Below are 72,089 nucleotides of genomic sequence, written 5' to 3' on the forward strand. Positions count from 1 at the left end.
GATATCCTGATCTTAAATCGATTTTAGAGAAAATCGAGCTCCTTGGAGTTGATCGAACAGATCATCGATTCTTGGTAATGGGTACCGATTCTTAATCGTGACCTTGTTCAATTCACGGTAGTCAATGCACATACGCATTGATCCATCCTTCTTTTTGACAAACAGTATTGGTGCTCCCCATGGCGATGAGCTTAGCTGTATGAATCCTTTCTCCATCAAGTCTTCTAACTGTTTCTTCAGCTCCTGCATTTCGGCGGGTGCCAAACGGTAAGGTGCTTTGGCAATCGGTGCTGTCCTTGGTAGCAGCTGGATTCTGAATTCAACTTCCCTGTCTGGCGGTAGTCCTGGCAATTCTTCTGGAAATACGTCTGAAAACTGGGACACTACTGGAATGTCTTTTAGTTCTTTTCCGTTAGTGTTAGTGATTATAGAAATCAAATATACTATAGATCCTTTTCTTATATAATTTGCAGTTTTCATCACAGAGATGATTTTTGTGGATTTAGATGGCTTATCTCCTTTAATTGTGATCTTTTCACCCCTTGGTGATTTTACTTGAATTGACTTTTGATCACATAAAATATTAGCTTTATTGGTTGTTAACCAATCCATTCCTAACACGACATCAAATCCTGCCAGATTCATTGGGTAAAGGTTTGCAATAAATTTTTGATTAAAAATTTCTATTCTTGCTCCTTGCAAGATTTCAAAAATCCTAATGGTTTCTCCATTGCTGTCTCTACTAGACATTCTTGTGGTAGTTTAGTTAATGATTGATTTAGAAGTTTTCAAAACGAAGTATTAATAAAACTTTGGTTTGCACCAGAGTCAAATAATACTTTAGCAAAAGTATCATTAACTAAAAACGTACCAGCTATGACGTCTGGAATCATCTTGGCTTCATCTGCAGTTAGAACAAATGCTCTAGCATTTTTAGTGTTCTTGTTGTTTGCAGCTGGAGCCAATTTCGGACAATTTGGCTTGATATGGCCTTTTTCTCCACAATTGAAGCACAATCCATTAGTAAGTTTCCTCTTACAGTTCTCTTCTTTGTGTCCTGGTACTTTGCAGAAATTGCAATGAGTGGAGCATCTTCCTGAATGCTTCTTTCTGCAGGTTTTACAGTATGGTGCAGAGGTAGAACCTACATTCCTATGGTTTGAATTCCCAGAACGGAATTCTTGGGTAAGCCTTTGGGTTAGGTTTCTCCTCTGGTCTTCTTCTCTAGTACGCACCAGTTCATCAGTCAAGGTATTGGCTAGTTCTACAGCTTCTTCTATGGTTTGAGGTCTAGCAGCTTTGACTACATGTCTAATTTCTCCAATTAATCCCCAAATATAACGGGAGATTGTTGGACCCAGTACGACTTAACAACTTCTTTTTACGTAATATGGTAAGTGATTTCAGTATATGTGAAAAAGATGTGCGGAAATGGAAATCAGACTTTCAAGAAACAAGACCTACAGAATTATCAAGTTTATATCACTTTGAAACAAATTAGTTTAACAAGGTGATTGTAAGATTATTATCTAATACAAATGAATCTCGATTTCTGTGGGTGGGAAGAGCAGTTGGAGTTTGAGTGTTTGTATGTGAATGCTAAGCTTCAAACTCAAGTATCTTCTGCCTCTCGAGCCTTCTATTTATAGACGGCTGTGGACATGAATAAACAATTGTTTATTCATGTAATAAGACCTGCATAAAGTAGCAATTTGACATATTCATCGAATCCATCGTTCAAGTTGCATTTGTAATCATGAAAACCAATAATGTCATGCTTTGGTCATGGGTGGCAGGATAGAGTTGTGATTTTAGACAAGTGGGTCTGTCATCAGAATTTGTCAGAAACTGATGATATTTCATCAGAAATATCATCAGATCCATCAGAAACGACCTTCTCTGATAATCCAAATCAACTCTTTATCAACTTGAGATTCTTTGTAGTAGATATTTTGCTTTTCAGTTGTCCCAACTATTTTCTTCATCTTGCTGTGTTCTTCAGGACTGTTATCTTTTTAGAGATCCAGTTGATTGAGATTTTCTTCAATACTTACAAATAAAGTTTCCTAACAGTTTCCCCCTAAGTATTGTAAGAAAATGAACTATCTCATGAATATAAAATTTCCAAACAGTGGAAACTTAATACTTGCAAAATTTTAAACTAGTTAATAAAGTTTTTGAAAAACAAATTACATAAAAGATAAAAATAAACAATTTTTAATTCAGCTTCACTCTCTTATGCATATCTCCTTTCTTTATCTTCTTTTTGTATGAGATGTATTTGTTGCAGCTGTCATACATGTCTTTGTACCATTCCCTTGCTTGAATCCATTCTTCAATTATTTGCTCAATTTCTTTCCTGCTTCCTTCCAAGTTCTTTTCTATCTTCTGAAGATGTTCTTGTCTTCTGTTCATGGTTCTTAAGATATACCTCAGGGTTTGATTTGAGTACTTACAGATGTCAACACTTCTGAACAGAGCTTTGTTATTGTCTTGATCTCTGAAAATGCACCATATTCTTGTTCTCCATCTTTGTTTGTCTGCATAATGATGTCTCCAGATCTTGCATCATCCAGTATTTCTGAGGGAACTTTTGTCTTAGGTGATTTGAAGTACACCTTTTTGTTGTGCACATGGTCATAATTGATGCATAGATCAAAGTCTGAAAAAGCCATTCTTTCAAACAACAACATTCCAGCCTTTGATATGCCTTTTAACGCCCTTCTGATCTCTTGGTTATTTTTCTTTTCCTTTTCATAGTTATCCTTCATGAACAAAATGTCCAAAGGATGCAACTGTTCAGCTAGTTCTTCATCAGTCACCTTCTGTTCATCCCCCTTTTCTCTTTGAAGCGTGTATCTGTTTTGTACGTAAGTTCCTCCTATATCATCAGTTGCAACTTTCACTTCATCCACCTTTAAAATTCTCCTTACTGGATTCTCATTGTGTTTGTGAATGCTGTATGGCCCTCTTTTCATTCTTTCTTCTCTTAACCCCAGTCTGGTAGGAGATAGTGATCTTGGTATTTCATCTTCTTTTGTCAAGTAGTAGCTTACCAGATTGTATTCGGGAAACACCATTACATCTCTGGCAATTTCTTTGACCATGATAGACTTGGATTCTGAGATTTTTCTCTTAACAATCTTTGATTTTGCTTCTGACTCACCTTCTTGTTCCCATTCCTTCATAGTTTGTATATTCATATATTTGCTTATTGCTGAGTTATCAGATATTGTTGGATTTGGAACAGCAGCCAGCATCTTTAAATTTGTAATGACATGAGGTTCTGCAGCTGCTAATCTTTCCAGCATTTCTTCTTTTGGAATATTTAGAGGTGGTCCCATCACTGTGGTATCAGCTTTGGTGATTGGTGTGGTTGTTGATTGTTGAGGAGTTGACTTTGGAGCCTTCTGATGTGAGCTTGAATCAGGAATTTGCTTCATGAGTTTTTGAGGATCCACTTTGGCTAAACTTGCAATATTGAATTGCATTCTCTCCACTAGTTGTTGTGTTTCTCTCACCAGTTCTGAGTTGTTGGCCATGTTCTTCTGAGCTTGGTTGAATTCAGCTTGAGCTTTCTTCTGATTTTCAGCCCATTCTTTTGACAGCTTCTCAAGGGCATCTGTGATACTGTTATTACTTGCCCTTAGAATGGCAATTTCTTCTTCCAAAACTTTATTTCTGCTGCTTGACTGTCTTGATTCCATCACATTCTCAACTTGTGTTTTGATCTTTTCTATTTCTGTGAGAATCGTTTGAATTTCTGATGCAGAAATGTTAAGTTCTGGTGCCTTTTCTTTCATCTTCTGAAGGGACTTTAGTGCTTCAGTGTTATCATCAGTCTTTTTCTTTATTGCTTCCACTGATTTTGATAATATCTTCATTTCAGCCCTTTGATCTTGTATTTCTGACAGCAAAATATCAAGTTTTTCTTCCACTGGATTTCTTTTGCAAATTTTGTAACCTTTTTCCAACATTGTTTCCGGATTTTCTTGATTCATGGGTTTTTCAGGGACATTTGGAACAACAGATGTTCCTGCTAACATACCAGCTGCAAACACATTTGCTGCTGTTTTGGAAATGATAGGATCACTTTTTGCTTTACCAGAATTTGGTGCAGCTTTAAGTTTACCAGTACCATCTCCACCAGTGGTGAGTGACATACTCTCATCCTGGATTTCCTTATGTCCTTGAATAACATGAAGATGTGATTCTCCATAAGTTTTTAAGGTAAACATATTACCTTTTTCCAGATTTCCTTGATCAGTTTCCTGATCTCTATCTGTTGAGACCTCATACTCCTCCTCATTTTCTGATTCAGAGTTGAGATTAAAAGCACTAGTAACCTCTTTATCAAATTCAGTTTCTTTATGTTCTAAGTTGTAAGAAACATTTACTGAACTTTCTGAATTAGTTTGTTTTGAGTAAGTATCAACTAAAACAGTTCTTGAGAAAGATGTACCCGCGATATGAGATTCCTCATGATGTATTACTTCCGTTGTTTCAATTTCAGCGCCACCAAATTGAACTTCTTCATGAATTCTTCCAGCAATTGTGATTCTGCATGATGTTCTTGTGCTGTCTCTTGTAGTATATCAAAATCTGGATGAATTCTTCCTTCATGAATTTGATCATTTTCAGCATCATTTGATGTGTTGGTAATCATCAGAATTCTCTCTCCTTCTGCTTCTTTTGATGATTTTGACTTTTGTTCTTCATCTCCTTCCAGTGATGAAGAGCATTTGAAAACTTCTCTGCTGGCCCTTTCTGTTGTGGAGTCTGATTTATTTAGAAGAGTCTCATGCTGTATTCTGAACTGCAAATCTTGTGAAATGAAACATAGCATGCTTTCTGGTAATATAGGAATATCTTTGTCAGATTCCCATCCATGATTAGAACTCCAGGCCTTCATTGTGTTTGATCTCCACGGATTTTCAAGAATTGGAATTTCCATTTCTCTTGCAGCAAATGTTTCAGAAATAAAAATAGAAATTAATCTTGGATATGACAAATGAGAGATTATTTTTCCATTTTTGGTGATGATTGACCGTTTGATCAGGTTAAAAATTTCTAATCCATAATCAATGTTGAACCCAGTTATGAGTCCATACATGATTGTTAGAATAGCTTGATTAATCTGATCAGTTCCTCCAATTTTTGAAGTAAGACATTTTTTAATACTTCCATCATCACTTGCCATATTGCTGGTAGTTCATTTCTTCTGATTGAACCAATTTTGTTGATCTTCTTGTTCTTGTAACCAAGCTCCACAATAAAGCTTAATAGTTCTTTCCTGCTTGGTGCTTCAACAAGTTATCAAGAATGGGTAGTTCAAGCCATTCTCTTACCCTTGCAGGAGTTAATGTTACGGAAACATTTTCCCATACATGAGCAGAGAGTTGGTTTTCTTCGACTTCATCAAAGGTGTGAACAAATTGTTGCAGCAGTTTTTCTGGTACTTCTTTCTCTTTTGTTAGAGCTCCTGTAATTGGACAGTTCATGAGATATTCTATCAGAAGTTGACATCTCACATCATATTCTGAGTGCTCTGTATTCATCAGCAAATTGTTTTCCTTCATTGGCAGAAATTCATCGTCGTCAATGAAAGGTACATCATGTTGAACAATTGGGATGTTGAGGTTTACTTCGGCCATTTTGAATTAGGGTTTGAAATTTAGGGATTTTTGAGTGAGGTAGAAAGTTTTGCTTTGGTTTGAAACTTGTGAGGTAGGTATGATCCTTTTGAATTTTCTGCTAAGGACTATATATAGTGAAGATTTTTTTAGCAAAGTGTTGTGGGTTTATGGAGTTGAGAGTACATAGATCGTGTCATGTAGTGGCGGTTAAAGGATCATTAATTGTCTTTTATACCGTTTGATCATGGGATGTCGGTTTTTTGATTCATGATATAACCGTTAGATCGTGGGTATCAAGACTTTAATGATGATTAATCGTGTAATCGTGGTTGTGCCCTTTCAACTTGTTCTTTTGTAGTTTCACTGAAGTGCTTCATCTGAATTTAGATTTGAAAAACATTATCGGTTGTATGACACCTTTCCTTCTTTGTGGACCCTACTCTTTTGAGGAGGTCCAATTACCTTTCTTCAACTTCATTTTCTTTTTAAGCCAAAATTCCATTTCTTTGATCGTCTTCCTCCCTTTTAATCAAATATTGTCAACAGAAGTCAACAGAATTTGATGTGTTTTTCCCCCTCAATTTGTCACCCTTTTTTTAACAAATTTCTGAAAAAAGTTTTAGTTTTATCTGGTGAATTTGAATCAAATTCTAATGATTTGATGAAGTTTCTGATAAATTTTATCAGATTCTGATGATTTATCATATCCTATCAGATTTCATTTGATTCTTACCAGATTTTTCTTGTTATCATTAGACAAGATTTAAAGCAAAACATGTAGCATTTTTGATGCGATATAAACATATCTACTACATACCGTCTACACATATAAGACCTACTTATGAAGGGTTTTAATCAATATCTATTCCATCTCCATATTCAATCTCAAATAGTACCCATTGTTCGGTTACTAAACCAAAATTTTTATTTGTTGGTCTAAGTAAAACTATGCTTGTATTTTGCTGAAGAATCAGCTCTGCTCTTTGATAACCAGCAGGAATTCCACCAAAGTCCAGCTGACTTGTGATTATCTTCATTAGAAAGCGTGGATACATCAAAAATGGCCTGCTTGACCACATGTTGCTTGCAAAGTCTCTCATTAGATAATAAGAGAAGTTGTAAGGAACTTTCAATGTGACAGCTCGTCAAATTTCTAACAACTTGTTAGATGCTTCATGATGATTTATGGTTTTCCTCGAGAAGCATGCACCCAGTTGAGTGATTAGAAACTGCCATGGTTTGATGAAGCCATTTTTGTTGATTGCTCTGGGATCATTTTCAGGATTATACCCCATGTGCTCCAAAGTTTCTTCAATCTCATCTTCTGAGAACATCAGAACATTGTTGTCATCATTGAGTTGAAGAGCTGTTCTGATGGTATTTTCAGTTATTCTGATCGTTTGATTGAGAACTTTACTTTCAACATATATCCACCCTCTATCTTGACTTTCTGACAATTTTGCATTTTGCCAGAATGTTTGAAGGATTTCAGGGAATATTGTTATGTTGGCAGTTATAGCATTTCCTAAGTTACTTGCCATAAGCATGTTTACCACAGCTTGGCATCCATCCCAGAGAGGACCCTCAAAACTGGTTCTGAGTCTGAGGTTGTGGTATGGATGTAAAAGAAGTGGGAAACGATCAGCTTGTATGGTAAGCATTTTTTTTAAGTGAAGATCTTTATCTGTGAAGAAGGAAATGAAGAGATTTTCTGAATTTCTAGATGAAGGTGATTGTCTTTGCTTAACGGGGTAGACATATATAGTAAATTTTAAGAACTGCCATAAATGTTATCTACCCACTGAATCTTGTCTACCACAATCTTGGTTATTTTATTGTTTTATCAGGTGATCTTAAAAATAACCCGGATTGAACCCTTCTTCATTAAATGATTTAGGCGGCTTTTTTTCAGTTTTCTATCATGATTGCCTACTGTTGTCATTTCAGCGTATTTAATGAAGAAAGAAAAGAAAAAAATCTCTACACCTATTGATAATTTTCAGAAAATCTTATGTCATGTGATGTTTGCCAAAGAGAACAAAATAAAAAAAAAACAACAACAAAAAAAAATTATGAATTTGTCAATTTTGAGTTATGAATAAAGGTGATGAAATGTATCAACTTGTTCAAATAATCATTTGACAGTTTTGGTTTAAGAAGCTTTCTGATTTGTTACCAGAGATTCTGATAATTTGTTAGATTTTTCTGATGATGTATCAGATTCTCTTAAATTTTATCAGATCTTCTGGTGTTTTATCAGAAATTTTTTTTTATTCAAACAAGTTACAAATCACAGAGAACTTTATCACAATTTTGACCATGATTTAGCAGAATGTACCTTAAGCCTCTATAGGCAACTTTCTTCAATGGTCAAATGTTCCTTTTGTTCATTTCATTTTTTTTTAAATTCACCATTTTACCCAGCTTTGAGAAAAAGTTGCTGAGTAAGCTCCTATCTCCAGTCATGTGCTTGGAGCTTCCTGAGTCGCAGTACCAGATCTGCTGCACATGATGGTCCTGAAATGAAATGATTAGAGGGTTTTAAGTACCCAGGCATGCTTGGGTACACTTTCTAATGATATTCTGGTTCTATTAATTCTTCTAGATGACCTTTCATCAGAATTTCTGTTGGATGCTGAGCCATTAACAGAATTTTTGTTTTTCTTTTGGAGATGGTGTTGAACAAGCTTCAGTATTTCAACACACATACAGGAATCATCAGAAATTTCTGATTTTCCTTCTTGTGATGGAATGTAGGGATAGTTTTGAAAAGATGAGTGACCTGCTTCTGGAGTTTTTACAAACTCTTGACTGCATTCACTTCTTTTTGGTTCAAAATTTGGCTTGTCAAAGGAGTATCCAGAACATGTTGATTTGCAAGTTTCAGAATCAGATTCTGATAAGTTTTTATCAGAATTCTGTTGAGTAGCTTTTACAAAGACAGTAGGTTTGTTATTGTTTGTTCTTACATAACCCAATCCTTCTCCTTTGTTCTTTGGAGTGGACTCTATGAAATTTATGAATTCTTTTGCTTCTTGAAAACCTCTTACATTAATTTCTTTGTCATTGATTTTCTTGTAAATATCTCTTCTTTCATTTTCATAGAACTCAATTTTAGCTCTTTGATCTAAACTTTGTTCTATCAGTAATTGGTTTTCAAGAAATGATTTTATTCAAGGTCCTCTGCAACTTATCAGATTTTTTACCATCTGATTGATGTTTAACTTGCAGGTTTAAAAAATCTGACATGAGCTCATTTAGCTTGTGTTCAAGATCAAGATTGTCTAAAGTTACATGTTGTCCTGAAGTCTCTTGTATGTCATCAGAAAGTGCCATGAGACAGAAGTTGGCCATTTCTTCTTCTTCTTCATCAGAAGAGTCATCAGATAACCATGTATCTGTTCCAGCAATTAAGCTGACTTGCTGTTGTTGCTTCTTAGCTTCCTCAAGCTTCTTTTCATAGTAAGCAACATCTTTCAGCTTCTTGGTCTTACACTCAGATGCATAATGACCTCTTTGCTTGCACTTGTAACACACCACCTCAGCCTTTCCTTTATCCTTAGATCTAACATCTTCTTTAGATCTATCATCCATCCTCCTTCTATCACTCCTCTGGTACCTCTGGCCTCCTCCCCTCCACCTTTGCTCAAATGTTTTGGTGAGCAGTGCTATTGCATCAGCAAAGGCTGAAAAATCTGATGATGAATCAGAAGTTTCAAAGGCCTGGCTGCTTGATGGTTGTGGATCATTGGAAGTTGTTTGTCTTTGTGAGTTAGAGATAAGAGCTAAAGATCCCCCTCTTTGAATGGTTTCTTCAAATATTTCTTCCTCTCTGGGGATCAAGATGCTATATAAGTCGTGAAAACTCATGTTTCCTAGTTCTAAGGTTGAGGACAAAGTCATTGTGAGACTTCTCCATTCTCTAGGCAAAGCATCAAGAAATTTAATGTTTCTTTCATCATTTGATTTAGTTATTCCAAATTTCTTTAGCTCGTTTAAAAGTTTTGTGAACCTTTGATATGTGTCATTTAACTTTTCATTAGGTAAACTTTTAAACCTTTCATAGGATGAGACGTTGTTTGTTCTCTTGTTTCTTTTCATCCTTTCTCCTCCTTCACAAAGATTTTCCAACTGATCCCATATTTCCTTGGCTGATGCACAAGCATCAACTTGTGAAAAGATGTTATTAGGGATGACCATTATTAAGAGTGATTTTGCTCTTTCATCCTTAACCGCCAGATCCTTGTCCTCCGGGCTCCAGTTTATTTCACTTTTGGGAGCACGAGAGGCAGGGATTCCTGATGTTTGGTTAGTTGCTGGAATTGCTGGTATTTCAGTCATTGGTATATGTGGACCCCATTCAATGGATTGAAACAGAGCTCGGTCATGACCATTAAGGAAATTGACCATCCTGATTTTCCATTGGGGGTATTCCTCTCTGACCAGAGCCGGAGGTTTGGACATAGAACCAATGCTAAAAGCATTATTCCAGGTTTGAAAGCTGGCCATATTTAGAAAAAAGAAGAAGAGCGATTGATCGTTTGAAAATAATTTATTCAATCTGCTCTGATACCAATTGTTGGACCCAGTACGGCCTTAACAACTTCTTTTTACGTAATATGGCAAGTGATTTCAGTATATGTGAAAAAGATGTGCGGAAATGGAAATCAGACTTTCAAGAAACAAGACCTACAGAATTATCAAGTTTATATCACTTTGAAACAAATTAGTTTAACAAGGTGATTGTAAGATTATTATCTAATACAAATGAATCTTGATTTCTGTGGGTGAGAAGAGCAGTTGGAGTTTGAGTGTTTGTATGTGAATGCTAAGCTTCAAACTCAAGTATCTTCTGCCTCTCGAGCCTTCTATTTATAGACGGCTATGGACATGAATAAACAATTGTTTATTCATGCAATAAGTCCTGCATAAAGTAGCAATTTGACATATTCATTGAATCCATCGTTCAAGTTGCATTTGTAATCATGAAAACCAATAATGTCATGCTTCGGTCATGGGTGGCAGGATAGAGTTGTGATTTTAGACAAGTGGGTCTGTCATCAGAATTTCTGATAAGCCACTTCATCAGAAATTCTGGTGAACAAATCATCAGAAAGTTTGATGATCAGAATTTGTCAGAAACTGATGATATTTCATCAGAAATATCATCAGATCCATCAGAAATGACCTTCTCTGATAATCCAAATCAACTATTTATCAACTTGAGATTCTTTGTAGTAGATATTTTGCTTTTCAGTTGTCCCAACTATTTTTCTTCATCTTGATGTGTTCTTCAGGACTGTTATCTTCTTCAGAGATCCAGTTGATTGAGATTTTCTTCAATACTTACAAATAAAGTTTCCTAACAGAGATTAATACTGCCTCAGGTGATGCAAGGGTTGGTACTATTCTAGCATATTCAAAGAATGTAATAGTGTACCCCTTACTATCTATCCCGGTTATCCTAAGGTTCAGAAACTTGTTTGCTATCTGTTCCTTTTCATTGGGGGGGGGGGGGGGGGCAGAATTTCCTTTCTACCATATTTTTAAATTCTTCCCATTCCATGTTGTACACCCTATCACTTCCTCTTGACTGGAGGATAGTGTTCCACCATTCTAGGGCTGAATTCTTAAACAGATTAGAAGCAAACATTATCTTATCTTCTTCAGCACATTTGCTTATTTTCAGAACAGCCTCAATCTTCTCTATCCAGCGTAGAGCTGCAATGGGTCCTTCATTGCCCGAGAAATCTATTGGTTTGCAGGACCAGAATTCTTTGTAAGAACAACCATATGGCACGGTTATTCTTCTTTTGGGAATGGCACGGTTATTCTTCTTTTGGGAATGGACACCGAGAAATCTATTAGTTTTACAAATCAAATTAATCAAACCAACTCTTGAAATTTACTTTTATTGCATTTAGTTTAATTTAAGTTAACTTAGATAAATCTTCAAATAACACATATTCCACAAACTCCCTGTGTTCGATACCCACTTGCCACTATCTATTTAGTAGTAATTGGATTAAATTTGATTGTGACCACAACATCACGTCAATAGTTCTTCACCTTCAATGTAACAGACAACACTTATAGCCTAAAGGCATAAGAACTAAGTGAGAGAGAGATCATCTGGTGAGGGGGGGTTACATTATGTACTATTTCATTGTATTGTAAGCATTTGAATTAAATTTAATCATTATGCAATCATTCCCAAATCCAATTTTGTTGATGATGATGTGTTTGTATTAACTCTTTAGATTGAATTTCCTTGTTCTACTGTTTAATAAAAATACACACACTTCACACTCTTAGATCCAACAATTGGTATTACAGCAAAGTTTCATTGAATTGACTTCACCGTTGATTCAGATGATAAACTAGCTCAAATTGATAACTGGTTGAGTGATCAAAGCACATTGAGAAGAATTAGACCAATCGGATCATTAATTTGTTTCCGATACTCTGTTTTTTGAGTAAAACTCAATATAATTCAGAGAGATGTCAATCACTCATGATCCCCACAAAATCGGACCGGGAAACAAGCATCTGATGCTCGTTCGTCATGGATTCAAGATATGGCAACAAAGGATGGGACATCTCTTATCCTAGCAGAACACAGGTTGCTAGAGATCTGTGGATTATAGCCCTCATGTTGCGAGTACCGAAAGACCAGATGTTAATATTCCTAAGAAACCTACTGATTACTCCGAGTAGGATTTCTAAAAGTTGGAGCTTGATGCTAAGGCATTCGAGATACTAGCCATGGCCTTACCCAATGAAATATATTCTAGATTTCTCCATTGTGACAATGCCAAGGAGTTGTGGGATGCTTTGGATGAACAATTCGGTTGTAAAGATTAGGTACAAGAGAACAACAGAGAAATTTTGAATCAGCAGTATGAAATATTTACTCATATCAAGTGAGAGTCTCTGACTCAACAGTTCGAGCGGTTTAACTGCCTGATCAATGAGCTAAGGCTTACTGAATCAAACTTATTCAAATCCTGCTCTGAGTCACAGATTTATAAGATCTCTTCCTGACAAATGGGATACAACTGGTTATGTGTTAAGAAACTCTGTGGATCTTAAAGTGATGACCCTGACACAACTTCATGGCAAACTCCTCACTTATGAGAGAGAGCTTGACCAAAAACAAAAGCTGATGTCATCAGGAAAAATTTCTAATGATTACACATGTGGTAACACAACCCTGATGAGTTAAGATGCGTCATCATAATCCAACAGTGCAAATGAACATAGTTATGATCACTTTATTGACATAACTACCAATTTCAATTCTCAATATAACACATCACCTGTTGGTAACCAGAATTTTGCTTTAATGATGTACGATCAGAAACCTATGGACCTAATTGACTAGGAAGAATTTGACCTTCTTGACCAACTTGCACTCTTGAGTGTCAGGTCAAACAAGTTTTACAATAGAATTGGAAGGAGATTTCCTAGATTGGATGGTAGGGTAAATTTGAAAAAGATAAATCTAGGGTTGAATGTTATAAGTGCCACAGGTTGGTCACTTTGCTAAGGAGTGCAGAAATCTTGCATAGACCACATCACCCGATATAACCTATCCAAATCAAATGAATCAGTTAACTACTAATCAGTATTCAAGTTTTCAAAATACACACCAGAACTTTTCACAAAATATGCATGGTCCTAATACACATTCTACATCTCATTTTGCAAATGGACCTATTCAAAAATGAGATTATCATAAATGGATTTGCTCATTTTGATAGCCTACGGTATGTTGATAGTGGGGGATCTAGACATGTGACATGCTATAAGAATCTTCTTTCCCACTTTAGAGCCCATGGTGGATTAGATCTGTCCTTTGGAAATGATTTAAAGGAAAAATCATAGGGTCTTGTGAGGTAAATGCTAGAAAACTGAAATTTGAGAATGTCAACCTTGTTGATAATTTGAAATTTAACCTCCTGGGTGTGTCACAGATGTGTGATAAAGGATATGGCACATTCTTCACTAAAAACTCTTATAAAATTGTTAGCCCTAAACTTGGGAAGAAAATTGAATGTCAAATTGCCCATGACACTCAACTTGTAGCCAAAACAAGTGGATATGTGTATGTAGTTGATATGCTTAAAAACAATCCCATGCCACAAAGTGTATGTCTATTCTCTCATGCATCTTCAAAAGAAACTAAATTGTGGCGTAGGAGGTTAGGTCATATCAACTTACAAACAATCAATGATGTTTCCGAGCAAGGTCTTGTAATGGGACTTCCTGAAAAGAGTTTAAATGTGATTAACATTGTATCTCATGCCTTAAAGGAAAGCAACACAAAATTTCCTACCAGTTCAATGACAAATCCAAAACCATCGGATGCCTTTTGATGCTTCATCTTGATCTATTTGGCATGTTAAGATAACGAGTCTAGCCAAGAAACGATATTGTTTAGTCATTGTTGATGACTATTCAAGATTCACCTGGACTTATTTTTTACATTCCAAAGATGAAATTGCGGAGATCAGTAAAAACTTCATTGTTATGGTTGAAAAGAAGTATGATATTCCTGTCAAGATGCTTAGAAGTGATAATGGAACTGAATTCAGAAACCACACCCTTGACTCATTCTGTGAAATCAAAGGAATTGTAAGGTAGTATAGTGTGCCCAGGCCATCTCAGCAAAATGGGGTGGTTGAAAAAGAACAAGACTCTAATTGAAGCTGCGAGATCTATGCTAGCTTATTCTAGTCTACCACTTTCCTTCTGGGTAGAAGCAGTAAATATTGTTAGTTATGTGCAAAACAGGGTTCTACATAATTAGAGACATCAAAAAACTACTTATGAAGTGCTGATGAAGATCAAACCACTAATTTCTTTCTTCAAAGTATTTAGGTGCCCTTGTTTCATCTTAAACCTAAAAGACTACATATCAAAGTTTGCAGCCAAGGTAGATTGTGGGTATTTTATTGGGAACTCCTAAACTGCAAAAGCCTACAGAGTATTCAAGTCTTGAACACAAGTAATATAAGAAACATCTAAAATGACGTTCAATGAAATGTTCATTCTCAAGATACCTGCCGATCCAGCTGAATTATTTGATCTGGATATCCTGAAGTTTAAACCAAGAAGTGATCCAACAGTTCCCAGTGACAATCAAAATACTGGAAATGCAACAGTTGATTACAGAACTGATGTCTTCATACAACCCTTATCATCCACAAAGAACAAGGACCAAACTATTGAATTCAGTTTTGACTTTGGCAAAGTAGTTCCTGCACTTACTAATGAGTCATATGAGTATTCACCTACCTGTAGTTCTGAGACTCAAACAACTCATGTCTCTAAAACTATTGATAACTCATTTACTGAATTTCTTTACCCAATGCCACCACCACCACAATTCCCTGAGACACCCAATAACTACTCAAATGATCAATCTGGACCCATCTCCTCAAACACCATCACATGTGTTGTACCTTATGTAGGAGGACATTCTTTCTTTAAGTTTCATCCTACAGAACAAATCATAGGAGATATGAGCAAAGGTGTCCTCACAAGGAGCCAAATAACAAACATTTGCTTTTTGTTGGTTTTCTGTCCATGAATGAACCTCTAAAATAACAAGATGCCCTAATAGATAACAGCTGGGTAGAGGCTATGCAATAAGAGTTGCTTTAATTCAAAAGACAAGAAGTCTAGGAGCTTGTACCATTACCCAAGGGAAAGTGTCTATTGGAACTAAGTGGATATTCAAGAACAAAACAGTTGAAGGGGTATTGTGGAAAAGAACAAGGCAAGGCTAGTGGTTTAGGGGTACATACAAGAATAAGGGATTGACTATGACGAAACTTTTGCTCTTGTAGCCAGATTAGAGGTTATCAAGCTATTCCATGCATTTACTGTAACTCAAAAGATGAAAGTGTATCAAATGTGCATTTCTCTACGGGAAGATCAATGAAGATGTCACACCCCAACCGATGGCGGAAACATCGCGGCGCGGCACTAAGCGAACCAGATTGCTCAAGAGAATCCACAACACTAATTGTTTCGATATAGATTAATCAAAATTTCATAAATAAGTCTAAAAGTCAGCATGTTCCACAACCACATAAAGCACCAAAATACATCAGGATTCAAATATTGTTCGAAATTGTCTAATTAACTATGATGAGTTTCTAAGCATCATCCTAGCGTGTTTTCTTAAATCCCAGCTACTATCAACCGACAACATGTATTAAAATACTATCAACAAAAATGTTGGTGAGCATACAAGTTTGAATACATAGCATAATAGTTTAAAACTCATATCCAATATGAACAAATATCACAAGTTCAACATGCTAGTTTACGTGGTTCAAATGGTAACCCAAGTTTCCAATGCGTTAACGTGCCTTTCCTACTTCGACGCATCGAAGATGAGGTAAAAGAATCAAAACTTAACAAAACTCCCAAGACTCAAGAAGAGGTGCATTACCCCTATAGCGCTACAATTGTTAAGGCGAGCTACACATAAGAATCAAACGTTCACATAGCATAAAAGTCTCAAGTATCACAAGTATCATGTTTTCATGTTTAACACGGATCGAGTATGTTTCAAATAAGTTTCAAGTGTCAAATGTTTTGATATAGAATACATTTGCGTCCCAAAAGTGTTTAAAACAAAACGGGGTCGAGTATACTCACAGTGGGTGCTTAAAACCAAACACTGCTAAATTGGATCGAACGGAGCGCTGCGTGCGGGGAATAGAGCATAAGTCCTCTAAGAGCTGACCAAGTCGGGAACAGAGTGTCGAATAGTTTAAAAATCGAGTAAAACTATCAGATGGACTACTTGAGCGGATGGTCATCCGGACGGATGGTCATCCGGACGGATGACCATTCGAACGGATGGCCATTCGAACAGTGGGTGTTTGTGAACTGTTAAAGTTTTCAATGTTTTGATCACAGTGTCCTGTAAAAGAAACAAGTGTCATCATAATCAGATTATCTGGATGAATGGTCATCCGATCGGATGGCCATTCGGACAAATAGTTAGTGAGTGAAGTTTTGTGAAATTTCCAAATTTTGAGTTAATGGTGACGGTGCGATGACGTGTCAAACAACGGAAATATACCAATCCCAGCTCATTCAATTGGATGGGTATCACCCCCTTTTCAAATCGATGAGCTGTTTCTGATGAAGTTTCATGTTTGGACCGTCAATCGGCCCGTTTTCCAGTGGAATTCAGTTTTAAAGCCGCTTTCGACTAAGGAACGAGTCGAAAGTCTGTTTGAGTCTGATTTCACCCATGTTTTGTATAAAAATTGAAGAAAACTTCAAAGATCAGTTGTAGAACATGTTGTTTATCAGATCTGAGTCGGAAACATGTGAAATTCCATCAGATCTGGTGTAAAAAGTGTGAGATTCCTTTAGGTTTTGTATAAAAGTTGTGAAAATCCTTTAGATCTGGGGCCGATCTTGATTAAATGATGTTCCACCACAGTTTGTACAAATAACTGAGTGGAAACCACCTTCAAGAGGCCCAAACCAGTTGATTTTCGAGAAAATGTTGAAGTGTTCGTGTGATTTTGATGAAGAATGTGGTGTAGAAGTGATAAATGATGAAAGTTGTAAAAGATTTGAGGAGAAATACTTACGGAATGGCCTTGAATCTTGATTAGAGTGACTGAGAGTGTGTGTGGTCGAATGGCAGGGCCAAAGGTGAGAATGAAATGTCAAGGTTTCTATTTATAGGTGATAGTGACAGCTAAGTCGGTGTAAGCGTGCAAGGGGTCGGATGGATTTCCGGTTGAATGGCCATCCGATCGGATGGTCATCCGATCGGATGTCCATTCGAACAGCCGAGACCCGGTTGCTAGTTTTCCGACTTTGGTTCGTTCTGCGAGCTAGGTTAAGTGTTGCGTTGCGTATTATTGTGTCTAGTCATTACATGGTATTATTATATAATTAAAACAAAAGTTTATGTGTTTCAAGTCTGCGTTTAAGCTAGTTTCCCGTTCAATAAGTATCAAGTTTCTCGTTCAACAAAGTATCAAAGTTTCTCGTTCAATAAGTATCAAGTGTCAAGTTTCTAGCATCACAAGAGTCAAGATCCATGTCGTTCATGTATAAAGCATCACAAAGACATCACATAGAGTAAAAGTTTCACATAGCTTCACACATAATTAAGATTCAAATAATTTCATTAGGCATCACAAGATAGGAAGTATGACGAGACTTGCCAAAAGTAAAAGTTTCAAAACGTAGGGCGTTACAGAAGAGGTCTATGTGTGTTAACCCTCTAGTTTTGAAGATTCTCATTACCCTAATCATGTCTACAAACTTGATAAAGCTTTGTATGGACTCAAGCAAGCTCCAAGAGCATGGTATGAAACTCTTTCATCCTTTTTACTCATAACAACTTTAAAAGGGGGGCAATTGATAAAACACTATTATTAAAATGGGAACGAAAAGATTTGACAGTTGCTCAAATCTATGTTGATGACATCATATATGCATCAATAAAATCACAACTGTTTGAAGCTTTTCAAAATCTAATGACATCGAAATTTAAAATGAGTGCCATAGGTGAGTTACAATGTTTTATAGGCTTGCAAGTTAAGAAACTTGAGAGAGGAACCTTTATACATCAAACTAAATATGTAAAAACTCTCTTAAAGAAATTTGATTTACGAAACTACAAAACTGCTGCGTTTCTTAAGCCGAAAGGCATCTCAGTGTAACAGTAAACTTTTGTATTAGTTCTGAAAGTCGTTTTATCTTCATCTTCAACTGCCATCTACACTTGGTGGTATCCCTTGTAAGCATCCAGAAAGCATTTGAACTTGAATGGTGCTAATGAATCAACTTTGAAATTTATTTCAGGAAGTGTATATGCATCCTTAGGATATGCGCGATTGAGGTCCTTAAAATCCAAACGCGTATGAAATGATCTGTTTTTCTTCCTATCCATTACTGGATTAGAGACCCACGTTTGGTATCTTACTTCTCTAATTATGTTGGCCTCTAACAGTTCCTCAACTTGCTCACACGTTGCCCTTTTTCGTTTCGGGCACATGCTTAGCCTTTTATGCGCACAAGCAATGCTGATTTTGACACATTCAACCGATGCTCTACCGGCTAAAGCACGTGGGACTCCTTGTATATCCGAGGATTTCCAGGTAAAGACACCCATATTAGTGCGCAACAACTACTTTAGGTGATCACGCACATTTTCAGACAGAGAGATACCAAGAGTGATTATTTTTCTGGAAAACGAGGGTTGAGTACCCGCTATTCTTCTTTAGCATCAGAGGGTTTGGGTTGTTTCATTGGGTGGAAGTCCTTAACTATCGCGCGTTGTTTGTTGGACCATATGACTGTTGGGCATTGTTCGAAAACCAATGGAACCATGAATGGTTGATGCAACAACGTTAAACAGGGCCAGGGATTCTTGTCCTAATATGATGTTATAATGACCACTTCAGTGCGTGAACATTTTCCATCGTTAGGAGTGACTGGAAAAGTGATTTGACCCAACGGTTGCATGATCTCAATCGAGAATCCCGCTATAGGTGTATCGTAATACTCTAGCCTCTATGGTCTTCCTAGTCCAATTGTCGGAAATGCTCATACATGACATCCAAATTATTTCCTCCTTCTAGGAAAACACATTTCGAATGTAGTGTCCTAGGAAAAACAACCTGACATGTGATGGCCCTCCTCGTACTACAGGAAAAACAACCTGTTGTTCACACCATGCCTCATTGTTTTTTCTCATAGTGTTTTCTATTACCGTGCGATCTTCAATGTATATGTGTAACATTTTTGTTTTCTCTGCAGGTTGACTTGTTGTTTCGGTATCCATTGGTTGCGGACCGTCAGTGATGTCTTTTACCAAATGAGCGAACTTTTCGGATTTTACTGCGCGCTTAAGCTACTTCTTTAACTGAAAACAATCAATAGTTTCATGACCATGTAAATGGTTTTCGAATAACAGATTAAACATGATTAATTGATAGGTATCGATGATCTAACCTTGATTTGAAGATTAATTTGAATATTTTCACCGTCGGCGTAGAAGAAATCGAGTGACGGAAACCCTAAAGAACCCTACATACTAACAAAATCAAATAAAAAAAATCAAAATCAAACATAAATGGTTTTCGAATAACAGATTAAACATGATTAATTGATAGTATCGATGATCTAACCTTGAATTGAAGATTATTTTGAAGATCTTCACCATCGGCGGAGAAGAAAGCGAGAGCTAGAAACCCTAATTCGATGTTCAAATGAAGAATTCGGGTTATAACGTGCCTTTTATATTACCGGGCATTTGACCCAATTAATAATAAAACGGGTCGTGTGTTATAGATTGTTTGATCAATTGTCTATGTGAAAAAATGTCATGTGGCATGTGTATATTTTAAAAAATGCCATGTATGAATTGGACCCTAGATAAATACCATGTGGCACCCTAGGTAAGTCCTTTATTAGGATGGATAGATAGATTATAGTAGTTTATAACCCTTAATCATCACGATTTACATCATTTACATTAGTGTAAACAAGTAAAAGTTTCTTTAATGACTTAATCAACAAAATATATTCTTTAAAGGCCATTTCAACAATCATTATAAACCACAATGGACTTTTGTGCCATTTGCCCATATTCAAAAAACGTTAACCATCTTAAGACTTTGGTAGCATTATTCTAATGTATGAAATTAGCAATCTAATCCATGCGGTTCTTTCTGCCAACATATAATTATTGTTGTCTATTAAAGAAAATGAACTATATTATACAAATGATTTCAAAGACTTCCCAAACTAAGAAATAATCAAAGGAGGCCATAAATCATATGAAAACGCCAGCATGTGTATATTCGTAAGTTGTAAGCGCAACAGTATGTGTCCATTTATATACTCAAATCAGGAACATATGTAGGTTGAACATTTTATTATAATATGTTAGATGCACAACTGTAACAAGTTTGAACGAAATCATTATAATTAACAGGGCAACAAAATTTTAAAAAGAACGTAATTCTTTTAAAACATAAAAATGTAGCAATACTATACTATGCTAAAACTAAACTAAAGTAATAAATTTCTAAATTTTATGGTGTGTTTTAAGAAATATAACTATATATATATATATATATATATATATATATATATATATATATATATATATATATATATAGGGTAAGGTTAATTTGAGAACCACCCTTATTGCGAGAACCGCGAGAAACAATATGAACACAAAATAAAATCTAAAAAAAATCAAAAAAGCACTCAAAATTTTATTTTTTAATATTTAAAAAAAAATCGCTATATTTCGTTACGAAAAAAAAAACCTTTTTTTTCGAGTAGCAGTTATCCATGCACATGTGCATATGTATCATTACTTCGACAAATTCCGTAATACGTTATCAGTAATAGACAATTGCACTTTAATTTACAATACCATCCATAATACACTACTTTTTACATTACCAATATTCAAAATGCACATGTGCATCATTAGGTATAACCATGAGATAACGTGTTTTGGTACAAAAAGTTTGTGATTTTGAATGGAGAAGTAGGCCCATATCATATTTTTTGGTTAGTTATATCTAGTGGTTGATGGTTTGGTTATAGTTGTCAATTTATGATGTAATATGTTGATTGGATGGTATAAATGGTGTTTATATACATGTAATAAAGTGAAAATATTGGTAATAGTATTGTATTATGGATGGTAGGAGGTAATGGTATTGTATTATGGATGGTAGGAGGTAACGGAATTTGTCAAAGAAATGATACATATGCACATGTGCATGGATAACTGTTACTTGAATTTTTTTTTTTTTTTTTGTTATCAACGAAATATAGCGATTTTTCCAAAAAAAAAAATAGTAAAAAAAAATTGGGTGTTTTTTAGATTTTTTTTTAGGTATTACCGTTTGTGTTCACACTGGTTCTCGCGGTTCTCGCAATAAAGGATGGTTCCTAACGGATCCTTCTCCTATATATATAGGGTAGGGTCCTAAGAGAAGAACATCCTATTTGAAAAACTTAAAAAACATTTTGGACCAAAAATTTCTTCAAGCAAAAAAATTACTTCTAATCGTACGTTTTTAATAGTTTTTTTGCGTATATACATATATGTATATTATCAATTTTGAATTCTGAACATATGTGTATATTATGAAAAGTATATATACTTAACCTAAGAAATGTAGAAAACTGGGTCAAACAAATGCTGATTTAGCTCATTTCAACGGCATTGGGACCGACTCGTTGAACAATAACCAAAATCTCTAAGCCCTATGCTAAAACCTAAAAACTAAACCCTAAAGCTAAACCTTAATCCTAAACCCTAAAGCTAAACTATAAAGTTAAACCCTAAATATTAATGCTAAACACTAAAACCCTAAAGTTAAACCCTAAATACTAATGTTAAACACTAAAACTAACCCCTAATGCTAAACCCTAAATACTAATGCTAAATTAAGCTAAAACTAAATCATTCACCTCAATCATAGATGTACAATACTTATTTTTCAATTTTGAACACGTATATACATATGCGTATAGTTAAAATATTAACAATATAAACATATGTATAGTTAAAAGATTGACAATTTACACAAGGATATAAATCCCTAAAAAACTAATAGAAAAATCTCCGATTTCTTCAAAAAAAATTGCATTTTTTTTTTTTTTGCATTTTTCCTTGAAAAAATGTGTGATCCAGAATACTTCTTAAGTTTTTTAATTAGCCTATTACTTCTCACACATCCAAACCCCCTATATATATATATATATATATATATATATAGAGAGAGAGAGAGAGAGAGGAAGTGTAGAATACAATTCCTCTTATCCTACATTACGTACGCGACTACATGATCAAAACACGTGTCCCCGATTTAGTTTTCATAGCTAAGGGCAAAACAGACAATTCATTCAATCGTAACTCTCTCCTCACCAGTGAACTCGCCATGATCACTGGCGAATTCAACATATTCAAAATCAACATCTGGGTTTCGTCTGGTGCTGCTCTGTGGATCCATAGAAAACAACAATCGATTAAAACTCTAATCGCACAAAAATGACAACCGCAAATGTATAATTTTAAAATTTATGCATATTTTGAAAGTGATACTATTTGATTGTAATGGTTGTGATGGTTTTTAATTATATGTGAGGCCAATTGTTATGGAATCACATGGTATTAATTTCTCATGTTTTGAGACAGACAAATCACATGTATTGATAATGCATTAGATGTGAATTTCGCATGATTTGAGTGATAAAACCTCATGTTATTCTCATTTTTTATTGAATATCTCATGAGAAATCGCATATTATAAGAACCCGAACATTACTTTCACATTAATTTCGCATGTTTTTGAGACACACAAATCACATGTAATGATGATGCATTAGATGTGAATTTTGCATCAGTTGAATGATAAAATCGCATGTTCTCATTTTTTTTATTGAATATCTCATGAGAAATCGCATATTATAAGAACCCAAACATTACTTCACATGTATTCGCAAACGATAAAACCCCAAAATCGCATGGGGGATGAAATCGCATGTTGTGTTTTATAGGGTGAAATCACATGGGGTATGAAATTGCATGGGGGATGAAATCGCATGAGGTATGAAGATCTACCGGTTGGGGTTATCGCATACGCAATGTACGATAAGCCATTTTGTACGTTAACTGGCCCATATATATATATATATATATACATAGGGGAAAGATAAATCGAAAACCCATATGAGTTGAGAAAACCCAAATAAACCCTATGTAACATTTTTATTTGTTTCTAAAAAAAATAGGGAACGTAATATAAATGTACGCGGACCTATTTATGAAAAAAATGAAAAAACGCTTAGTTTTTTTTTAAAAAAAAAATGTTGAAAATTTGTACGTTACATTTTTTTGGACATATATATTATGTAACCTGAAATTGTAACATTTTTACAAAAAACTACTTGGTGTTTTTTTGTGTTTCTTTTTTAAAAATGTTCAAATATATGTATATTACATTTCCTATTTTTTTAGAAAGGTTTCTTCAGTTTACATGGGTTTTTTACAAAGGTTTCTTGAGTTTACATAACACAAGTGGGTTTTCTCTATAGCCTTCCCCTATATATATATATATATATATATATATAATTTATTTGTGAATAAAAGATTAATGGAATAAATTTTTTAACTTCAACTTCTAATTATGTTAGTGTCGCGACGTCAATACTATGTGTAAAGCTAGACTAAAATATAACTAAAAAATGAGTTTGCATATATATAGAGAGAGGGGGGATCATGAGAAAACTAAAAAAATCCTATAAAACATGCCATTTTTTTACAATTTTTTAACAATTTTTCGCTACTTTTTAATTATAAAAAACCTAAAAAAAATTGTATTGCACATGTGCATTATATGTGTACTGCACATATGCATTATATGCTTAAAGTTAGCTTTTGAGTTTAGTTTAGCTTTTAGGGTTAGATTTTTTGGAGCTTTAGGATTAGGATTAGGTTTTTGGTGTGGGGGGAGGGGGTTTAGGTTTTGGGGGGGGGGGGGTGAAGGGGATTTAGGTTTTTTTCGGGTTTATGTTTAGGTTTAATTTTAGGTTTTTTTCGGGTTTATGTTTAGGTTTAATTTTAGGTTTTTTTTATGGGAGAGGGTTGGGGGGGGGGGGAGTAAGCTTTTGGGGGTGGGGGTGGGGTTTAGGTTTTTGGGGTTTCGGTGGGAGGTGGGTTAGGTGGTTTAGGCTTTTCCATATTATTGCACATGTGTAGTACAATTTTTTTTAAATTTATTTTTGTATATAAAAAGTAGCGAAAATTTATAAAAAAAATGGTATGTTTTTTCAGCGTTTTTAGTTAGTTTTTTTTGGTTTTATCAAAATTAGTTTTTTCATGATCCATCCCATATATATATATATATATATATAGGGGAAGGTTCAAATGAAAACCACTAGTTATCGCGAAAACTCAAAAACTAACTAAAAAAAGCCAAAAATAACATACCAATTTTTTTTTTTTTTTTTGCATACCAATTTTCGCTATTTGAATTATATAAAAAAAACTTTTTTTTTCAAAAAAAAAAAATTGTAGTGCACATATGTAATATGACACATGTGTATGTGTACTACACATGTAATTATTACACATGTGCACTACAAATTTTTTTTTTTTGAAAAAAAGTTTTTTTTATATCTAAAATAACTAGCGATTTTTATAAAAAAATTGAAAAAAAAAATTGTGTGTTCTTTAGGCTTTTTAAGTTAGTTTTCGAGTTTTCGTAATAAAAGTGGTTTTCATTTGAACCATCTCCTATATATATATATATATATAGAGGCTAATTATAATGAAGAAACCCACCCCAGTTGAAGAAACCTAGGAAACTCACTTGTGTGGATAGGAGAACGCCACATCAATTCAATGATCAGTTAAAAAAGGTGTGAAGTAAGGGTAGTATTGGAAATTCACAGTGGACAATTTAAGAGTGATAAGGTGGTTACTGCAAAAGTCTCTTTTGCATCTATCCATATCCATTTAATGTATTTTGTCCTTATTTCTTTAAACATATGATCCAAGCTTTTATTTGAATATCTTTCTTCTTCAATACACCATTCTTTCTTTCTCTATTAACCAGATCTCTCTTCTTCAACACACCTTCCACATTTTTTTGAAAAACAATTTCTACAACAAAGAATCAGAGTTGAAGATCCAGTTCCACGATGTCTTTCTCTCTCTCTCTCTCTTCACAAGATCCAGATTCAGCATCTTGAAGAAAAACGCACATGAATATGAATATGAATCTGAAGATGATGATGATGATGATGATGATGATGAATAAGATACGAAGATGACGATGAATCAGATATGGATCTTGTTACTTTTTTTAAATTCTCTTTATGTTTTTTTTTATCTAAAATTACATATTTTTTGTAAGTGTCTTTAGTTGAATCAGACATTTAAGGTATGAAATGTGTAAAAATGTGTTATTTATGACTTTTCCCTCTCTTTCTCTCTCTCTCTCTCTCTCTCTCTCTCTCTCTCTCTCTCTCTCTCTTTATATCTTTATCTTCTAATTCATTTCCAGTTCTTAAAGATCTTCATCCAGATCTAAAAGTGATCTGAATCCAAAAGATGATCCAGTTCAAAAGATCATCATCCAGATGCTCCAGGTCTAGAAGATCATCATCCAGATGTTCGATGTTTGAACATGATATTCCAAATCTAGAAGATCCTCCTCCAGATCCGGTTGGAGATGATCGATGTTGAAGATGATGTGATGGCGGTTCGATGTTGAAGATGACCCAAAAGATGTTCGATGTTTAAAGATGATGTTCCAGATCTAGAAGATCCTCCAGGTCCATAAGTATGTTTGTTTTTCGGTTTTTTTTTTTCAGATTTGCAATTTTTTTGCGTTTTGTAGTTCTTCATTTTTTTTTGTATTTTGTAGATCTGCAACTTTTTTCTGGATATGTTGTTGTTTTTTTTTGTTTTCTGTTCAAGAAGATGAATGTTTTTAATTTCTTGATTTATCAATTTTTTGTGTAAAAATTGTTCAAGAAAAAATGCATGTAACATTTTTTCTGTGTCACATAAATAATGTACGTTTACATAAAATAAAGTGCATTGTTACACTTTTTTAGATTATTGTAAAAATAAAGTGTGTTGTTACATGCAACTTTTTCTAGATATGTTGTTTTTTTTTTTTTTGTTTTTTGTTCAAGAAAATGAATGTTTTTAATTTCTTGATTTATCAATTTTTTGTGTAAAATTTGTTAAAGAAAAAATGCATGTTACATTTTTCCGTGTCACAAAAATAATATACGTTTACATAAAATAAAGTGCATTGTTACACTTTTTTAGATTATTGTAAAAATAAAGTGTGTTGTTACATGCAACTTTTTTCTGGATATGTTGTTTTTCTTTTTTTTTTCTAGAAGATGAATGTTTTTAATTTCTTGATTTATCAATTTTTTGTGTAAAATTTGTTCAAGAAAAAATGCATGATACATTTTTCCATGTCACATAAATAATATACGTTTACATAAAATAATGTGAATTGTTACACTTTTTTTTATTATTGTAAAAATAAAGTGTGTTGTTACATGCAACTTTTTTCAGGATATTTTGTTTGTTTGTTTTTTTTTTGTTCAAGAAGATGAATGTTTTTAATTTCTTGATTTATCAATTTTTTGTGTAAAATTTGTTCAAAAAAAATGCATGTTACTTTTTTCCGTGTCACATAAATAATGTACGTTTACATTTTTTTATTTAACAAAATGATAATCAGTTTCAGAGTTAAAAAGTCATACATGTGTAACATGTATTAATGTTTTGATTAATCTTCCATTTTTGTCTTTTTTTTACAGTTCAGTGGATGTCCGTTTATAAGGTGGTCGACCAACCCATGTGCCCCCGATTTGCTATGATTATTCCGGGACTATTGAGAACTATTAACAGGCTACAAGTTAAGGTTATAGCTCGTGAAGATGAAATTAGAAAGAAGAAAACCATTACTTGATTTATCATTTTCGTTGTTGTAACTTCCACAATGTTTGTTTGTACTCCTGGATTGATTTCAAAGTTTTTATATTTAATGTGTAACTTTCCTTTGGCTCATTTTCCTTCATGTTTTACAAAGTACATTGGACCTGCAAATTATGTAACACAATGCAACATCATTCGTAGCATTTAATTCAAAAATATAAGACAGAAACATAAAAAATGAAATAAAAACAATCTAAAAATCATCAGAGAGAGGGAGAGAAAACATAAAATAATGAAAGAAAAGTACATTGAGTTTCTAGAAAATTAATGGGTGACATAACTTTACTGCACTTTCTTTGTTCCAATATTACCCTTCATTAAATGAAATACATTAAAAATTGAGACTAAGTACACAAAAGCAATTGATGGGGCAAAAGTGAATCCTAGCCATCCATCAAGTATGATCAATGGTGATTATTGGGTTTCTAGGGTTTATTCAACTCAAGTGTTTTTTCAATTTATCTTGCCCTATATATATATATATATATATAGGGAGAAGATCATGCGAGAACCACCTCTTATTGCGAGAACCACGAGAACCAATGTGAACACAACCAAAAATGCCTAAAAATAGCTAAAAATCACACAAATTTTTTTTTTAATATTTTTTATATAAAAATCGCTACTTTTCGAAGCCAAAAGAAAAATAAAAAAAAATTTGAAAAAAAATTTTTTTTTTAAAAAAAAAAAAATTTTGACCACTAAAAGTATCGATTTGAGCATAAAAAATATTAAAAAAAAAATTTAGATTTTTTTTTTTAGTTTTTTTAGGTTTTTTGGGGGTTTAGTTTTTAGCATTTTAGCTTTGGGGGGGGGGTTTAGGTTTTTGGGGGTGGGGGAGGGGGGTTTAGGTTTTTTTTTTTTTTTTTTTTTTTTGGGGGGGGGGGCGGGTTAGGGTTTTTTTTAGGTTTTTTGAGGGTTTTAGTTTTTAGCATTTAGCTTGGGGGGGGGGGGGGTTAGGTTTTTTTTGGGGGGGGAGGGGGGTTTAGGTTTTTTTTGGGGGGGGGGGGATTAGGTTTTTTTAGCTATTTTTGGTTGTGTTCACATTGGTTCTCGCGGTTCTCACAATAAAGGTGGTTCTCGCATGAGCCCCTCCCTATATATATATAGGGGGCCGCTAGAATGAGAACCACCTCGAGTTGTAAGAACCGCGAGAACTACTTGATCCGGGGCGAGGCATGCATGTATTATAAACACATTCGTAAAAAAAAAAAAATTTTTAAAGAAAATGTCGTGCGTGTAGTTTTTTACACCACAAGTTTGTGGTTTACGAGTTCCGTAAAAAGTTTTACGTAAAACGTAAAAAGTTTTACGTAAAACGTAAAAAGTTTTAGGTAAAACGTAAAACGTAAAATTTTTTAAGTAACCGGCGCGTAAAACGTAAAAAACGTTAACGTAAAAATGTTAAACTTAATATGTAAACTTTTTAATGTAAAAACGTAAAAACGTTAGACGTAAAATGTAAAAAGTTTTACGTAAAACGTTAAAAGGTTTACGCAACACGTAAAAAGTTTTTTGGCGGTCGTAAAACGTAAAAAAGTTTTACGTAAAACGTAAAAACGCAAAAAGTTTACATAAAACGTAAAAACTGTTACGTAAAAAACGTGTAAAAACGGCGTTAAAAACGTAAATTACGTTAACGTAAAAACGGCGCGTTGAAAAAACGGCGCTAATAAACGGCGCGTAAAAAACGGCGTTAAAAAATTGGCGCGTAAAAATCGGCGTTAAAAAACGGCGCGTAAAAAACGGCGTTAAAAAATTGGCGCGTAAAAAACGGCGTTAAAAAGTTGGCGCATAAAAACGGGGCGTTGAAAAAACGGCGTTAAAAAACGGCGCGTAAACAACGGCGTTAAAAAATTGGCGCGTAAAAAATAACGACGCTTGAAAAAACCCGGCGTAAAAACGGCGCGTCAAAAAAACGTAAAACTTAAAAAGTTTAACGTAAAACTTGAATTGTAAAAAGTATAAAAAAACTTTTAAAAAAAATCTGAATTTTAAAATGTTTTTAATAAAAAAGTTATGTTTAAAAAATAAAAAGTAATATAATAATACAAAAAAACTAATAAAAAACAATAAAGACAAAAAGACAAAAAGACAAAATAGAGTTATTTTACCAAATTACCCTTTTGAATTATAATATTAAAGACATAATAAGACAAAAACCATTTAATATTATTTTTTGTTACTTTTAATCTCATCTATCTTGTTGATCTAAAGGCTAGAAAGGGTTCTCATGGTTCTTACAACTAGAGGTGATTTTCATTTTAGCGATCCCCTATATATATATATATATATATATATATATATATATATATATATATATATATATATATATATATATATAGGGTAATGCTAGACAAAAAACCCTAAAATTCTTAGAAAACTCTGGAAACCCAAATGGGAACCCATTTTTACCCAACCTCCCGACATTTTTTTTTTGAAAAAAATTACACATGTAATATACATGTTTTAGAGTGTTTTGGGCCAAAAAAACAAAAAAGCGCCGAAGGGATTTTTTTTTTAAAAAATAAACAAATTTCAGTGCCTAACATGTGTTAGGCAAAAAAGACATAAATTTGCCGAAATTTGCTGAAACTTTTTTTTTTAAATTATCCCTTCGGCGCTTTTTTGATTTTTTTGGCCCAAAAGTCTTAAAAACATGTATATTACATGTGTTATTTTTTTCAAAAAAAAAAATGTCGGGAGCTTGGGTTTTCAAGGGTTTTTTATATATATAGGGTTTTCTATATAGCCCAACCCTATATATATATATATATATATATATATATATATATATATATATATATATATATATATAGGGAGGAGCTCATGCGAGAACTCCATCTATTGCGAGAACCGCGAGAACCAATGTGAACACAACCTAAAATAGCTAAAAAAACCTAACCCCCCCCCCCCAAAAAAAAAAAAAATCTAAACCCCCCCCCCCCCCCCGCCCCCCTCAAGCTAAAATGCTAAAAACTAAACCCCAAAAAAACCTAAAAAATCTAAAAAAAATCTAAAAAAATCAAAAAAAAAAATCTAAATTTTTTTTTTAATATTTTTTATGCTCAAATCGCTACTTTAGTGGCCAAAAAAAAAAATTTAAAAAAAAAAATTTTTTTTAATTTTTTTTTTCTTCGAAAAGTAGCGATTTTTATATAAAAAATATTAAAAAAAATTTGTGTGATTTTTAGCTATTTTTAGGCATATTTGGTTGTGTTCACATTGATTCTCGCGGTTCTCGCAATAAGAGGTGGTTCTCGCATGATCTTCTCCCTATATATATATATATGTGTGTGTGTGTGTGTGTATGTGTGTGTGTGTGTGAGGGTTCATTGGGGAACATTAAAAAGTGGGGAACCGCGAAACACTCTTAAAAATTCAACTTAACATGTTAAAATTTAATTTTTTCTAAAAAAATTTCGACGCTTTTAGTTATAAATTCATGTAGAAACATTTTTAATAAAAAGATCAAAAACTAAAAAATATAAAAAAAAGTTTAAAAATTAGTTAAAAAATATATCTTATAAAATTAACTTAACATGTTAAAAATCAATTTTTAAAATTTTTTTCAGCGTTTTTCCTTATAAAAGTGGGTAAAAACTATTCCAATAAAAAAATCATTTTTGTAAAAGAAAAAGTTAATACTTTTTTAATTGTTTTTTATATTTTTAGTTTTTAATTTCTTTTTAGTAAAAATGCTTCTACAAGTATTTATATGGAAAAGCGTCAAAAAAATTTTTAAAAAATTGATTTTTAACATATTAAGATAAATTTTTATGAGTGTTTCCTGATTCCCCACTTTTTTAGTGTTCCCATTGAATCTCACACTGTGTGTGTATATATATATATATATATATATATATATATATATATATATATATATAAATATATAGGGAGCCGCTAAAATAAGAACCACTCCTAGTTGTAAGAACCGTGAGAACCACTTTCAACCAATCAGAATGTGCCAACAGAAAGGTTATATTAGTCATTTAGCCAAAACATCAAATCCCCCTCTCTCTCTTCCATTAATGATACCAGATATTTATAATCTCTCCATATTCTCTCTCTTCAACATTATTATCTCTCCTTTCCATCTGTGTAAAACTCCATCCCTTCCATCTGTGTAAAAGAAGCTTCACCACCATCTCTCTCTCATAATTTGATCTCACCGGCGACCGGAGCCGGATGTTAGCCGGTACACCGGCGACCAGAACCTCCAACAAACCCACCAAAAACCCACCGAGCTCCCTCCTTTCCGTTCACCGGCGACTTCTCCGTCACACACCACCACCCTCCTTCTCCTCGTTTACCGACAACCTCACCCTACAACCACCTCCTCCCTCTTTTCCGGTAACTGATTATTCTGGGATGATGTTATCTGTGTTTCCGGTAACTTATTTTCCAGAGACGAGCTCCGGAGGTACGGCTCCGGTGGTTTCAGCAGCATCCAACTCGGGTGAGTCCATTTTATTTTGTTTCTTTTCTTCACCTTCTTCTTTTTCAGATCTGTTTGAATGATTATCCGATTAGACTTGTGGTTGCAGGAGGTGGTGGTTGACAGTTGGGGGGAGGGGTGTTGATGGTGACGGTGGTGTTTTTGATGGCCGACGGCGGTGTTGATGGGGGGGGGGGGGTTGGATATGTTCTGGGTTTGAATATGTTCTGGGTTTGAATATGTTCCGAGTTTGAATATGTTTGAATATGTTCTGGTTCCTTTTGAATATGTTCTGGGTTTGACTGATGTTCTGGGTTTGAATATGTTTCAATTTGGGTTTGAATGATGTTCTGGTCCCTTTTGAATATGTTTGAATCTGGGTTTGAATATGTTTTAAATCTGGGTTTGAATATGTTTGAATGATGTTCTGGTTCGTTTTGAATGTTTTAAATCGGTTGAATAATGGTGCCTTATTGAATCGGCTGTGATGATGCAAAAAAAAAACTGACGATGGCGCGGCAAGGATGGCGGAGGGTAGGGTTTTGAACCTGCAACCCCACTTGCAGCCTCTGATTATCGGAAAATCTGAGCCAAAACTTCGTTTTTTTTTTCAAGAATCCTCTCGTTCTTTTGATTTTTGTTTGTTGGGTTTTTTTTAATTTTTATTTTAGGCGTCGATGATGATAACAATATATCTGAGACGCTTCACCGAGTGTGCGATTTCCTGGGTGCGTTCGGTTTTGCGTAAAAACAGTTTTGTAAAAAAAAAGTTAAACCGTAAACTTGTTAACGTAAACCGTAAACTTTTTATCGTAAAACGTAAAAACGTGAAGCGTAAAAAGTGTTACGTAAATTTTTTCGTAAGTTTTACGTAAAACGTAAAACTTAAAAAGTTTTACGTAAAATGTAAATTTTTTTTTCGTAAGACGTAAAAAGTTTTACGTAAACCGTAAACCGTAAAAAGTTTTACGTAAAACGTAAAACGTAAAAAGTTTTTCGTAAAACGTAATTTTTTTCGTAAAACGTAAAACATAAAGTTTTTTTAGTAAAACGTAAAAAGTTTTACGTAAAACGTAAAAAAGTTTTACGTAAACGTAAAACGTAAAAAGTTTTACGTAAAACGTAAAACGTAAAAAGTTTTACGTAAAACGTAATTTTTTTTTCGTAAAACGTAAAAAGATTTTCGTAAGACGTAAAAAGTTTTAGGTAAAACGTAAAACATAAAGTTTTTTTAGTAAAACGTAAAAAGTTTTACGTAAATGTCATTTAAAACCCAGCGCGTAAAACGTAAAAACGTAAAAAACGTTAACGTAGAAAACCGGCGTGTAAAACGTAAAAAAACGTTAACGTAAAAAACCGGCGCGTAAAACGTAAAAAAACGTTAACGTAAAAAGCCGGCACGTAAAACGTAAATAACGTTAACGTAAAAAAACGGCGCGTTGAAAAAACGACGCGTTGAAAAAACGACGCGTGAAAAAGCCGAGCGTAAAAACGGTGCGTCAAAAAACGAGGCGTGAAAAAAGCCGGGTGTAAAAACGACGCTTTGAAAAAAACGTCGCGTTAAAAAACGTTGAAAAAAACGGCGCGTTAAAAAAAACGCCGATTGAGAAAAACGGCGCCTTTAAAAAAACGGCGCGTTAAAAAACGGCGCGTAAAAACGGCGCGCAAAAAAACGGGGCTAAATGGGGCGTAAAAAAAATTGGGGCGAAACGGGGTGAAAAAAATTTGGGCGGAGACGGAGCATAAAAAACGGCGCGCAAAAAAACGGCGCACAAATAAAATTCGCGTAAAAAACGGGACGTAAAAAACGTCACGGTAAAACGGGACGCCAAAAACCGGCGCGCAAAAAAAATCGGTTTGTTAAAAAAATGTTAATTTAAAAAGAGATTTTAATAAAAATATTCTTTTAATAAAAAATTATCACAAAATCTGAATTAAAAAAATGATTTTAATAAAAAATTGTTATACAAATCTGAATTTTGAAATATTGTTTAACATAAAATTCTGTTTTTTTAATATAAAATAATTAATGAATAAGACAAAAAGACAATTAAATATAATATATATATAAAGACAAAATAGTGTAATTTTACTATACTACCCTTTTGGATTAAAATATTAAAGACATAATAAGACAAAATCTATTTAATATTAATTTTAGTTACTTTAAATCTCATCCATCCATCTCCTTGATCTAAAGGCTAGAAAGTGGTTCTCTCAGTTCTTACAACTGGAGGTGGTTCTCATTTTAGCGGTCCCCTAAATATATATATATATATATATATATATATATATATATATATATATATATATATATATATAGAGAGAGAGAGAGAGAGAGAGAGAGAGAGATATAGGGTTAGGTTCCTGTAAAAAGGACCTTTTTCGTGAAAAGTGTGACAAGGCCTAGAAATTGACATGTAGGCATCATGCTTTGGACTTAGGCATGATATTTTGGGTTGTTTTGGCAAGAAAATACTAAACATAACAATTTAAAACACAATACAATATATTATGGGCGTGAAATTTAAAACATATTGCTTAACACTTAACACACACTACGTAACGTTCTTGGCATAGTGTTTTATATTTTAAGCCTAGAATTCATTACATTGTGTCTTAAATTGTTATGTTTGGTGTTTTTCTTGCCAAAACAACCCAAAACATTATATACACGAGTTGGGCCAAAATTTGTTTGCACAAACGTAGATGCAAATATTATATACACGTTTGTAAAAAAAGTAAAAAATAATTGTCGAGTCGGTAGTTTTAACTAATGCACGTTTTTTTTACGCGCAAGTGTAAATTCTGTATGAATATAAATATTTTTTTACGCCTCATGTAAATGTGGGTGTGCAACATTTTTTTTTAATTTTTTTCTGAAACAAGTGATTTTTTTACGACTTTTGAGAAAAAAATTCGGAAAAACCTTTTGGATGGCTTAGTTCTCACGATTCTCACAACTTAAGATGGTTCTCATTTTAACCCATCTCTCTCTCTCTCTCTCTCTCTCTCTCTCTATATATATATATATATATATATATATATATATATATATATATACATATAGGACGGTTTTTGTACAATACCACTTATCCTACAAGTTGTACGCGGTGGCCCCATCGGTTACATCTTTTGTCTATCAAACCCGGACTTCACAAACTCAAACATATTCATAAAGTCGCATGGGACTCACAAACTCGGACTCACAAAAATGGTTGTTCGCATGTTATATCCAAAATCGCATATTGGACATTAATCACGTGTTAAGGGACTCTCAAAATGGTTGTTCGCATGTTATACAATCAAAATGGAAATAAACTCGGACATTTTCATAAATCGCATGGGACAGTTTTCATAAAATCGCATGCGAAATTGGTTTATAAACTCAGACATTTTCATAAATCGCATGGGACTCACAAACTTGGACTCTCAAAATGGCTGTTCGCATGTTATATCTCCAAATCGCATGGTGATAAACTCGGACTTACAAAGTCGGACACTAATCACGTACGCATCGTACGTTAAGGGATATTATACAATACACTTTCTCTCTCTATATAAGTTATTTGTGAGTAAAAAATTAATGAAATAAATTTTTAACCTTCAACTTCTAATTATGTTAGTGTTGCCACGTCAATATTATGTGTAAAGCTACATTAAAACATAAATAAAAACGAGTCTGCCATCTCTCACCATTTACGACGAAAACTCATCAATCTACACCGAATTTCATTTAACAATTAGTTTAGTGTTTGAAATCCAAATATGAAATGTGTCATGTTGACATTAGAAGTTTTGGGGTTTAGTCAAATGAAATTGTCTAAACATAGCCTAGAAGCATCTAGAAACCGCATTTACTCGTTTGGAGTCTTGGTGTTGCCGTGCTTCATTGGAAGAGCTATAACCACAAGGTGTAAAAATAAATTAAAATTTTGATTAGAAAATTTGTAGTGGATATGGTTTGAACTTATAGGTTCATCGCCTATTGGTTTGGTTTTGTTTAGGTGATATACTTAAGGAATGTTGAAATACCAAATTATTAGAATAGGTTGTAAATGAATCAAAAGTTTAACGGACCATTTGTAAATCATAAGGCAGAAAGTTTGTTACATGCGTTCGTTAATAATTACACGAACATAAACAAGGAAGTGTGTTCAATTAATTAAACGAATGAACACAAACAGAATCTTTGTTCGTTTGATTGTATTTATGAGTTCGATAATGTGTTTATTTTCATTCATTTACTTTTGTTTATGTATGTCCATTTATGGTTATACATCTTTAAGGTTTCTAATATTATTTTAATTTATTTTTACCTTTTTAATATAAAATTTAAACTATAAAATTAAAGGAAGCTAATCCAACATTTAACAAGATCTTGTGTGCATCAATTAGTCAAGATTTTAGAAAGATGACAACATATCTAGCTTACTTGAAGAACGAGAACAAGACATAACTCCATTTCATTTTACACTTTGGATGCCTTCGACTTGAATGCCTTCGGTAAGATTAGCACTTTATTATTGGAAGACATAACTTCTTGCTTTTTTACATGTTTTTATTGTTGATCTCAGGATGGAAACAAATAAATGGTGACTTATTTTGGGATAAGGGGGCTACTAAATGTACCCCCTCTTCTTACTTTTTATAACTCCTTTCCATAAAATCACATTTAAACTTGTCATATTTAACCCCTAAACAAGTCATATTTTTTTAAAGGTATTTTTTTTTGTTACAAAACAAATTCAAAAGTGTAAAAATATATTATAGACTTTTTTTAAATGTTTATTTTTTATGTTTATTTAAAAAACATATTTTTTTAAAAAGTTTTCAGATATTTTTTACACTTTCTCTAATAATATGTTTTCTTTTATTGAACATCTTTACAAATTACTAATAACATTTTTCATATAAAAATAATAATAATAATAAAGTTTTGAATTTTATTTTTAAGAAAAGTCTACATTATACTTTTTCCTCGTCTAGTTTGTATGTTAAATGTCTTATATTTGTTACTTTTAATATTTTAAAATGTTTTTTTTTATTTTGGAACGACTCGAAGTGGGTATCTGATGCGTGGTCGAAAACCGATGATTATTCGTAATTAAGTTTATGCTTTTACGTGACTTTTGGTTTCGAATGACTAACTTTTGATTACAAAAAAAAAAAAAAAAATCCACATATATTTTCGAAATCAAACAGTTTAATATATTTTTTTAAATGAAGAAGAGAAAAATATTTGTGAATCAACCCTATCCATTTGTTTTGCTTTAGAAAAGTGTTCACTTCGATCCAAGTCTTAAACTGGTTTTGACTTGTTTATAACATACTCTTTACACTAATTAAATTTGAATTTATATAGATTGTTAATTTATAGTTTGATAAAATAATTTTAGTGCCTATTGTTTATTTGTTCACTTACATAGATAGTTTGAATGATTAATATGTGTTAGGGCTGTGAACGCTATTTTAAAAGATTTATTTTTTACTTTTTTCATAAATAATAATTGTTAATTATTTTATAAACACATCTAAAGTATTAAAAAAATATAAAAGTAAGACCTTAAAATACAACCTAGACGAGGAAAAAACATAATATATACTTTTTATTCAAAAATAAAGTTCAAAACCTTTTTTATTATTTTATTTTATAAGAAAAAATGTTATTATTTATTTGTAAAGATATTCAATAAAAAACATAATCAAAATACTATTAGAGAAAGTGTGTTTAGAAACAATAAATGAAAACTTTTTTAAAAATATGATTTAAATAAGAATTAAAAATTAAATATTTAAAAAAACCTCAGTAATCTTTTTTTACACTTTTGAATTTATTTTGTAACAAAAAGAATAGTTTTTAAAATGATGATTTGTATAGGGGGTAAATGTTACAATTTTTAATGTGATTTTATAGAAAGGGGGTATAAAAAGTAATAAGAGGGGGTACATTTAGCCTACCCCTTGGGATAATTACATTTAGATTATTATGTCAAAGTATTTTTTAATAAGGGTGCACCCTACTTTATATTAGGAAATCATATATTCTTAGGAGAACATATGCTATACAAGTTTATCAAGAACATCAAAGTAAAACATATAAAAAACAATGGATTTTAATAATGGATTTTAATAATTCTAAGTATTAGCCCTTGGTCGACAACGATCCAAACTTTAAAAATAACTAATGTTGTCCCACCTTTTCACATATTGTAAACCAATGGACCTTAACTAACAAGTAAGGAAAAGGGGACAAAAAGAAATTAAGGTTCTGTTAGTAAAAGTTTATTGGTTTTCAATATATGAAAATGTGGGACCACCATTGGCTGTTTTTGAAGTTAGGACCATTGCTGGTTAACGGCTAAGAGTCGAGATTATTAAAATCCATTATTCGAACGTATAAAGATCCTAAAGGTTCGGTTGAATAAATAAAGGAATGATATGAACATATAATCATTCTTTTGATCAAGTAATAAATATGTGATGAAAAAGATATAATCATAAGATAAGTATCATTACATAAACAAAACATATGGAGTAGTTGGGGGATGATAATGAATCCACCTTACATTTATTCATTGACGTTCAATTAGTAGTTGTTATTCACTAGACTTATCTCTTAACGGCATAGATCAAGATGTACAAATGTTTCACTAGTAAGATGGAGATCACCTCTTTATTTCTCTCTAAAATAATTATTGATCACAATCTCCTCTCTAATATAGTAGATATCATATCTTTCTTGTTATACAATGTAAAAGGAATCGACATTAATATCTATTAAAGAAATGATTGCCTTTTATACAATGATTATCAAGTTAGAAAATGAAACTAAAATAATAACTTTATCTTCTCTTTCTCTCCTTCAGATTTTTACTTCTTGAAACTTTGGAATTTTATATTGATTTTAATACAAGAGTTTAATCGCAATTCAGAGAGGAACCACCCTATGACCTTTTAATCTAGAGGTCATGGATTCGAGTCTGCTTAGTGCAATTTGCTCTATGTGAGCCAAAGGTTTTTCTATAGTAAACCTTAAGGCTGTGAGTTTCCTCTAGAATGGTGAATGGGTCATGTCATCAGTATTGTATGTGTTCGCAGGGTGTAGGTGACATTTCGTCAATAGATTTACCCTGATAAGGGCTTATATAGTATTTTTTGACCTTTAGAAAAAAGTTTAAAGTTTAGTCAAAAAGTTGGAATAAAGCCATTAAATAGATGTGAGAGAAAGGATTACAAAAACTCGCAAACGACCAACGATTGATGCCATAGAGGGATCACTCATATTATAGTTGTAGACCTTCTCGAACTTTCTTTTATAAAATACTTTACTTTAAAAAATACTGTTTTAAAAATCTAGAAATCAGTATTTAATTAAAAGAAAAACCTACTACATGTGATTCTAACAACTACACCTATACCCTCATAATTCTACTATTACTTAAAACACAAAGTCGGTGGGTGGCAAAGGCCACCGACATTCACGTGACATTTCCCTTTTTCACCCATACTTTGAGTAAAATACATTTTGGCCCCTTGCTTTTAGTTTTGCTAAATTGCGTTTTGAGTCTATTTCGACATTTCCTCTTTTCACCCATACTTTGAGTAAAATACATTTTGGCCCCTTGCTTTTAGTTTCATTAAATTGCGTTTTGAGTCTCTTTCCTTTCCAAGTTAAACTTCAATTTTTCACCCATACTTTGAGTAAAATACATTTTGGCCCTTTGCTTTTAGTTTTGTTAAATTGTGTTTTAAGTCCATTTCCTTTCCAAGTTAAACTTCAATTACATTGTAATATTAGACCATTGACGCATTGAGGTTTAATATCAAAAGTTTATAATGTTTTAACTTTATCGTTGTACCATATATAATATACATTTTCAACTTATTGTTTTCTTTAATTATTTTCGTTCGCTAATTTCTTTTTTAAAGAACTAAACGTTTGGATTCAACCATACATTGAGTTGAACTGAGTACGTCAAGACATGCGCTTTCATATGGTTTGCCCATGACATAGCGCTTGGACTAATGTGTTTGCAACGTGCCCAAGACGCATCGCCCGTGGGTTGTATAATGAATATTAAAATTTATGTGTCGGTATAAATTCGAGTTGGAATATGTTTCGATGTAAACTTTTTTGGGGAGCAAGTCAGGTCAAATATAGTATGTTTTTTTTATTGTTTTATGTACATTTCCAATTCTACGTTTCGACCCCACCGTAACACGCTAAGGGTATAACTTTTTTCGTTGATATGAATATCACTTTTGATTACACGTGTTAGTTTTCCCTTGATACACATTTTATGCTTTTTTATACGTTTCCTATGTATGAGTCGGGTAACATATAGATACGATATACTTTACATTTTTATCCAGCTACAATGCTATTGAGTGAAATTGGATACGTCAAAATGTGCGTTTTCATATGTTTAACGCATTACATAATATAGAAATACAATATTTCCTCTCCTTATTTTACTGTCCATCACGAATTATATGGGATTATTATTTTATTCCCAGTTTAATTCTTTCCATTATTATGTAAACCTCATGCCTATTTAGGCTTTTCTATATGAGAATGTAAAAAGTATCTTTTGTGAAATAAACTCTCTGTACCAAAATTATATGGTATCAGAGCAGTCACGCTCGATCCTAAACAACAAAACATCAGAACCCTAAATCGCCATTCACAAACCTACAATGGTTGGCGACGATGTCAGTCAAGAAAACCGCAAGACTGATGGCGGGGCTTCTGATCATACCTCCCATTTCTACCTACACCCATCTGACTACCCGAGGCAGATGCATGTGAACGAAACCTTGACCGATAATAACTATCTCGATTGGGTTCAAGAGATGGAGAATTGCTTGTTCGCAAAGAACAAGATAGGATTCGTTGACGGGACCATCAAGAAACCCAACAAAACAGATGCAAATCACATGGCTTGGTTACATTGCGATGCAATGATCAAGGGGTGGCTCAATACGGCCATGGAGAAGGAGATCTAAGGTAGTGTAAAGTACGCCAATTCCGCTGCAGAAATCTGGTCGGACCTTCGAGAACGATTTGGGAAAGAAAGTGCACCCCGTGCATATGAATTGAAACATTCCATCTCTAACACAAGGCAAGACGGGATGACCGTCTCAGCCTATTACACAAAGTTGCGAGGGCTATGGGATGAGATACAGTCCTTTCTCCCCACTCCCAAGTGCACTTGTAATAATTGTACCTGTGGTCTTGCCAAATCTCTCAATGAACTCCGTGAAAAGGAACGACTCTATGAGTTCCTTATGGGCATGGATAAAGAATTCTCCGTAATTAGAACTCAGATCCTCGCGATGAAACCAACACTGTCTTTGGGGAATGCCTACCATCTGGTTGCCGAAGATGAGCAGCAAAGATCTATCACCGGGGAGAAGAAATCTGTTGCTGAAGCAACAGCCTTTCAAGCAGCCGTAAACCGCAACACGGGTCCAAACAAACAGATGCAAAAGGATGGGAAGTCTACTGAACACTGTGATTTTTGTGGTAGAGACGGGCACGTCCGCGATGGATGTTTCAAACGGATTGGTTTTCCAGAATGGTGGTCGGGGAAGACCAAACGCGAGAAGCCAAAGTCAAAGGCGGCCTCCATTGAAGTCGAAAGTGGATCTGTTGCTGGTCTAACAAAGGAACAATATGAGCAATTTTTGAAACACTTTGCACCAGAAACTAAGGCGACACATAAAGACTCGTCTCGATCAGCCAATATGGCAGGTAAACTTCATCATGAAAATAAATGGGTTGTTGATTCAGGATGTACAGAAAACATAACCCATAGAGCAGACATCCTTGAAGAAATGACGGTCTCTGTTGACGAACCGCCCATAACCATTCCAAATGGCGAAGCCATAGCAGTTGAAGGAATAGGAAGCCACATCTTGCAAAATGGAACAAAAATACATGGGGTTTTGCATGTTCCAAAATTTACTTGCAACCTCTTGTCTGTTAGCAAACTTTCAAGGGATTTAAGATGTGCTGTGACTTTTTTTCCTGAATTTTTTGTCATGCAGGGCTTGCGTTCGAGGAAGTTGATTGAAGCGGGTAGGTGCAAAGATGGTCTATACGAGATGGGGATGTTTGGAAGAAGGAAGGCAATGATGGCAAAAAGGGATTTGTGGCATAAAAGATTGGGGCATGCTGGTGATGAGAAACTATCACAAATAAGTTTTCTTAGTAATTTTTCTTTTAAAGACAATAATGATATTTGTGACTCTTGTGTTAAATCTAAAATGACAAGACAACCATTTCCTATTAGCACTTAAAAAACAAGTGCTTGCTTTGACTTGTTACATTGCGATATATGGGGAAAATATCGAACGCCCACCTTATAACAACCTGAAACCGACACCCTCGTAATAATTTCCGACACCCTAAAAATATTTAAAATATCCCAATATGTCCCTAAAACACCCCATACGTGAAAACGGACCCGGAATACCTTAAATATTAATAAAAATAACTAAAAACTGATTTTGGGTTTTAGGTGGGCCGCGTAAGCCACCCTTAACACTTACGCGGGCCGCGAGAGGCCCAAGATGTGGCGCAGCCCGGTGTGGCCACGTGGCCCAACACCCGGCAAGTCTAGTCGATGACCCAGCTAAGCTACGCGTTGACCAGGGTTTGACGCGGGCCGCGTAGACCCTTGTCTACATTTACGCAGGCCGCGTAAAAGCTGAAGTGAAGCCCTATATAAGCAGGCATCGAGTCTTCAGTCAGTTTCGTCCCAAAATCTTTCTTTCTCTCTCAATTTTAGATAGTAGGCAATATACTCGGGTCTAATATCCCCCTAAATAGCGAGGTTCTGCTACGATGTAAGTATCATAACCCCTGGAGACGTATTAGATACTCTGCCCGATTGATCTAGGGTTCCGTAACGACTGTCGTGGTTCTACCCGACGTAGTCGTTGGAATGCCGTCTTGGGGAGCGTATTGCTAATGTTAAAATGGGTTATTATACTAACACGCGTACATTTGTGTAATTTATTGATTGTCACCAGGAAAACCTAAAGGATAATCTAAGACAGCAATGTGAGTAATCCTCTTTTTGTGTAAACCTTTTTGTGAGCAATCCTCTTTTTGTGTAAACCTTTTTGTGAGTAATCTCTTTTTTGCAAACTGTTTTTACAAAACCTCACTTAATTAATTATGTATTAAGAATTTATTGAGTATTTGTAAGAATACAATTATCATGAGTATGTTGGGGTTTTGTATACAAAATTTGTTACCACCTGGTCAAGGAGTAACATTTCCACAAGTTGAGTATGACAGTACCATGGATGTTAATTGTTATAACTTGGAAACAAATGTAATTGCGAGACCGCCCTCAATACTGAAAAATGGTTTTTATTAGAAGTTGATTAAACTGGGATTCACTCACCAGTATTTCCCACTGACAAAATATTTTTAAACGCGTTTCAGGTAACACAGTGTGAAAGCCAAATAGAAAGCCAGCTGGACAGCACTGAAGGCTTGGAAAAGTGGCAATAAAGTTACTGATGTGCGTTAGGTGTAACATATATTAGGTGTATATTTTAAGCCCTTTTTACACTTTTTAGCCAAGTTTTAAATTTATAAAACACGATATTTACTAACACTAAACACACATATGGGCAAGTGCACCCATCGTGGACGTAGTATAGTGTTGGTAAGATACTGAGGTCGTCCAAGGACACAAGAGCTTTTAGTACCGCTTATCCTCAACGTCTAATCAAATCAAAAAGTTAGAAAAAGGTTTTTAAACTAGAAAAATGAAACTAAAATGCTGAAAAGTAAAATAAAAGTAAAACAGATAGACAAGATGAATCACTTGGATCCGACTCGTGTGTAGTGTAACCTTTGATTATTTTCGCACTTTTGCACTTGTTTAAGAGATTATCTTAGTTATTGTAGTAGGCCCCTCTTTTGAAGGCGACGTTACCCTCAACCCAGTAGTTTGAGTCAGCAAGGATACAATCCTAAAGGGTCGGATTATTGAAAGATAATTAATTAAGTTATTAATGCATAATGTGGTAGGCCCCTCTTTTGAAGGTCACGTTACCCTCGGCTAAGTAGTCTGAGTCAGCAAGGATACAGTCCTAAGTAGCCGGGTTAAAGTTTTAATAGTAGTTTAACTTATGAGGGGGTCAAAGAGTTTGGACCACCGCCATCCAATACCGTTGAGTATTGAAGGAGGTCCTACTAAATTTGACCCAAGTCCTTTGCAGGATCTATACACTGAACAATGGCAAGACTCTTACCAAACCGTTCCCTTAACCCTCGACCAGGTAGCCAACATACCTCCATATAGACCGTGGAGATATGAATGGTGAAAATCTTTTATTTTATATAGACAGTAAAATAATTCCAAGACACCACGGACAAACGATAAGGAAAAATCACCTTCAACATAAGAAACTAGTTATTAAAGTCATTAATACAAAACCAAATAAAAAGTGCAAAAGATTAAAAATAAAAAGTATTACACTAAACACTTGTCTTCACCAAGTGATGTAAGAGACTTAGGCAAACATGGCCTTTGATTGTCAAGAACTCTTACGATCAATCTTGGATCCCGAGACGACTCACACACTCTATGATGGACAATGGATGATGGTGTTGTGATGGTGGTGGGTGGTGGGTGAAGTGTGAGAGAGGTGGTATGCCAAGGGATGAGTTGCAAGAGCTCCAAGCACTCCTATTTATAGGCTGAACAGAAGCTCGGGCACGGCCCCGTGTCCATTGGGCACGGCCCCGTGTCCATTGGGCACGGCCCCGTGTCCATTGGGCACGGCCCCGTGTCCATCCTCATCTCTTTCTTCATTAAATGCAGTTTATCTGCATTAGTTGACCACGCCCCTGTGTCCGCTGAGCACGACCCCGTGTGCAGAAGCATATTTGTACTATCAAGATTTGCCTGGATTTCGCGAATCTTATAGTTGACCACGGCCCCGTGTCCGCTGAGCACGGCCCCGTGGTGGGCGATGGAAGCTTCTACCACTTTGTCTTTTCTGCTGACACTTGGGCACGTCCCCGTGCTCATTGAGCACGGGGCGTGTTCAGCCCTCTGTTTCCTTATTTTGCTTGGGAAGATGCTGTCTGGGGGGTCGGGCATGCCACGTTTGTTCCTTTTCTTGTATTTGTGCTAGATTTAGTTGCCTTTTTTGCTTCTTTTGTTCATTTGAGCTCATTTAATCCTGAAAATACAAAAGGAAGACAAAAGCATACTTTTTCCAACATTAGTACTGAAAAAAGGTTAGTTTTATGCCACAATTGATGTAATTTATATGTTGCATTTTGTGCACATCAAATACCCCCACACTTGAATCTTTGCTTGTCCTCAAGCAAAACTCTTTATAATGTGGCTTTTTCACTCCCAAATGGAATGGGTAGAAGAGAAGGTTTTTGGGCTTGTCATAGAGTGTCGGGATTTCCAAGATTCTTTATTAAGTTTTATTTTTATTTATTTGCAAACCTATTCGTCATGATTTATTAAAAACGTTTCATAAGATAAATTACTTATTAAGGCATAACATGCCTCTTTTAAAATTCCATTTATATACAAGTTCACATACCTCACGGGGGATCACTCAACACTCGGCCGAAAGTGTAGAATTTTTTTAGTGGAACACTCGAGAGCGGCATGGAACTTACTCCTGCCATAAGCTTGCCAAGCAATCAATCCTCCTCCTTTTTAACTATATACCTTTGTAAATATCAAGAGGACTTTTTGGGTGAAGGGTTAGGCTTGGGCTAAAGGTGGGTGGTTGGGTTAGTGGTTAGTGAAAGGGCGAAAAGCGTAAAAAGCGTCGGTTTTTGAAAGACTTTTTATTTTTGACAATTTATTTTATTTTGATGAACCATTTCTTTCAAGCAAAGTTATTTTTGATGAACTTGCCTGTTTATTTGGTTTCATCATATTTTTTTTTTAAGTCATAAGAAAAACCGAGCTTTGTTACTAAAAGAAATGGTTAAAATGAAAAAGGGTTTTGGTGGGTAAAAAGGGTGTTTGTTTTTAGGTTAAGAAATGAAAGGGTTTAGGCTCAAAGGGGTTAACTAGGGGGATTTTGGGTAGGTGGTAAAAAAATGAAAAATAATGGTGTAGAAAGAAAAAGGGTTAGTCCTAATGCCTCCATCATTTACTTACTCGGGTTTAAGTTGGTAAGGACCGGGAATGCATTGTTGTGGCAAGTTCTAGAGTAGTAAGAACCAAGCGGTTATTCACACAAGAAACGAAAAATGAGCATTTAGTGTAAAGATATGTATTTGTATGCTCAATAAAGGCTCAAAACTCACTTTTGTGGGAATGAGTTTTTATGTGATCAAGTATATATAATCAAATTTTAACTAAGCTTGTCATGCCGTTTCATAATTTTCTTATGTTGGTTCTTTTTATCACGACGCTATCGGTTGTAAATTTGTAAAAATATAACTTTGTTAGAACTTGAAATTCCCAACTTAAACTTAGACAAGTAAAAAAAATGAAAATTTTTGAAAAAATTTGGGGTGATTAGCGGTTTCAATAGAGTTTTGTGTAAGGCTTGTTAATTAGGACTTGCAAGATTCAAAGTTTTAGCATCCTCCCCCCCCACACTTAAATTACACATTGTCCTCAATGTGTCTCAAAAATAAGTTTTTAGGTTGATTGAATGTGTAAACGGGTGTTAAAAGCAAAATTTTATGTTACTGGGCGCCTAGACATGGCCCCGTGTTGGATAGACACGACCCCGTGTTCAGGTGCCAGTAACGAAAACTTACAGAAGGTGGACACGGGGGCGTGTTGGCTGGACACGACCCCGTGTCTGGCAAATCTGTAGAAATTAAACAAACAGCAGGTCTGGGAGGTGGGCACGAGGGCGTGTTGTGACAACCCGTATTGTCAAGGTCTTTCCTATGTACTTGGCTTCTCTCGCACTTTGTTCTGTGAAGTAAACTATGTGTACCTCGAATGATACGACTAGATGTGCTTGGTTATAATCGAATGGATGTAATTAAATATGAGAATCGTTATATGATTACAAGGTTGCGGGTTCTATAATCTTGGCCGCACAAGCTTGGGAGTCGCACACTCACCTCGTAAGCGCACAATATTCCTTGTTTTGTCTTCGGCCCAAACATGTATCAATTGGGCTATGATACACGACCCAAAGCTAGGTCTGGCTTGTCCCTTTTAGCGCATGCACAACCCATCTAGAGATTAGTTCCCATAATCTTGCAATCACGCAAAATAATCAAAACCCTAGCTCTCTTCTACTTCTCTACAGCCGGCGACAGCCTGTTTTTCCCTCTCGTTTGAAGCTCTACCTTCTCATCCAAGCACAACTCTCGCGGCTCGCACTCTGCATCGACCGGTTAGTGTGTTACCTATAATTCGATTCAGATTTGATGAGATGTTCGCTGATTTTATGTGATTGTGATGGGATTGGTACTGATATGAACATGCATGAGATACAGTGTATGAGTCAGTGTTGTTAAGAATTATGTTAACTCTTGTATGTTAAAAAGTGTTGTTAAATGATGATTAGAGTGCATGACGTAGAATTGCATGATAATGGAATCCTTGATGGATGTATTGTTGAAACAAATTGTATATATAGAAGCATATATGTGTAACAATAATGAAGGACTTAGGGAGGCTGGTATATAAATTAATGTTAATTAACAAGTAAAGGTTAATTGTTATCGTGCTTTTGGATGTTATCAGATAGAATATGGGTTAGCATGTTAATGAATGATTATTGGAATTAAGAGTGCTGGTCTAATAGGAAGTTAGGATGCCGAATTTGGTTGATGATCATATAACGCATTTATATTATGATAATCCCGACTACGGAATGAATTGATGTTAACTATTAATTTTGGGTTGCACATGTGGGTGCGCGGTGATGATGGAAGGGGTACGGGTACACGAATTCGGAACGATGAAATTATTAATAGGGAACTATGATATTTAATTTAACATGAACATGATGATAAGTACTGTTTAATGTGAACCGGAAACGAAACCATCTACGATTCTGATTGTGTGAAATAAGGAATTAGTTTGCAAGGTGTGTAACAGAATGGTTTAATCATTGTAATTGGGTCCATGTGTTTGTACTAGATAAAACTGATTGCACATTAATGTGCGTACCAAATAAGTAGCACATGGTACAACAATATGAAACACAACACTACCCTGATCGTACAACCTGTTGCAACCGCACAATGACAACATGTAATACACTCACTTAGGCTTGTATGGTTATTTTGGGCTGCACACTTAATTTAATCGAATGGATCCAGTAAAGGGTTGGGCCGCAACCCAAACCAGGTCACAATGTGATCAGACCTGTTGGGATTGAACCCTAACAGAGGAACAGATAATGTAAAGCCAAAACCGAATCCCATCAGCGGACACTTAATAAGCAGCAGTTTACTCTAATCTCTCCCCTTGACAGTGGTTATCTAACAGCTGATGGATGTTAAGTGCTGCTCATCTACAACAACTGATAAACCAAACTCTGATGATTATCTAACAACTGCTGAAGACAAACTTTGTTGCTCTATCTACTGCTGTATCCTAAGTACTGCTGAAGACTCAAGCACTGCCCTCTCAAAGACTGATCACCTTTGAAGAAAGCACTGAAGACTCAACATCTATGCTAAGGCTACAATAGTGGAACGTGAAGCAGTAGTTTCCTTATGTTTTGTACTTTAGTGATTATCAGATGTTACATAACAGTAGTTTGTATAGAACAGTATTTATAGTTTGTTAGGTCGATAGATGTCACTATTATGGTGACGTCAGCTGAAGCATATCAGTAGTTTGGTTTGCCTATAAGTATGACAGTACTCTGTACTGTTACACTTGATCGTTTTGAGTGAGTTTTTCTCCTCAATTCATCCTTTCATCTTGTGCAACCAACTCTGGTGTATCAGGCTGAGGGGGAGTTTAGATTATAAGCTTGCACTGTAATCTTTTGCTTTTATGTAAATCTTTTGACTCAATGAAAAGCAATTGTTTATCAATCTACACTTTCCTTTGTTTGTGTTTACAAAGTTTGCTACTCATTTCCGCTGCACTTATTCGTTTTATGCAAACAAACACAATCACAGACAGCCTCAGATCCTAACAATTGGTATCAGAGCTTGGACAGTCAAATTCGATCTTACAATCAATTTGACATAACAGTTCAGCTCAAAATTCATTGATACTAAGGTTGGTTGTATTCAGTTGAAAAATAGAGTAACGAGTGAATCATGGTTAAATGAATATTCAAATACTCTGAAAATCAACCAAGATGTCATATGACACACAAAACTCACACAACAAGCGTTTTCATACATATGTCACTCATAGTTTTCAGATCTGTAAAATATCTGATAAATTATGGGATCATTCGATGTTTTCAAAATTGATTTCAATTGTTGTGTTGATTTTTGTGATGTTTAGTCAAAATTTCTCATGTGTTCAAAGGCAGGTTGAGAACCTTCAAAAGGACCAAATCAATTTTGTCCAAAACACATTGAGAAAATAAGGTGTCAAATCAGTCCTAATCATAAGTAATGTGAGATTTGAAATAAAACATGATCAAACATGGTCAGATCTCTCAAAACATTGCTTCAAAATGATTATGGACAAAATATGTTCAAAATATAATCTCCTAGTGAGTATTTCTGAACATATGAATAAACAGGGCATAAAGGGAAAAGGAAAATGAACAAATCTTAAAGTGTGGCTATCTCAAACTTTGAAATCAAAAGCAAAAGAGTATAAGCATAAAACACTCTTGAGGTTCAAATTAGATCATCAGTGGTCATTGTGCAACTGTGTGCATTCATCAATACAGGAATTGTTCTGGTAACAATAGCATCTTCAGTGATGGTGCTTAAAAGGAATTTACAATCAGTTGACAAGAAATTGACCCAAACAATGGTCAAAATAACTTGAGAATGATATGATCATGAATTTACTGGAAAAATTGTCGGATCCTTTTGATTATTTTCAAAACTTCCTTTGATTTTTGTTAAGGTGTTTTCCTCTAAAATAAAAACCAGATATATTTCATTCCTTTATGAAATATATTTTGTTCTTTTACTCATTTTTAATAGTAAAAGCTCATCTCTGGTCAGGATGTAATTTCCTTATTTTTGTGTGAAATTACTATCCTTAAATCTGGTCAAAAGGAAATGACATACATACCAAGGTCAGGTTGAGCTCAAGTTAGGTTTTCAGTGATCATAAATTGATTGTAAATTGACTTAGACTACTGAGATACTCATGCTCTAGTTCAGGTAATTAGACACAAAATGAGCAGCTCATGTAGAAATGTCTTCATCATCTAGGATGCTAAACCATTGTCTAAATAATAGACACTTGGCAAAACCTAGAACAAAAATTCCTGTAAACAACTGCTGGCAATTTAATCTTGATAATTTACATCTAAAATGTATTTTGTTAAGAATAGCATTTCAAATGCTCAAACAGATGTTAGATAAGATACTGTGCTTTCACAAAGCAAAATTAAGTTCTACATCTGAACAAGCAGATGCTAACATTTTTGTCAAGAGTTGAAACACTGCTGCACTATCATTTGTTGAGACAAAAAATCTTCATTATTCTACCACTGTTGTATCTAAAATGTTGTTGTGCTTTAACATCTGCTCTCTAAAGTCTGTCCACTGCTAAAGTGTCAACCTCTGCTCTTCAGAAACACTGATGTTTAAAATCATTGTTTCATCCAATGATACATCCACTGTTTCATTTTATTACCGTTGTAACTACTGATACTTGCTCCATCAGTAGTTGTCAAAACAACTGTCCTCCATTATTTACCATTCCATCAGATGTTTGACACGTGGTCAGTTTTTAGCCTTCAGATCAAAAATAACCGCTGCCACATCAGCAATCACTTTTTCCCTAAATAAAACCCTGATTAAATCCAAACAAGGTTTTACTGTCGAATTGAATTCCAAAAGTTCTCTTCTCATAGCAGTTTCCCTCTCATAACTCCAAAAATCTCTTCGATCTTCTTCATCCAAAATGACGAAACCAAAATCGAAATCAAAATTAAAATCATCTTCTTCCTCCACAACAGCAGATGCCACTCAAATGGCCGCTGAAACACCGGAGATCCGCTACAAAGCTCCACACAATTATGTAGGTATACTCACAAAACCTACCGATAACCACACTTTCGACTCCATCCTTGACATCCTTTCTGCATCAAAGTACAAAACTTTGATAACAGTAGACGCTCCTATTTACCTTGATACCCAGAGAGAGTTCTGGAAAAATGCCACCCTTGAAAAACAAGGAGACATTATCGCCGCCATCAACTCCTCGATACAGGGTAAGAAGGTAAAAATCTCACCAAAATCCATCTCTGAAACCTTTAAACTCGATGATTTAAATGGAAAAACCTCTTTTACAAAAGACGAGTTGGTAAAGGATTTCATGAAAAGGGGCTATGCAGAACAACCAAACAGGGACACCCTACAAAAGGGTTACTTCCCTTCTGCACCCAGATTTTTATTCCACACACTGCTCATGTGTGTTTCAAATAAAACAACGTCCTTCAATGAGATACCAACAAAAATCCAATGCCTGGGGTATGGAATTTTGAACAATGAAAACTATAACTACTCCCAGGAAATATTTGATGATTTGGTAAAGAACGTTGATAATAAGGCATTTCTGCTCTTTCCTAGGTTTCTCAGTTACTATTTTGAACAAAAAATTGTCGGGAAAGAGGCAGAAGTGCCCAAACAAGGTGTCTCATTCAAAATAAACTGTTTAACAATAGAAACTTTTTCAAGAATGATGGCACCAATAAAATTAAAAACAAAAGAGGCAGAGCAGATTTTAGAAACTGCCACTGACCCTCAAGAAACCACTGCTGAGCCCACTGCTCCAGGTGATCAGAGTAGCACACCCACTGCTCTGAAACCCACACCTGCCACCACCAAAAAGACCAAAAGAAAACCATCCAGAAAACCCACCAAACCCAAAACAAAGGCAACTCTGGAAGATGAGATCCCAGAGCAACTGCAAGTGACAACACAAAAGTCACCAGAAACCACTGCTGCTACTTCCTCACAGCAGTTGGTAGAAAGATCTCAACCCCAGCCTCAAACTCCTCTTGCATCCTCACAAAAGGATCAAGTTGTAAGCATAGGGACACCACAATATGAAGCTCTAGGTCCACTCGGATCTATCTTCCACAGTCCTGATCCCAAGGACATGTCTCTTTCTACACCCATACCCTCACCAATCATATTGCCACAATCAATAATACCCCTGTTGCATGCAGTTGATATTGCACAGACAAAAACCAGTTCCTCTCAATCACCCATTACTGAGAGCATATCTCCGCAAGTGACTGGGTCTGATGTTAATACCTCTGTTATCCAAGCAACAGTTGAGGATGTTACACCCCCTGAGTTACAAGTAACTCTCGGTGGTAGTTCAAGTGGAGCAGCAACTACAACTGATGGATCAACAGATCTTCAGTTGGACAGTTGTTACATAACTAAGACTCCCTTGAAGGCAATTTATTCCATGGCAACATCGGTAACCACCAGTGAGTTATCTTTAACTGCTGGTAACATCAAAGGATTATCGAGTGCCGAAGAAAGAAGTCCCCAGTACCAAGAAAAAGGGGCATCAATGGATGACTTTTGGGCTACAGCTCCTAAGTCCCACATTGATACAACCACTGCTGGTGGGGATTCAGATGATCCTGTTAATTCAGGTGATGATTCAAAATACAATGAATTGATGGCCAGAGTTGAAAATCTAGAATCTTCTGTTGCCGAAATAAAAGATATGGTGTAGCAGCTGTTAGAAGCTCAAATAGCCCAATCTTTTGCTCCTCCTGCTCAAGCACCTGCTCCACAAGCACTTGCTGCAAATGAGCTTTGGAATATCTTCCAACCCATGCTTGAACAAAAGCAACAAATGGCTGATAAAAAGCATGCTCTTCAAGTAAAAATGCTGACCAACATGGTGGAATCTCGGTTCAAAGACACTCAAGCAGACATCAAAGCCATAAAGGCCAGCATACAACAGAATGCTCAAAGTGAGAAAGGTCCATCTACCATTTTCTTCATGGATACACCCCTGGCAGATAATGCCAAAAAGGGGGAGAAAATCAGGTTGAAAAAGAAAGGTATAGAAGATGGGATGCACATTGAACATGAGAAACCCAAAACCACAAAAACTTCAACAACTGATACAACAGTAGTTACAAAAACTGCTGTCAGTAGCCAAGCAGCTGCTATCTCATCAACACACACACCTCCAACACACACCACTTCATCACACACCACCACAACTACTGTTCCACCACCACCACCTGTGTCTACAACACAAAAACCACCCCTACCATCACAAACAGCCAAACCATCGTCACCCCCTGCTAAAAGGCAGAAGACAACAGATGTCACAACATCTGTTGTAATGACAACAGTGGTTGAAACACAAGTTGTTTCAACTACTGTTAGTCAACCACTGATCACCTCCCAAACAACTGCCACAATAACCCCTGCTCAAAAGCAGAAGACTCTGCTGACACATCAGCAGTTGTAATGACAACAGCAGTTGAGACACCAGTTGTTTCAACAGTTGTTAGTCAACCATCCATCACTTCTCTATCCTTTCCTATATCACAACCAAAGCTCCTCAGTAGAAAAAGGAAGCCAATACCTGCCAATGAGGGAACAAATGATCCTAATGCTGCAAAATATCCTTTGGAAATTGAAGCTCTCAAAAATGAGATGAGGCAATTCTATACAGAAGAAGATCCTTCAAAAAGAAGATTCTCCTCACTCATAGGCTACATGCCACCAGAGGATATAGATGATTATCTCAAAATAAAGGCAAGGCAAGCTAAAGTAAAAGCTAAGGTTGACAGTGAAAAGGAAAGTCTAAGCGAAGTAGGCATTGCTAAAAGACTGGAGTTCTACCTTGCAAAGGTAAAGCAGATAGAAGAATTTGCCCAAGAGCTAGAAAAGGAAAAGGCTGATCAAAAGAAGAAGTTAAAAGAACAACTTCTAGCCTTCATCATGAAAGAAAAGTTCTATCCTGCTGAAAAACAACAGTTTAAGGAATGGCCATTAGTAGCTTTAAAGCATGAGGCTGAAAGGATCCAAAGAATCAAAAATGATCCTTCAAAGAAGAAAAATGCTCCAAACTGGAGTAAATACAAAAAGCTCATTGCTGACCTCACTGCTGAATATAAAGGAAAGAAAAAGGAGTTAGTGGATGCTAAGATGGACACTGCTGAAGCCATATCAAAATGGTCTAGGCAGCAAACTGATGAAGCCTGTGAGAGGCTAAAGAAAAAGAAGAAAACTGCTTCAGATGCTTCAAAGAAAAGAGAACAGATGATGAAGCTTGAACAGAAAATTGAAAACCTCAAGACAATGCTAAAATCAGCAGACAGTCCTACACTTGGGTCAAAACAAGATGAAGGCAAACAGCTGACTGAAGAAGAGGTCTTAGAAAAGGAAGCTGGGTATCTCAAGGACACCATCTCAAAAATGGGTCTAAATGAAGACAGCTCATCAAGGCTTCAAAACCTTTTTAAGAAGGTACTCAACAAACCTGCATCTCCAGACACTGCAAAAGACAAGACAGAAGTTGAAAGACAAGAGCTTAGTGAACAAGAAACTGCAGATGATATAGCTGCAGCAGACAGAGTCATTGAAGAAGCTTTCAATAGAATGTCTAAAAGTCTGCAGATGTTTTCAAGGCCATTGTCCCTCAACTCATCTGACAATAAATCTCTCCCAAGAAACCCATTGGATTCAAAAATACTAAAGTGGATGTCTGATCAAAAGACCCACGTATTGACTTTGTTCAGATCCAATGGTGAGGTGAAGCATATATCAAGGAAAGAAGCACTAGGCCTTAGTGTTCAAGATTTGCAGGATCTCCTTGAGCTTTCACTGTGCAGGGATGTAGATGACCAGAGTACCAAAGAATTTGAAGTTGAATTTAAGGAATAAGCTAGGGCACTCTTGATGAGTAATAAAGGTCCTGAATAAGGAATGGGTTTGGCATTATCTGTTCCAGGGGGAGATTGTTGGGATTGAACCCTAACAGAGGAACAAATAATGTAAAGCCAAAACCGGATCCCATCAGTGGACACTTAATAAGCAGCAGTTTACTCTAATCTCTCCCCTTGACAGTGGTTATCTAACAGCTGATGGATGTTAAGTGCTGCTCATCTACAACAACTGATAAACCAAACTCTGATGATTATCTAATAACTGCTGAAGACAAACTCTGTTGCTCTATCTACTGTTGTATCCTAAGTACTGCTGAAGACTCAAGCACTGCCCTCTCAAAGACTGATCACCTTTGAAGAAAGCACTGAAGACTCAACATTTGTGCTAAGGCTACAACAGTGGAACGTGAAGCAGTAGTTTCCTTATGTTTTGTACTTTAGTGATTATCAGATGTTACATAACAGTAGTTTGTATAGAACAGTATTTATAGTTTGTTAGGTCGTTAGATGTCACTATCATGGTGATGTCAGCTGAAGCATATCAGTAGTTTGGTTTGCCTATAAGTATGACAGTACTCTGTACTGTTACACTTGATCGTTTTGAGTGAGTTTTTCTCCTCAATTCATCCTTTCATCTTGTGCAACCAACTCTGGTGTATCAGGCTGAGGGGGAGTTTAGATTGTAAGCTTGCACTGTAATCTTTTGCTTTTATGTAAATCTTTTGACTCAATGAAAAGCAATTGTTTATCAATCTACACTTTCCTTTGTTTGTGTTTACAAAGTTTGCTACTCATTTCCGCTGCACTTATTCGTTTTATGCAAACAAACACAATCACAGACAGCCTCAGATCCTAACAAGACCATAAGGCCATATTGGATCACACATTAGCTGATAGGCCCAATCGCACCATGGAGCCCGAATGGCACTAACTGGTTGGGCCGTGAAGTCTCTTGGGCCATACTCGGGTCGGTGGGCTGCGAGCATAAACGAATCGCACAAACCTGGAATCCATCGCTCGTTCCCTTTGGGCTTAAACTAAAATGTGCTGCACATTTGTGAGGGATGTTATGAATGCCTATGTACTGTTATGACATATGAATTGTGTGTGTAAATGCTTGTATGACACTCGTGTAATATAAGTGAATAGAATGTGGTTTACTGCATAGGAAACTGATTATTATTGATGATCCTATTGGAATCTCGGTACAAACTTATATGAGACTTGAAAGCGTGCTATGAGGTTATTTGATGAGAATGGGCTATTATGCTAACTATAATGACATGTGTTATATGAGTGCTTCTTATACACAACATGAATGTGCAATACGTGATCTATGTACATATAAACTGACTATTCTTGGTAACCACGGTAGGGTTTGGTTGAACAACTAGGAACCGGTAAAGTAAATTGACACATACCGAGCAATCACATGTGAGTTCACTACACTTTTCTAAGCATGCGTCCCGGTGGTTTGGGACATCTGGTAAACGTTCCGGGAAGGAATGCTGGGTAAACTGTTAAACTGGGATGTTGGTTATTGAACTCAGAATCTATCTTATAAGACCCCTTACATCTACCGTGTTGTCGGGAAGGCAACGAGGTATTTAGTTGATAGCGCTATTAGGTTTGGCACCCTCACACCGGGCCGGAATGGACGGGCGTGAACTATTTACCTTGACAACATGACCAATGCTTTGATAGAGGCATTGGGGTTTGGGCAAACACATCTAGTCGCCACATACGGTAATCGAGTTAATAACAACATCAAAACAAAACGTTGAACTGTTTTAAACACACAACTGGTAACGAAACACGTTAACAAAACTTTGAACTCACCAGCGTCGTCTGACACACTTGTCTGCATGCTTGCAGGTCTATAGGTTATAACATTTGGAACTTGCTGTCTGGAATGCTGGAGTGGTCATGGGTCGAGATACTTGGAAACGCAAGACAAGTCTAACGGTTTTGTACATGTGGTTTGTGAAACGCTTAACAAATGATTTATGCTTCCGCTGAATACAATGATTTACGTTTAATGTTTTGTAACACTTTATAATAATGAATGAAAGTTTTATTTAAATATATGCTATAGTTCAATGTAATTGGTGGCTTAGATCCTGGTACGTCACACGTCCCGCGGTGTTTCCGCATGTGGTATTTTGGGGGTGTGACAGTTTGGTATCAGAGCCACTTGTTATAGTGAACTTGGTTTTAAAACGTTTTTATAAAACCAGACTATAACCGGACAGTTCTGAAAACAAGAATACGACCATGGCACACAGCTCCAGCTTGCAAGGTTCGTCACTCGTTTACTCATTGCACTGTATGACTAGTGAACACTTGTTTATGATGTAGCTTATGGACACACACTCGTCACGATAGCATAACTGCATGAATTGTTTGTTTACATTATGATGCGTTGTTAGTATGTGGTAGTCCTTAGATTTCTGTGGTCTTGTCGTGTTGATAACCTCTGTTTGGCATTCGAGTTTGAGGAACCATTTGACATGAGTTAGGAGGAACCGAGATGAGCATGCAAATCACAATATTATTGTGGGTGCACACATAATAATAATGTGGGGTGCATACGAGTCTCAGTGAGGCTTAACAAGTGAAAAAGGGGTTCCGTTCTGTTATTTGATCGATGTGAAACACAACAGTCTATAAGAGTCATAGCAGTGATTGTCTTTTACTTGAACGTGATCTTTTCACTTCTCTCTGAATCCTTACGGATCTCCATGCTATCGAGTATCACCTGAACACTCATCTGAATGTCCCTGAGTTGGATGTTGCAACATCAATGATTGGTCTATACCTCTCACACTCCTCTTTGTTTGCTGGAACTCACTGTACTAACGTCTTAGACCCCGAAGTGCGATCACTTCTGCAACACTCTGGAAACACATTGTGTAGTACTCAGTCAACATGCAAGAACGATGGACAATAGGATGAGCGCAATGCCTTACCAACATCAGTATTAGAACGACCTTGATTACCTGCAACGAACTCCAGCAGATTGACCTCAACCGAATCCTTAACCCTAGTAAGCGACTTATGGGAGTCGACTCTTACGAATCAATCGGGACACGGAATGTGTAACTTCCCACGTGGTGAGTAGTGCCTTAAGACGCGACACGGAATGGGACACGATGGACCCTGTTGTTAAAAGATCGTAGGACTCCGTTTTAAGCAATGACGGTAGAGGTAATAGTCACGGCAACATCAAGGAACTCGTAGTCATAGGAATTCTCGCAACGAAAACAACAACACTGGAAATGACGCTTACGGAAGGGCCTTTAGGATTGGCGTAGGTGACACCAGGCATAATAGCAGCATGGTAACTTGTACAAGTAGCCCAGTTTTGGTCCACCCTGATGCTTCTTGAAACTGAACCTGTGGTGGCAGCAATTGATGGCAAGATAAATGAAACCTCATGTGTCCGTTGGGATGTAAACTCGACCTTGAAGTGTCAGAGTGGTGTAAAGGCTAGCATCATATCAACAAAGAAGGCCAGAAGTGTCTATGGAGGGATTACCCTGATGTGTTAGTGACCGTTACTGATGTTAGGACTAAGGGAAAAGAGGATTGAGGATCCACCAATTGTTCGTGATTCCTCTCGGTTTGCTAACCGAGGAACTTTCGGGCTTACTTCCACAACTGTTAGGGAGAATCTCAGATTAATCTCACGCTTGAGGCAGCCCTGATTACTCGTACTTCATACCGTCCTGCATCAGGAGGGTTGCAATAACTATCAAATCAATTACAGGAACTATTGGATAGGAGTTTTGTTTGACTTAGTTTTCCACTCTGGGGAGACCCGATTAAATCCGTGGGGATAAGCTTTTTGTTGGACATATGTAATGATTATCGAGAACTCCGCAAGATAGCAGTCGGAAACCATCACCCATTACCTCACTGACGACTCTCTTGACCAGCTGCAAGGGTCAATCATCTACCCGGAAACCGACGTGAGATCGGGCAATCGTCCGATGGAAGTCCAGGAGGAGGATGTTCCTAAGACGACATTTCGAACGTAGTACGACCATTACGGATTTCTGTACACCGGCGGCTTCATGGGCCCCAAGAATCGACTGTGTTTGTTGATGGCGTTTTGAATCATTACCAGGAGAAAGGAACAATATGGGCGGCATATGTATCCTATTTTAGAACTCCTGAGGGAGGAGCCACTCCGCGCGAAATGTTGCTAAAAGGTAACTTCTGGAATCGAGAGGTACATTTTGGTAGTATAAACAACGAAGTGGGAACGCACGTTGATCTCGCTAAGATCCATTTTGTTAGAAAATGATCGACACCAAAGATCCCTTCGAGGATACAGTAATTTCTTGGCCTCACTAGATTCTATCGCAGATTCATCATAGGATTTTCGAAGATCACGCAGCTCTAACCTCTTTAGCACAGCAGGGTGCTGTGTATTCGCGGGAGACAAAAACAGGAGGACGTCTTTTCAGTTTTTGAATTACAACTCTAAAATGCACTAAGCGTCGCTTCTATCTGAATCAGAGTCTCAGTTACACACCGACGCAACACGCAGAAAGTCATGATCTACTCGGTGGATTTATAGGAAGATCTACATGTGTCACACCCTACGATGGAAGCCGTGGTCTTTGGATTTAAGCTGGAGGCATTACTTGGACGGTACCGAATGCACCAATTAGACCGATCACAAGTGCCTCCCGTGTACCTTTGTTTTGGAAGAGCAGAACAGGTAATAGTATCGTTGGATGGAACCTTTGAATGCTTACGACTGTGAAACCTGAATGAGCACGAGCTTTACAGCTCACTATCGACTCTAACTTACCCGATCAGACTCGCTCCGTCCAAACTGAAAATAAAACTATAGGAAGATAATTTTCAAGTTAAACCCATGCAGGGCATGGAGAAGCAACCTTTGGCAGGTCGGACGATATTTGCTACCTCATGGAACAAGTATAGATCTCTTTATGTGGCAACTGTAGGGAACTTGTGTTGAGCGAAGCACACCAGCCTCGATATTATAGTCGTCTGAATCTTGATGAGAGATGTTAGGATCTATAAATCTTGTACTGGTGGTCGGGCATGAAGGCCCACCTAGCTATGTATGTGAATAATGGTTGACTTGTGGGAAAGCCAAGGTGAAGTGTCAGCTACCAGCAACACCCATATGGAAATGAGAACAAACTGCCACGGACTTTTGTCGCTAGTCTACTTACAACTCGAAACAGAAACAATATCACCTGGATGATCGTTGATTGTCTCGCGTAACCAGCACACTTTCTTGCAATCGAGGAAACTGACATGTCTTCACAAGCTGTGAATGTTCCTTTGAGATAGGCGGCTTTTAGGCACGAAATGCCAACTCCTATTACCTCTGATTTTGATCTATGCTTGATTTATGAAAGGCACTACACAACACCCTTAGCTCACGTCTAGACATGAGCATTACTTATCACCATAGGACAAATGGTCGGAGTAAACGAACCCCCTGACACCCGAAGACATGCTGCGAGCATGTGTGTGTTTGACCTAGTGAAAATTGGAAGGACACATACCTTTGGATGAGTTCTACTGTAGTAGTTATCATTCTAGTAGTCAGGCAGCTCTGTTTGGGGCATCGTATGGATGATAATGCCAATTTTCTTGTTGGGCTAAGGTGAGCGCCAACCTAATCACAAGTCCAGGATTTGCACTGGAACCTCTGAAAATATTGTCCATATCAGAAATAGTATGGCGGCGACGTGCGACCGTCAGAAAAGTCACGCTGACAAGCGTAGTAAAGCTATGGAGTTCGCTGTAGTCGATCATGTTATGCCGAAAGTCTCACCCTGGGAGGGTGTGGTGCGCTTGGGAAGCGCGGTAAGCTTAATCCACGCTATGTCGGACCATTCAAATTTCGGAGCGAACCGGTAAAGTGGCATATAAACTCGAGTTACCCGACGAATTGGGTAACGTTCACAATGTTATTGATATCTCGAATCCAAAGAAGTGTTTGTCCGATGAAACACTTGTGATGCCCTTATGAGGGCCTAAGGTTAACGACAAGTTGCAGTCGTCGAGGAATCTATTGAAAACATGGACCAGGAAATCAAGATTCGTTAACATAGTCGAATTCCAACCGTGAGAATTCGTTGGAACCCAAGACGTCGACCGGAGTTCACGTGGGGATGCAATAATCAGAGGAAGCCCTAGTATCTTCAGTTGTTCTGGCGGTTGAGTCAACCTTTGTTATCATTGGCGAATTTTGGGACGAAATTCCCTTTCAAGTTGGGGATGATGTGGCACCTGGGAAAAATTCACAGTCATCCGGATCTAATACCTTGCCGTGAGGATTGCTTATCAAATTTCGGGATGAAATTTCTTTAAAGTTGGGGATGATGTGACAACCCTTATTGTCAAGGTCTTTCCTATGTACTTGGCTTCTCTCGCACTTTGTTCTATGAAGTAAACTATGTGTACCTCGTATGATACGACTAGATGTGCTTGGTTATAATCGAATGGATGTAATTAAATATGAGAATCGTTATATGATTACAAGGTTGCGGGTTTCTATAATCTTGGCCGCACAAGCTTGGGAGTCGCACACTCACCTCGTAACCGCACAATATTCCTTGTTTTGTCTTCGGCCCAAACATGTATCAATTGGGCTATGATACACGGCCCAAAGCTAGGTCTGGCTTGTCCCTTTTAGCACATGCACAACCCATCTAGAGATTAGTTCCCATAATCTTGCAATCACGTAAAATAATCAAAACCCTAGCTCTCTTCTACTTCTCTACAGCCGGCGAAAGCCTGTTTTTCCCTCTCGTTTGAAGCTCTACCTTCTCATCCAAGCACAACTCTCGCGGCTCGCACTCTGCATCGACCGGTTAGTGTGTTACCTATAATTCGATTCAGATTTGATGAGATGTTCGCTGATTTTATGTGATTGTGATTGGATTGGTACTGATATGAACATGCATGAGATACGGTGTATGAGTCAGTGTTGTTAAGAATTATGTTAACTCTTGTATGTTAAAAAGTGTTGTTAAATGATGATTAGAGTGCATGACGTAGAATTTCATGATAATGGAATCCTTGATGGATGTATTGTTGAAACAAATTGTATATATAGAAGCATATATGTGTAACAATAATGAAGGACTTAAGGATGCTGGTATATAAATTAATGTTAATTAACAAGTAAAGGTTAATTGTTATCGTGCTTTTGGATGTTATCAGATAGAATATGGGTTAGCATGTTAATGAATGATTATTGGAATTAAGATGTGCTGGTCGAATAGGAAGTTAGGATGCCGAATTTGGTTGATGATCATATAACGCATTTATATTATGATAATCACGACTACGGAATGAATTGATGTTAACTATTAATTTTGGGTTGCACATGTGGCTGCGCGGTGATGATGGAAGGGGTACGGGTACACGAATTCAAAACGATGAAATTATTAATAGGGAACTATGATATTTGATTTAACATGAACATGATGATAATTACTGTTTGATGTGAACCGGAAACGAAACCATCTATGATTCTGATTGTGTGAAATAAGGAATTAGTTTGCAAGGTGTGCAACAGAATGGTTTAATCATTGTAATTGGGTCCATGAGTTTGTACTGGATAAAACTGATTGCACATTAATGTGCGTACCAAATAAGTAGCATGTGGTACAACAATATGAAACACAACACTACCCTGAGCGTACAACCTGTTGCAACCGCACAATGACAACATGTAATACACTCACTTAGGCTTGTATGGTTATTTTGGGCTGCACACTTAATTTAATCGAATGGATCCAGTAAAGGGTTTGGCCGCAACCCAAACCGGGTCACAATGTGATCAGACCATAAGGCCATATTGGATCACACATTAGCTGATAGGCCCAATCGCACCATGGAGCCTGAATGGCACTAACTGGTTGGGCCGTGAAGTCTCTTGGGCCGCACTCGGGTCAGTGGGCCGCGAACATAAACGAATCGCACAAACCCAGAATCCATCGCTCGTTCCCTTTGGGCTTAAACTAAAATGGGTTGCACGTATGTGAGGGATGTTATGAATGCCTATGTACTGTTATGACATATGAATTGTTTGTGTAAATGCTTGTATGACACTCGTGTAATATAAGTGAATAGAATGTGGTTTACTGCATAGGAAACTGATTATTATTGATGATCCTATTGGAATCTCAGTACAAACTTATATGAGACTTGAAAGCGTGCTATGAGGTTAGTTGATGAGAACGGGCTATTATGCTAACTATAATGACATGTGTTATATGAGTGCTTCTTGTACACAACATGAATGTGGAATACGTGATCTATGTACATATAAACTGACTATTCTTGGTAACCACGGTAGGGTTTGGTTGACCAACTGGGAACCAGTAAAGTAAATTGACAGATACCGAGCAATCACAGGTGAGTTCACTGCACTTTTCTAAGCATGCGTCCCGGTGGTTTGGGACATCTGGTAAACGTTTCGGGAAGGAATGCTGGGTAAACTGTTAAACTGGGATGTTGGTTATTGAACTCAGAATCTATCTTATAAGACCCCTTACATCTACCGTGTTGCCGGGAAGGCAACAAGGTATTTAGTTGATAGCGCTATTAGGTTTGGCACCCTCACACCGGGCCGGAATGGACGGGCGTGAACTATTTACCTTGACAACATGACCAATGCTTTGATAGAGGCATTGGGGTTTGGGCAAACACATCTAGTCGCCACATACGGTAATCGAGTTAATAACAACATCAAAACAAAACGTTGAACTGTTTTAAACACACAACTGGTAATGAAACGCGTTAACAAAACTTTGAACTCACCAGCGTCGTCTGACACACTTGTCTGCATGCTTGCAGGTCTATAGGTTATAACATTTGGAACTTGCTGTCTGGAATGCTGGAGTGGTCATGGGTCGAGATACTTGGAAACGCAAGACAAGTCTAACGGTTTTGTACATGTGGTTTGTGAAACGCTTAACAAATGATTTATGCTTCCGCTGAATACAATGATTTACGTTTAATGTTTTGTAACACTTTATAATAATGAATGAAAGTTTTATTTAAATATATGCTATAGTTCAATGTGATTGGTGGCTTAGATCCTGGTACGTCACACGCCCCGCGGTGTTTCCGCATGTGGTATTTTGGGGGTGTGACACGTGTCGGCCAGACACGACCCCGTGTAGACAGTCTGCAAGATTGAAAAACAGGTTTCTAGCTCCGGTTTTCCTGTCCCGGCTTTAGTAGTACTAATGTTTTAGCACTCTAGGCCTCGTATGTACCTGTTTTATCAATTAAACACCACACCAAATAATACTAAACATCCTAGATTACCAAGTTCAACATCCAAACCACCAAGTTAAAAATAAAAACAACAGCAGAAAATAAAAAGAAGTTAGGGAAAGTAAATTGTTTAACACTCGGCACGCAGGCTGGAAATTGTTTGATAGAAAGGGGGGTTTAACCTGTGGGATCAACAACCACCTGCTCCTGCTCCTACTCCACCCGCCTTGTCCATGTCTTCATCACTGTCCTCATCATCACCTCCTCCTCCATGCCCCGCCATGTACTCCCGGATGCTTCCGATGTCATCTTGGATATCGGAGATGTTTCTTTCAATGGCTCCGACCCGGTTGTATGTGTTGTTGGCGAGGTTGTAGGTGTTCCTGGTGCACATAAGGTTTTCCTGCAAAAGATCATGTAAACTTTGAAAGTTAGGAAAACCTCCTCCTTGTGAGGAGGATTGGCGCGGATCACTGTTGGTGCATTTCATCTGTTGACTTCGTCTTGGATCGAGTCATAGTGTTAGAATGTTAGATCAGGGCACGTGTTACGAGAAAATAGGATATTGTATAGGTGTTTTATGTTAGGTTCGCTTATAGGGACTTAAACAGGTTCGCTTATGTGTCAAATGTATGGTCCGCTTATATGACCAAACATGGTCCGCTTATGTGGTCTTGGTTCTTTGGAGCAGACCTGCTAGCCTATAAATAGGTCCCTGGAGCGAATCAGTTGCAATTTGGATGAAACTCGTACCGAAGTGCTACCGGATCGAGAACTGCTTGTAATCTTTTATATCTTAATGCATTAGAGTGTTTAAAGTGATATTCTAGCTGTTCCTGAATCAAATACTTGTTTTCCGCACCTGAATTTGATAGAATTACCTTTGAACGACTCGTTCGGGTCGCCAAACGATCCTACAAGTGGTATCAGAGCTTCAGGAGGAGGAGTTCTACAGAGAATAGCTGAGATTCTTCAAAATTTCTGTCTTCTACACCTTCTTTTTCTGTTTCAAACATTTCCAACAGTCAGAATTAGCTCAAAATCTCAGGGATTGTGCGCAACTACACAGAGACAAACCCTTGAAAGTTAGATGTCAAAATTCGAAGGAAAAATGGGTCAAATTGATGTCCGAATGTGGTCCGCTTTTCTGGACATGTATTAGGTCCGCTCCTGTGCACACTCTAGGTCCGCTCGTAGTGACAGTTTCAACCAGGTTCGCTCAAAAGTTCTTGTCTGGTTTGCTTATAGACACTTACTGTTTTAGATCCGCTCTAAAGCTTCTGCTGGTCCGCTTTTGTGTCCAATCTTCAGTCTGGTTCGCTTTTACAGACACAGTCTGGTCCGCTCATTTGTCTTCTGGTAGATCCGCTCAAGTGAACTAACTTGGTTCGCTTTTGTGTACTGTTCAACATTCTGGTTCGCTTTTAAGACTGTGGTGAAAATTTTTGAAAAATTTGTAAATGGACGAAGAATTCTTCAATGCATTCGCTACCCCGGTAACCCCAATCACTTTGGCGCAAAATACGATGCTCGAGAACGAAACGGGCACAATGCAAAAACCACCAAGACTCATGAACATTGAAGAGTATAAGGGTTGGGAAGGTCGGTTTGAGAACTGGGTACAAGCAAATTATCTTGATGCTTGGGAATGCGTGGAGACAAAGTATGTTCGACCTTTGAATGACGATGAAGAACCTGTTCCAATCAAAGATCTTTCTGCTGACGCTAGGAAGAAGTACAAAGATGAGAAAATGATGCTTAGTCTTCTTCAACAGGCAGTGAAGGAAGATATCATGGTCCTTCTACAGCATAATGGAACTTCGTATTCGATCTGGAAAGCGTTACGGTCGAAGTTTAGAGGAAGTGAGGAGATGGTAAAGAGCAAGAAATCACTTCTAAAGAAAGAATTTGATTTGTTCCGAGGGCTAAAGAATGAGAGCACGAGAGAGATTATTGAACGTTATTGTAATCTGCTTACAAATCTGAAAAGGTTAAGTATTGAGAAGAGTACTGATGAGCAGATTGAGAAGCTTGCTGATGCATTGCCTTATGAGACGTGGGGCACATATTTGATTATGCTCAGAAACAAGAAAGGTTTCAGTAATCTGACGCTTAGTAAGTTTATTGAGAAAATAGAGGCTCAGGAAATGGAACAGAGAAAAGTGATCAGAATGAAAGATTTCGATAGTGAACAGGACATCGGGCTGTATTATAAGGCAGGGGTGAATGAGAAGAAATCTTCAAATCTATCTCCTAAGGTTGAAACTGCCTACAGTGCCAAGAATTCTTCTGGAAGTCCATCATCTGGGTCCAACAGCAAAACAAGCTTTACTTCATTTCCATCTTTCGATCCAAACATTTCTACAACTAAAAACGGGAGAAAATTACAGTGCAACATTGTATTAAATCTTGAAAATGATCAAGATTATTCTGATGAAGTTGCCAAAAACCAAATGTCTTTATTAGGAATGGTTTTGGAATCTTATACTTGTTTTGTTGCAGGTCGTATCGAGAATCCAATGTTAACCAAAGAATATTACGACCAGATAGATGCTGAAGAAATGGAGCTGATGGACATAAAATGGTGTCTGGCTAGCGTGTTACGGAGAGCTGAGAAATTCAAACAAATCACGGGGAGAGATGATCTTCGTGATGCGAATGTTTCTACTTTAGGTTTTAACAAATCTAAAGTCACTTGTTTTCGGTGCAGGGAAAAAGGACACTTCAAGAGAGAGTGCACAAACCGAGAAGCAAGTGGAGCTCAAAATCTGTTTAACAACAATAACAATTACTATCGCAAAGTCATCTATCACCAAGTTGGTCAATCATCTCAATAACAAAAACATCAAGCTCAGACTGCGCATGGAAGAGATGTGATTGAAGATACCGGAAAGAGAGCATGTGTGGTTAATCCAAATCAAAAGCAGTCGTTTAACTGGGATAAATACATTCCAGATAATGGAAAAGCTTGTTTGATTGATCAAGAAGATGAAAGACTACCAGAGGATTTTAGCTGGGAGAATTTCACTTGGGATGATTATACTCCTGATCAAACTACAGCTTACACTGCTTTTACAGCAAAGATTCTAGATGAAAGTGATGATGATACGGAATATTGGGCAAGAAAATATAAAGAAGATATGAAGATTCTTGCTGAAAGTGATAGTGAAGATGAAAAAGCCAAGAAGAAAAAAAAAAAGATCAAGTCACCGGTGAGCAGTGATGATAAAGAGGTGCCGGTGGTGAGAAGAGAAAAAGATGAAAATAGAGAGAAAAGCCCAGTGGCTGATCAAGACAGAAGATGTGAAGACACAACAGTGTGGTTTGACTCGATGGCACTCCGTCAACATCTGAGGGGGAGTCTGTTGGTGCATTTCATCTGTTGACTTCGTCTTGGATCGAGTCATAGTGTTAGAATGTTAGATTAGGGCACGTGTTACGAGAAAATAGGATATTGTATAGGTGTTTTATGTTAGGTTCGCTTATAGGGACTTAAACAGGTTCGCTTATGTGTCAAATGTATGGTCCGCTTATATGACCAAACATGGTCCGCTTATGTGGTCTTGGTTCTTTGGAGCGGACCTGCTAGCCTATAAATAGGTCCCTGGAGCGAATCAGTTGCAATGTTGGATGAAACTCGTACCGAAGTGCTGCCGGATCGAGAACTGCTTGTAATCTGTTATATCTTAATGCATTAGAGTGTTTAAAGTGATATTCTAGCTGTTCCTGAATCAAATACTTGTTTTCCGCACCTGTATTTGATAGAATTACCTCAGCAAGCTGAATGGAAGTTCTGACCTAGTCCCCGGATAATGCTTTCTGCAAAATGCTTGAAACATAGCATCGCCCTCAGCAAGCGGATGAAACAATAAAATTGATAGTCGCTGCTGTTGTAATCAAAAGATCCTCTAAAGGGTACCCACCTAAAGTCGAAGCCGTCATCTCTCTGCGTATACGGAAGTATCGACCTGAGCTCTCACGGCCCTCGCACATAACCCCTTTATAGATATCAGCTGTGATATACTCACCTGTAAGACTGAATATTTAGGATCTGGATACAGGAGTATATTCAAGTGGAGTGATACACAATTAAGTTTAAGTCTCTAAAACATTAATATCATATCTCGAATCAATTGAAGTCTGTGTGAAAATTTAAGTGGACAAACATACTAACAATCTAGGTAAATTGTTTAGAACTGAGTATGTTTAAAGCTTAACGGTGTTAGTGATCTGTCTCAAAACTGATATGATCCTCTTGCACGAGCTCACAAAAATATTGTCTGTAAATAGTTTATTTCTGCATTTTCATTTTCTTTCAGAAAAATCCAAAAAGATTTTTGATGTGTTTTACCATAAATTTTTGAAAAGTCAAAAAGATTTTTGACAACTGATGTTGAAAAGCTGATTTTCAAAATTTGTAGTGCTAAACATGATGAACAATTGGTTTGGGTGTCTGTGTTTGTTTTGATAAAAAATGTTACAATTCCAAGTGGTTCATCAGTATCTGATTGGCTGGTTAGTTTGTTGTTTGGTGACGTTTAAATGCTTAAACGTTTATCATAAATCTTATGTTTGTGGTAGAGTTTTATGCAGGAAAAGTTAACATTTGAGGGGGAGCACATGTTGGACTTGATAAACTCAAAAGTTGTCAATCTCATTGTAAGGGGGAGTCTGTTGATGAGAAGAGAAAAAGATGAAAATAGAGAGAAAAGCCCAGTGGCTGATCAAGACAGAAGATGTGAAGACACAACAGTGTGGTATGACTCGATGGCACTCCGTCAACATCTGAGGGGGAGTCTGTTGGTGCATTTCATCTGTTGACTTCGTCTTGCATCGAGTCATAGTGTTAGAATGTTAGATCAGGGCACGTGTTACGAGAAAATAGGATATTGTATAGGTGTTTTATATTAGGTTCGCTTATAGGGACTTAAACAGGTTCGCTTATGTGTCAAATGTATGGTCCGCTTATATGACCAAACATGGTCCGCTTATGTGGTCTTGGTTCTTTGGAGCGGACCTGCTAGCCTATAAATAGGTCCCTGGAGCGAATCAGTTGCAATGTTGGATGAAACTCGTACCGAAGTGCTGCCGGATCGAGAACTGCTTGTAATCTGTTATATCTTAATGCATTAGAGTGTTTAAAGTGATATTCTAGTTGTTCCTGAATCAAATACTTGTTTTCCGCACCTGTATTTGATAGAATTACCTCTGAACGACTCGTTCGGGTCGCCAAACGATCCTACAATCACCGTGAGGGTGGTACTAGTAGTGGGGAGGTTGTTGAAACTGTGGAGCGTGAAGGACTAGTGCCTCTTGCGGGTTCCATGCATGCCCTTGCATCCTCTGAAAGCTAACCGACTCGTCTTCCACCTCATAGATTAGGTTCATGGAGCGGCATATGTGTACATCGACTATTCCCGACCATGGGCTCCTTTCGAAAGACCTAGGTATGTTCACGTAATGTTTGAAGAGATGGTATACCCACCCCCGAAGAAGATAGGGGTTGGTGCATGAGCTAGCCGGTTCAGATGCATGTTTCGGAGTAGAAGAAACGGAACATCGAGGTGTCTTCGGGTATGAATGCAGTGAAGGACTATCAAATCTCTCAACCCAACAACGCCACCACTATCATGCCTTTGGCTTAGAGAGTAACCGAGGACCCTATGGATGTATCGGTAGAGTGGGTCCCTCAACTTGGTACTCTTTGTGCTGCTTGGGTTGTAGTGCCCTTTACCGATCTAAGCCCACGCGGCTTGGCGCTCGTTCTCATCCAAATCTCGCACCCCTCCGGTGTTCTCTTCACTCCCCGAATCTTCCTCCGTATACAGCCCAACTATTGCCCCGAATTGTGCCTTTGAGATCGAGTACTTCGTTCCACCACATTGGAATGCCACCCCATCATTGTCGAAAGGGTCGCACCTTGAATTGAAAGTGAAGGTGCTATAGAACTCCATAGTGCACTCATGGACATAACGAAGTCTAGTGGTTAGGGCAATCCTTAGTGGGCCGGTAACGAGGTTGTTAAACCGGTCAAGTTGGTTCACCATTGCTAAGAGATCCGTGCACACTTGTCTTGGGTATTCTTTTGGTCTTGTTTAAAGTATGTCATATCTGGCCCTAGCATCGAGCTCATTTGCGTTGAATCTTGTGAACTTCTTTGACATCTGAAAGAATACACCAAAAGTTAGCACGGAATAATGAAATTTTTCGGAGAAAACTGAAAACAGTGGGCTGGACACGGCCCCGTGCTCAGCGGGCACGACCCCGTGTCCAGGCGTCTGTTACTAAAAAAATTCCATTTTTCGACCCGGTCCCGAAAACTTGAAAAATTTTGGTCAAGTATGTGCGGTTTCCCCTGAAAATGAAACCCCAAGTGTCGTTTTTCCCAAAATAACCCGTTTACCCCTTCGATTTTATCTTTTTTGGTTCAAAAACAAGGGTTTGGGGTTTTTGTGAGAAATTGGGCAAATCTATCAACAATACAAGTGGGTTTACTTCCCATAACACTACTCTATGCTAATGCTAACAGATTTATGCAAAAATTTGAGGTTCGATCCAGATGAACTTCAAGAACCCTAGATTTTTCCCAAATTTTTGATGTTTTAACTACATGCAAGTAACTAATCTAACTACTAATGGGGATAGAATCATACCTTGATGTTGTTTGAACGAGAGGGAACGTCGGAATTCTCCGGAAAATCGCCCGGACCCGAGCGTTTTGTGGGGAAACGGGGCGTGTGGAATGATGTAACTGTTATGAAAAAGGGGTTTTATCCCGACAGTTGCGCGGACACGGCCCCGTGCCGAGCAAAGTTTTTTTTAGTGCTCGTGTGAGTGCCCTGTTTTCCCAAAACTTGGTTAGAAGACTTACCAGTTTCGATGTTCATCCGCTTGTTCGTAACTTACCCGGTATGATGTTGATGCCTTTACTCGTCGACCGTTTGAAGCGAGATTTCTTCCTCCTCATCCTCAATGAATCCTTGATAGAATTTCAGCCGTTGGCCATTGACTTTGAATGGAATTCCATTCCGAGATTTAATTTCTACTGCACCATGAGGAAAAATATGGGTGATGGAAAAAGGTCCTGACCACCTAGATTTTAGTTTACCCGGAAATAATCCAAGTCATGAATTAAATAATAAAACTTGATCTCCTAATCGAAATTCATTAGGTTTAATGTGTTTGTCGTGTAAATTTTTCATTCTTTCCTTATAAATTTCGGAGTTAGAATATGCATAATTCCTTAGTTCATCTAATTCATTCATTTGACAAAACCGATTTTTACTGGCAAATTCTAAATCTAAGCTTACATTTTTTATTGCCAAGTAGGCCTTGTGAGCTATTTCTACCGGCAAATGACAACTTTTTCCATAGACGAGCTTATATGGGGTTGTGCCTATTGTTGTTTTATAAGCAGTTCGAAAAGCCCATAAAGCATCATCTAATTTATCGGCCCATTCCTTTTTATTTAATCCTACGGTTTTTTCAAGTGTTCGTTTTAAACCTCTATTAGTCACTTCGGCTTGTCCGTTTGTTTGAGGGTGATATGCTATTGAGACCCGGTGATAGACCCCATATCTTGTTAAGATTTTCTCAAGTTGATGATTACAAAAATGGGTACCTCTATCACTTATTAATGCTTTAGGTGTTCCAAAACGAGAGAATAATTTTTTCAGAAATCTTACCACGACTCTTCCATCATTTGTTGGAAGTGCCTCGGCCTCGGCCCATTTAGACAAGTAATCTACTGCCACATGTATATATTTGTTTCCTTTTAACGGCGGGAAAGGTCCCATAAAGTCGAGTCCCCACACATCAAAAATTTCACAAACGAGAATGCCATTTTGTGGCATTTCGTTTTTGGAAGAAATATTACCTGTTCGTTGGCAAGCATCACATGTCTTAACTAGACTTTGCGCGTCTTTGTAAATGGTCGGCCAATAAAATCCTGAATCGAATACCTTTCGTGCGGTACTAGTGGCACCATGATGTCCTCCGTATGGACCTTCATGACAATGGCGGAGAATCCTCCTTGTTTCACTACCATGTACGCATCTTCGGATGAGTTGGTCGGCACACATTTTGAAAAGATAAGGATCTTCCCAAAAGTAATGCTTCACATTAGCAAAGAATTTTTCTTTGGTGATGTGGCCATCCTTTTGCG

The sequence above is a fragment of the Helianthus annuus genome, chromosome 2 (genome assembly GCF_002127325.2).
Source record: "Helianthus annuus cultivar XRQ/B chromosome 2, HanXRQr2.0-SUNRISE, whole genome shotgun sequence".
Lineage (NCBI taxonomy): Eukaryota > Viridiplantae > Streptophyta > Magnoliopsida > Asterales > Asteraceae > Helianthus > Helianthus annuus.